This window comes from Anabas testudineus, chromosome 22 (assembly GCF_900324465.2).
Source record: "Anabas testudineus chromosome 22, fAnaTes1.2, whole genome shotgun sequence".
NCBI classification, from domain to species: Eukaryota; Metazoa; Chordata; class Actinopteri; order Anabantiformes; family Anabantidae; genus Anabas; species Anabas testudineus.
In genome coordinates, this window is record NC_046630.1 from 8,699,190 (window position 1) to 8,770,237 (window position 71,048).

Here is a 71,048-nt window from a genome sequence, read left to right on the forward strand (position 1 = left end):
CTGGCTCCGAAGTGAACAAAGAGCTGATTAAGTTGTTAAAATTTGGAACTACGGGGAATTTTGCTTCCTTGTTGACAGATAAAAGATTGAGATCACGGACTGTCATACCTGTGTTCTGTGAAACTGGATCCAGTAGCCAGTTAGCTTAGCTTAACAGTGAAAGAAGGTAAAAAGCTCTGTCCACAGGTCACAGAAGCTGCATACCAGCACCACTAAATCTCATTACTATATATGTTCTATCTTGTTTAAGTAAAAAAATTACTATAGAAACTATTTGAATGGATTAAAGAAAGATCTAATGTGTTAAAGCCTACGTAGGTAAAGCAGTAATCCATGTATGTTCTTGTGAGTTTGTTACACCCAGCCAAATTTCTTCATGATTAAAGAAATCCACAGTTGTGTACATTTAGGTTTCCACATCGCCATAAAATATGCAGTACTTTCTGCTCTGAAACTCTGACAGCGTACCATGGCTTCACACACATTCATAAAATTCTCCAGTTGCTCTCTTGTTGCAATATTCTGGCTGTAATCTCTAAAGTTTCTAAACTGTCTAATTCACAATTCAATACACCATGTTTCACAGACTGTTCATTTTCAGAAATCATTTTTAACATGTTCAGTGTGTTTAGAACCAAGTCAGTGATTTTACTTTACTCTGTCTTTAGTGAGTGAGTTCACTGGTCGGTGCATTTTGCTAGCTTTGGACAGAGCTCACTGTTTGCAGTGAATATATTACACTAAGTTAACCAGCTGTGGCTTCAGCTTCATACTGCACTAACTAAATTCCCAAAATGACAAAACTGCTCCTTTGTGAACCTTTGGCAAACAGCGACTTGGCACAAAGCAAGGTTGAGTTGAGCTACATTTGAAACCAGTTTGTCGCCCACAAATGCTCAAAACAAATTGTTGTTGACTCCAGTTGTTCTAAATGACAATATTTATATTCCAGGAAACTTCCTACAGGAACGACAGATCAGTTTGAATGTCTGGCTGCAATAACTGAAATCCTCTCTACACAAGGCATTGACATGTTTGAAATTAGCCCTAACCTCAATATTTAACGGCAGATATGGACATCCTCGATTCTAACAGACACCACCTCACCGTCAATCACTCCAGATGAAGAAAAAAAAAAAGTAGTGGCGTCTCACTGGCTCACAGGAGACTCATTTATTTTCCTAATTCTACCCTAAACAACTCCCTCTTTACTTTCTATGCAAACTTTCCAACATGGGAAACACATTGACCTCTGCAGACAGAGTCAATGATGGGACAGGACACTTTAACACATTATAGGTAGACAACCAACCCCTTGGTACCAAACTCCAAACACCTGTAAATATTTAACACTATATTTAAATACTGATAATAATCTCAGCTTTTTTGTCTTCGAAGATTTTAAAGATAGAGCTGTATTTATCGTTGCTGTCAGCATATACTGTAGCTTCAATTGACAGCATTATGTACATAGGTCACCTTTTAGTATTATTTCACATTGAAAAGTAGAGGGCGTTTGTGATGAAAATGACTATTGAGCTTCTAATAGAGTTTCTCTCTAGTTTTGTATGGTAGAAAGAAGGATAATGCTAACACGGTACAGTAGTGGTAGTCCACTTGTTTCAAAAGTTTGATATATACAGTCGCAAGAAACGGTAATAGCACTGTTTAAACCTGCACGATGTCCAGTAAGCATTGTTGACCATGCTCAGTGGGTGTGGTCAATAAAGACATGAAAGATCCCGACTGTTTGCATTGTATCAGCTTAGAAATACTGTATGTCTTTGATATTTGTAACATTAGTGGTTAACAGATCACACTTCATAACCAATTTATGCAGAAAACCAGGAAATTGCCAACAGTGCCGTGACTTTTTCTTGCGGCTGTAAATATATATATATATATATATATATATATATATATATATGTGTATATATATATATATATATGTGTATATATGTGTATATATGTATATATATATATATATATATATAAAGCTGCTAGATACAATCACTAATTTAATTGTATTGACAGAGAAAATCAGCTATGAACGACTGTTAAACCCCTAGTTTTCCAACGTTATATAACCATAGTTTTTACGTTTGATTGGTCTGTGTGATGAAGTTGATAACTGTCTGTGGGTGAGTGGGGAGATATATATATATATATATATATATATATATATATATATCGTGTTGTTTTGTTTTGTTTTTTTAATGTGTGTATTCTTGAGTGCCCATGAGTGTGTGTACTGTATGTATGTATGTGTTTACAGTGTGCATGCGGGGTTGGTGTGTAACCAAATGTTTGGTTGGTTGTCATATTCTCCTATTGTAATTGGATTGCCCTGCATTATTGCAAGCTGAACCAAGGTTTGATGAACCTGATTAAAACTTGCTGGCTGAGAAGCAAAAATGTAAGACATGCATTTATACAAGAGTAGAGAATGCTGAAATAAGACTTCTCATTCTGCATTAACCAGCACAGTGCAACTTCCTGTCATGTACTGTATTATATATGCAACATGTGTCTGTCCGCTTTAATATATATATATATTTTTTTGACCTGCGTTATATAAAACTTCAGTTTTAACCACTTTGCTGCTAGTCTATTATCCTCTTTCAATCTTGGAAATTGTGCATATCTTTGGGAATGCATAAAAGTGTACATTCTTGACATTGTGTAGATGAAAAAAAGAAAAAAAGCTATATAAAACCTGTTTCTCTTCAGTGTATTGTTTGGTTCCTTTTCACAGCAGTTGAGTGGTTATGTTTCAATTTTCCAATGCTTTGGTGCACTGATGATACTACACTGCCCGTCCCCCCCCCAAAAAAAAAAAAAAAGTCACACACTCTAATATTTTGTTTGACCACTTTTAGCTTTGATTACAGCACGCATACGCCGTGGCATCGTTTCGATAAGCTTCTACAATGTCACAACATTTATTACCGTCCAGAGTTGCATTAATATTTTGCCAAGATCTTGTATTGATGTTGGGAGAGTCAGACCACTGCGCAAAGTCTTCTCCCAAAGATTCTCAATGGAGTTGAGGTCTGGACTCTGTCTGGACTCTTCTTGGAATATGCCTGTGCCATCAGGGAAGAAAAAAAATCCATTGATGGAATAACCTGGTCATTCAGTATATTCAGGTAGTCAGCTGACCTCATTCTTTGGGCACATAACGTTGCTGAACCTAGATCTGGCCAAGTGCAGCAACCCCAGATCATAGCACTCCCCCGACAGGCTTGTACAGTAGGCACTAGGCATGATGTGTGCATCACTTCACCCGCCTCTCTTCTTACCCTGATGCACCCATCACTCTGGAACAGGGTAAATCTGGACTCATCAGACCACATGACCTTCCTCCATTGGACAGTTCTTAACCCAGTTTTAGTAGTTTCATCAATCTCCTTAGATGTTTTCTTTGATTGATTCATGCCAAAAATTTGACCCTTCTGAAACAGATTAACATCTTTTCCATGACCACAGGATGTGTCTTCAGACATGGTTGTTTTTTTAAATGAGAAGCTACTCTGCAGTAATTATCCAATGGGGGGCTCTTACCTATTTGCTTAGATCAAGATGGTGACTTTTTTTTTTTTTTTTTTGCTTTTTGGACGGGCAGTGTATATGTAGTTTTATTTGTTTTGTTTTTTGTTTTTTTCATCTTACAGCGCTTGATGTAACATTTATGTGATTAGTTCTAAATAGTGGAAGACATTTGTGTTTTGAAACTTGCAGTATAAATGGTACTACTCTTATCTATTCTGTAAACACTGCCTGTTTTCTTTTTCTTTCTTTCACGCTCTCTTTGTGCATTTCTTTATTTGTGCATCTTTTTGTTTTTTTCTTTTCTTAGTGCCATCAGCTTTCACATCCTGACAACCTCAAAAAAGTGCCTCACGTTCATCCTAGTTTCCATCTTACAATTTAACATCTCTTGTTCTGGTACTATTGGTTTCTACATGTCTAGGTATTTCTTATCATGATTCGAGAATACCAAGTATATGATGTAAAATTTATAGTCCCAATAACTCATGTCATAGTTGTATTTTCTTTATACAGATGTAGCTTGTTACTTTTCATAAATATATAATGTAAATATGCATACATATGTTTGTAACTGTTTTTATGTTACATCATACACTTGTAATTTGACATATCAAATAACATTATCATAATAAAATGGTGAGTTTTAATCTTTTGCTGTGTAGGCTTCGTTGTTTTTCTTTGTGTGCATTTAGAACCCAGTGTACAGTGAAGTTAGAAAATTACAATCCTCCTTTTTGTTTAGAATAACAAATAACTTTTTATGAAACTTTGAATTGAGGTAGCTTGTGGTGGAGGAAGTTCACTTGGTAAATACCAATACCAAAAATTCCACAATGTAAAATACACTACTACAATGAGAAATCCTGCATTAAAAGAAAAATTACTTAGACTTATGTAACTTACATTGGCCCCTCTCTGTGTAATATTATTGGTCATATTATATTCTGTAAATGGTTATTTATTGGTCTAGCAAATTAACATGTAGCCTAAGCACTGTTTAATGAATACGTTTACATGTTTAATGTATAAATGAATATATAAAAGTAATACTATATAATGGATAAATTGCAGTAATTAAAGTACTCTGGATTCATTGTGACTCATCTAGTTCCAATATTATTATTTCCTATGATAGCAGTATTTTAGGATTTATACAACAACCCTTCTTTTCAGTGAGGACTTTTACTTCACAGGCACTGCTATCGTGTGTACCGGGGCGGAACGAATGAAACGGAACTATAGTTTTGAACGTAAGACGTTTCACTCCGGCTTACTAACGTAAACGGAACACCAAGAAGGCATGACATTAGCGCTGCAGAGATGAATGGGTGTAAATATTGTTTATGCTGACACTGTTGTGGGCAAATGGTCGTAATGTTTTAAGAAGATAAATAAGTATAAATCACGCACGGACCGAATGATGGAGTGCGACATTTTGGACTCGTTAGAGCAGCTCGGGTAAGCTAACGCTATTAGCCTGTTGCTGTTTAGCTGTGAATTCGACGTTAGTTAGCTTCCACTGCTATGTTTTCAGCTTGTGTGTTTATTAAAAGAGACCGGCTGCAGCAGCTAGTTGTAAGGTATCCGAACTAAAATCAGTACCATCGAATATCTGGACACAATTGATGAGTGTGTGACTAACCGTCCTCAGCTACGACGGCCCTCTGCTGGAGGAAAAGCTGTTGATCAAAGCCGCAGAGGGAGGCCTGTCGTCGCAGGACTATGTGGACCTGTGCAGGTGGCTGGCAGCCAGGTTGAAGCCTCTGTGTGACCTGGAGGGAAGCATTACATCCGACCCAGGTGAGCCACATCCATCCACATCTAATCCTCATGATCTAAATTGGCATCTGTGTCTAATTTCTCTTTCACATTCAAACTGTCTTGTGTCGGTCTTCCTTCCAGAGGACATGGACAGCCTTAGGGTGGAAATGAGTGGCTTGTTGAAGGAGCTGCACTGTCCTTATGAAGAAGTCGTTTCAGGGATTCTAAAGGGCAGTGCACGAAATGCCAAAGATCATCTTAAGTTTGTCTGTATGTAATCAGTGCTTTATTCCAGTTGTGACACAGATTCTCTGTCATCAGCGAGTGACTCTGTTATAATATGGCTTTATCGTATCGTTCAAGTGTTTCTGAGCTCGGAGCTTCAGGCGGCTCAGGTTGGGAAGTCCAGACAAGTCTCTGATAAACAACAACAACAACAGAGTCCTGTGTATCAACAGCTTTGTTCGATTTGTGAAACACTAAACCTGCCTGAACCCAAAGGGCAGACTGCAGCAGGAGTCTTCTCCCAAGTACAAAACAAGGTGGGGTAAAGTCAGATTAGCCTGTGACAATCTTTCACCCTGCCAGAGTAAACATGTGCTTCTTCACTAATTTTGCATGTTTTTAACACCAAAATATATGTTTTGTTGTCGTACATGCTTTGATGACTCTGTCTTAATCATGATTTTGACATGTATGATAACATGCATGTTGTTTTCGTGGCTAAGCGGTGACACTTCGGATTTGTATAAATAGAGGTAGCGTATGTGTATTTTCATTCCCTTTGTCATTATAGGTTGAAGAATTACTTGAAGATCTTCCAAATGGCTCAGTTGGAAACCCAGTGCTGAAGAAATCTCTCAGTAGTGAACAGTGGGTAAGTAAATAAATGTTTGTGTGAAACCATGTTATATTGACTCTTACATTTATAACTGAACTAGCAGCGGCTTGGTTTGTTTTTTTAGTTCTAACGGAATATTCTTTTGTTTTTTTAAAGGAGAAGTTGCACAACATCAACACAGTTCTGTCTTCAGAGTACGAGTGTCGGCGCAGGATGCTGATTAAACGACTGGACGTCACAGTGCAGTCATTTGGGTGGTCGGACCGAGCCAAGGCAAGTTTACCAGACACCAAACTATGTCTTTCTTCTCTGTTACAGAGAATCTAAACTGATTAAAGATTTATTACAAGATGTTAACTGAAAATAATGATTTTACTAAGCGGTTTCTAGCATCAGTGTCACTCCTAACGGCTGTTTTGAGCAGCGCTCTCACAAAGAAATTCACTATTTTAGATCCTCTGTGTTTCTTAAAGTATCGTCAACAGCTTTCTCTGTCCTAAACGGAAGTTAATGTAGAATGTGTGAAAGTTTTTGAAGTTAAAATCGGCTTTATCATGTGTGCTTGTTTGTTAGGTGAAGGTGGACAGCATGGCGAGGGCCTACCAGCCAAAGAGACACTCTCTGAAGCCACAGTCGACAGTGGACATGGGAGATCTGCTCGCTGCCAGAGAAGACATTTGCAATGTGGTGAAGACCAGCAGTGGCTCCAGCAGGGAGAACACTGCTTGTGCTGTCAATAAGGTAGAGATGACCTTTCCCTCCGTCCCCAGTAGAATATCCTAATTTAATTGATTGTTGATTTGCTTTCTCTTCTCTCTCATTCAAAGATCCTGATGGGTAGAGTGCCGGACCGAGGAGGACGTCCTTCAGAGATTGAGGCTCCACCCCCTGAGATGCCACCTTGGCAGAAAAGACAAGATGGAGGCGGAGGCTGGGGAGGACGTAGCGGTGGTGGAGGAGGAGGACGAGGGGGCGGCTGGGGACAAGGAGGTGGTGGAGGTGGTGGTGGTTGGGGAGGCGGACGTGGAGGAAGAGGAGGCGGATGGAACCAAGGAAGACACAGTGGACACGGAGGAAAGAGAGGACGGTACCAGTATTAAGTTCTACGTATTTTCTAGTTTGAACCAGACGTAACATCGGGCATGGACTCAGTTGTTTTTAATATGAAGAAACTGCTTTTTAATCTGGTGTCAGCCTGTGACATTGGGTGGATTATGTGTAATGCTCATGTTTTTACTGCTTCACTACTTTATTTCATAGGAAGCTGACTGAAATGATAAATGAACAATGGGCCACATTGGTTTGTAGTGTATCCTATATCCACACTACAAACTAACTCTAGACATTTTTTAATTGTATTATCAGAAAAATGACAAAGAATTTTAAGCATGTTCATATTGGCCAGTACAAAAACTGCAATCAAGTGTTTTCTGGATGTAAAAATATAAAATAATGTCAACAAAATCTAAAGCCAAATGTAGACGTCGAAATGAAATGGAAACCTACGCACTGCCCAAAGCCCTGAAATCATGCGATTCATAGCGTTTAGTCCCGTTTTAGTTCGGTATGTTATCTCACCAGGGGAACTGCTGAGTGCGCTAGATGATGCAGATGTTTTGATGCGCACTCAAGTGCTGTTGCCGTGTTCACACCAGACAAAGCGAACCGCACCAGGAGGGAAAAAGAACTTAAGATCGATTTAATCGAACTAAAGCCTGTAGGTGTGAAAACACCCTAAGAATAAGAAGCCTGGACTTAACATAAGAGTATTAACTTGTAAAATGTGATCCTTAAATGTGTACTCCCTCGGTTTGTTAAACACTCTGTACCAGCAGGCATCAGCACAATCGTTCACCTGATTTTAATGAATATATTAATGGAAACATGAAATTAACTGTTCTTAAAATAGCGCCACTCGTAAAATTGTAGGCAAACTTGTTAATTTCTACCACAAGGTGCCAAAATGACAGCAGACCAGACCAGTTACTTCCAAATATTTATTCTTGGCTGAAACAATTTTCTACATTTATTTATTTTCCAATGGCATAATGTATTTTGTTTGATAGATACAGTTTATACACAGTTTGTACAATAACCAATACTGATTAAAGCAGAATTTTACATTGTGTACATTATGAACAACATACCTGTACAAGCACAAAGCTGCTACACCTTGGCCACAAAAAAAAGGAAAGAAATCACTCTTTTCAGTCTCATGCTAAAACTCAATCACAAAATCTAAAACCAATTCAAATATCGAGTTAAAAACATCTCAGTATGAGTTGAGATGTTTTTTTCTCCAGTTGATTGAAATTAATGTGCATCTTTGAAACCAAAACCAGAAGAAAAACGACCTCTTCACTTTATCCACAGCAGAAATGAAGATTGTGGTTTGAACAGCGAATTCACAATTTGTATCAAAATGAGATTACTAAGGCGATTTGAATGATGTGAACTGCATTGCTTTATAATTCTCCAGTTCACTTAACAACTGCTCTATAGAAACTATATTTACAGCAGGAATTAAGACGTGTTGAGCCCGACTCCAGTCAAATGCGACTGTAAGTGTTCATTAAAGGTGCATTTTCTATCAGAAGGTTCCTGGTATGTTTCTTTAGCAGGAACTAAACTCCAGGAATCGTTCCTGGTGTAAATGTCCCTCATGAGAATTGTATTTTCATTTATATTGGAGGCTCAGGGGGAAAAGCTTTAGGAAGATTAAGCAAATCAGCCAGCTGACATATGAAAAGGCCAACAATCTTTTGCCTTTTAAATTATTATATGCACTTCGTTGTCAGTCATCAGATTTCTTGGGCCGCTCTGTCACGACTTTAACGACAAACAAAACAGCCCTACGGTACAGGGTGTGTTTAAAAATGCCGGGTGTGTGAATGCAGATGCTGAACTGTAATTGACCAATCAGTGACCTTCAGAAAGTACTACCCACCCACCAGGGCCTTTTTAGAGGGGTACAACTAAATTTAGAGGCTGGTTCCTAGGGTGGAAATGCAGGTAGAGGAAATAAGTTCCTCAAAAGGTTCCTGGTCCTCAAAAAAAACATTCCTGCGGTGGATCAAGTCTGCAGAAGCACACTTCAGTGCAGTAAAACAAACATGGCTGCTTTACACCGATACTGAGCACCGAGGCCAACAGCAGTGATGTAAAACCCATCACACTGTCACAACTATTTGTTCACTAGGTCTTCTAATGCTTTGTGTGCTTCGATAAAACAAATGCTGTCTGAGGGATCCGAAACGAACTGATGAACGTTATGGTTTGTGTTTTTTACAGCGTTACTTATCAACTGTATTGATTGGCATTAGCACATCAACGGAATAAATGACAACAAAAACAATGTCCTTCATGTTATGCAAAAATACAAGCTCTCTCAACTCTAAAATGCATATTTAGGCACTTTTGTCTTGACAAAATAGAAAATAAAATATATAGAACTTTGCCCAAAACAGCACCCTAACTTCAATTTAAAAAAAATATATATATATATAAAATATATTTTCCAGTTTTATTCTCAACCCCAAAAAACCCAATGCTCTTCTGGATTTCTACTTCCCATCAATCCAGTGTCTAAGTCCAATCTGTCATCTATGACCTAAACTCACACCTTCATATCAGAACTATTCTTGAACTTCATTACGGTAGAAAATTATTAGAGCCAATAGCAAAAGCAATCCAAAACATACCTAATATTAAAGCATTCTTAGTCAAACGAAAATAAATCAACTATTTCAGTACATATCTATAATAAAGATTTGTTTTAATGTAGCTTAACATCAGTTCATCGTGGACAGCAATGAACTGTAAAAGTGCTGAGTTTTATTAAGCAATGTAAAAAAATAATATATAATACTGTTTAGAGGCAGATCACTAAGTCACTTAAGTCTTAATGCTCCTTCATGCGGCATTGCGTCTTTCTTGTATACTCACGTCATTCTTCAGACTCGCCTGACTGAATTCAGGGTCCACCTCACACCAACCGCTACGTTTAAAACTGATTTCCTCAGCTGTGTCGTCAGTGCTGCAAACTCCATCCAACAGTGATTACAGTGTATGCTGGAGGATAAAGGCGGGTTGGACAGATGGACTGTGCTCAGATCAGCCTGGAGTTGCGGAGGTACTCCACGAGGACCTTGTAGACGAAGCTGTACTGGGACAAAGTCTGAACCATTATCATCCTCTGACTGCGCAGATTAATCAGGACTTCTGGGACGTCCAGTGGCTAAAACAAACAGATGTCAAGTATGAGAGAGACAGCAGTGTGTCAATAAAAACACAAAGGAACCAAGTAAATATGCACCAGCCAACTCTGTTCATTTTAACTCTGGGTCAGTTAATGTGGTAACTTTTACTGTTTGCTGACATTTTTTCAATTTAACAAATCTTTCATTCAAATATTACTTTAAAATCTACAGCTTACTGAGTGTGAATTAATACTGCATGGAAACATTTACAGTATATTACTAGTACATACTGTATTAATACAAAAAAAAAAAAAAAATCTACATAAAGGCCATGTAGGTTATTGGCCACTAATGGAAACATACCATCATAATTATAATTTACATTCATATATCTGCGTGACTTTCTCACAGTAAATCAAATCAGAGTTTGTTAAACCTCCTTTCTGGAACAGGCCGCCGTAATGAGGTAGTTTAGAAAAAAGCTGTACTGCAGGAAGTTACCTCGTTGTGCTCTAGACAGGCTATCATGATCTCAGACAGGATGACCACACCGGTCCGTCCCACGCCAGCGCTGCAGTGAACGAGCACAGGTAGGTTGCCATTCTTTGGGTCACTGATGCTGTTTGTGTGTCTCCTCACAGACTGGATTTCCTCCAGGTAGGCTGGAAAAAGACAAGAATGCTCGGTTTACTGAGATGTAATTAGGTGCACAGTAGATTTAGGAAAGCTTTGGAAACTTATGGTATGGAATGAGTTTTGCTCTTAATGCTCCTACTCACTGAGGAAGCCTTTGAAGTCCTCTGGACAGCCGTGGTCAGGCCAGTCTGTGTACTGCAGATGCCAGACAGTCCTCTCTTGTCCCGTGAGGAGGTGCTTGATCTTCAGCCCTGTCGTGGCGTAGCAGCCGGACTCAGTCCGAAACCGTGTGGTGATTTTGAAGCGGCCATACGTCACCGTGTTGTGTCGTGATCCAAGTCGGGGCCAGTACCGGTAGCTCTTTTCTCGGTTCCCCTCCTGGAGAAAAAGTGGCATAAAGAGGGTAAGTCCAGGTAGTGATGAGGAAAAAATATAGAGATAGAAATCTGAAATCAACGCACCTCTTCAGCAGTGACCATAGCAATGATGGAGACACTCTGCTCCCATACCATCTGCCAGAAGTCCTGACACGTGTTTGACATTGGACCTTGTGTAGCGATGTAGTTCCACTCCTGTCCACCTACTGTTAGCTAATGAGACAAGACAAGAAATATTCTTTGAGTCATCGGCCACAGGATCTCATCGGTAATTTGTGAAATGAAAGGCAGGGCAGCAGAAAATGGAAATCATTCTGAGCATAACTGAGAATGAAGGAGAGAAAAGTGGCTAATCAGTAGTCAGTGCCTTTCCAGACCTCATGAGCAACTGTGATCCACAGATGGATGTGGGTTTCTGGTTATCTCAGCTGGAGAACAGGCTGTACTGTGCAAACAGTTGTAATACTGTCATTGTCTCAAATTAGGTTTGTAATAGATGTGGAAATATACTATGCAGGGGGAAATGATGTTAACAATAACAATTTAGGAAGTTCAGTAGCATTTTAGGAAGTATTACAGAGTATATCTGATTCACTTACACCATTACTGCTCCAACAGGTCAGGCAACTTAAATCACTGGATCACCCATTAAAAATAATGAGTCTGAAGCAGGACATTGTCATTTTCAATTAATCAGTCATGCATATGATGTTTTATACCAAACTCTATAACAGCACAAAGAGAAGAGAGAAGCTTTGACCAGCTTTCAAACTAAACTCTGACTCACAAGCAGGTGAAACAAATCAGTGCAATAGGACATGCACAATATAATACTGTGTGTATGTGTTTAAATGGAGACTATAGGAAGTCTACAAAGGATGTCCACTTGTGAGTGTCATTTTCAATGTAGTTTTAGGGATTTCACATCCCTGAAAAACTTACTCTAATATGAGATGCATTGATGTATCCTGTGTTGTTCTCTTTAGTGGGAACCAGCTCCACTCGGTTCTTGTCGTAAGGCAGGACGTCTTGGAAGCGGTTTTTGTCACCGCTCTCTGGCAGCTGGGCGATGGTACATTCTCCTCCTGGACGCTTGGGGATTTTCTCATACTCTTTTAACAGCTCTCCCCGTTCCATGTGCTGCTCCAGCACTTTAGACTAATATACACAAAGAAAATGGTAAATACATTACTGCACAGATAACACAGTCCTATTTCAAAAACAACTCTACCTCATTTTGACTTTATCAGGCTGTAATATGAACATGAAGTATCCTTTCCAGAACAATGGATGAGAAGTGGTACTTCTATCACACAGTAAATTACACCATTACTATAAGCCACTTATATCACCGTCTGCCTGCAGTTCATTTGTGCTTTACTTTAATTTACTTTACAGTTTTACCTCCCTTTACTACAGAAAGTCTTGAAACTGAAAACATCTGATGCAACTGAAGAATGTTTACTAAATCTGATCTGCATTAGTTCATTTGATTTTTTACAGATGACTTCAGGAGATTGTCGATACACCAAAGAGTCATGCAAACAGCTGCTGCTTACAAGGCATGAACACACAGTTATCTTTGGCTGGCAGTTCTTCAATTCAGTCCAATTATGTATTTAAGTCATAAACAAAAAAAACTGTTGTCTTTCACCTCACCTACCAGAAGGTTATTTATATCAACACAGTCAGACTTTTGGTAATTAGCTTTTGTTCTGGATACAGAGAGATTTCTAAATGACAATGACGTTAACAATACACACGCAACACACCACACACCCCTTATAGGCTGACAGTGACCACACTAAACCTTACATATGTAAAAATGTACATATGTAGTTTTAAAAAAAGGAACAAATCACTAGTAATAGTTAAAATCTCTGCGTAAGTGCCTTACCCTCTCGTCATTAGAGGCGTGTTCAGGCTCATCCTTCACCTCGTCCTGCACCGGCTGTCTGGACACCGACAGGCCATTGAGCTTGGCCACCTTCAGAGGACCCATCTTCTTCACCTCTGACCTTATTCCTTTCTTCATACCCTGGTAGGATAACAGAGTCAAAGGAAAGAAAAGTTGGGATTTATGAATATGTGAGGACTACAGAGAGAAAGCAGACAGACGAGGGGAGGGACAGCGCAGACTCAGTTGGTGTTTTCTAGCAGAATGTCACCTATCCAGTTTTCCAAGGCAGTCTAACCACATTCTTTCTTTTTTGCGTCAGTTGGTGCTGGACACTAAAACTACCTTTCTTTCTACGTGCATACCTGTGTCATTTTAATTTGACACATCATGTAACTCAGAAAAACATACCATACCATTGTACCATACCATAAAGTGCTCTAATGTGAATGAAACGCCTTAACGCAAAACAGGAACTTAAGGAGGAACAATCCTGACACAATTCAAGTCAAATCTGACTGATCATTCTCAGGCTGGAGCCCAGCAAATAAAATCCATATTCAACTTTTAAATGTCAAGTGCTAAATAGAGCAAAAATGTCTTAAATTTGCTAGTTTCAGCTCCCCCTGCTTGCTTGGATGATTTTGATATAAATATATAATATCTTTAGTTTCAGACTATGAGAACATTACTTTTGATTCTGGGAAATGGTGAGACTGCTTAACTACCTTTTGACATTTCACTGACTATGAAATATTCTGTTAAATATGCTGAAGATCAAGCAAAATGACAACAACAATCATTAGTTGCAACTGTATTGTCAAGACACAGCAGATGTGAGAAATGTCCTGTTGTTTAGTCTGTTTCAATTTCCTTTTTTTTTTTTAAATATGATACCGTCCTTGCACTGTGCTAAAAACATGACTATATTAGCTGATGTAGGTTGAGTTTTAAACACACGGAGAGACTGGGGTGGCTCGAAGCTGAGGAGAAGATCAAGAACAAAACTTACCGGTGGGGGCAACCCTTCAACTGTTTTCTTCCCAGGAGGCACATCAGACACAGGCCTCTTCTTGAAGTCTGTTTTAATCTTCTGCTTAGCCTGGCCACTCAGGTCTCCCTCTGAGACTGAGGGCATAATCCTAGGCTGTCGTAAATCTGACAGCAGGTATAGAGGCTCTCTCTCCTGGATCAGGGTGTGAACCTTGTACGTCAAGGAGCCCATAATAGCAGGATCAAGAGAGGAGCCTATGGGATATGCAGGAGGAGGTTCTATTGGAGTCTGAGGCTGAGGCACCAGGGAAGGGTGAGATGTCAAGCTGTGATGCTGTTGTGGTGTGTGGTGCTCAGGAACCATTGCTGTAACAGCCTCCTGAGAAAGTGGAGTGTGACGTCCGCCATCATCGTCAAACTCTTCATCTTCACCACTACTGTGAACCAACATTGTAGCATCTGAAAGGGACTTTTTGTGTCCATACTGCACATCCTCCTTAATGTCTCCCCTGTCCTCCGTATTTGTATGTTCCAAAAACACATTGAGCTGGGAACCCTGGGAGCGACCACCATGCAGGACTGGAGGGGGTGTAGCAGTTTCAGCTGACACAGTGCGTTCTTTGATCCTCATTGCTTCGAGACTATGAGCCAATCCAGCAATCTCTATAGAGTTACGCTTCTGAGCATGGTATTGGTGTCTGTGTGGGGGTCCACTGAAAAGAGGCTCAGACACTTCTTGTAAAGAGTGAGCAACAGGCAGACTGTCCTCCTGGAAGGTTTGGACTGAGTGATGTACCCGCCGCATGATAACCAAATCTGGGTTGCTACTGCTGACATACAGGTGACGTGATAAGTCCGGTGTGCTGTTCGCTGGCCGAGGATGGGCATAAGGGTATGGTGGAGGGGGTCGATACACTTGTGTTCTCATAATGTTGGGGGCTGGATACTCTTGGGCTTGTTGTAACTGTACATTAGTGAGCTCTGGGACACTAACTGCCCCTACCACAGGTCTCCTCTCTGTGGGGTAGGGGTATGGGGAGGGACTGTGGAAGCTGGAGCCTAGATGGAAGGGATAGTGGTGTTGTTGGGCTGTACCACCATGCTCCCCTCTGATTTCCGGCTGGCTGTATACTAGAGGGTCTGGTCTGCTGTAAGCATACGAATTTCCAATGTTTAGATTCCTCATTGAGTGGCTCTGCCGGTGCTCTTGAGACAAAACCATCCCTCCTCCCACTCCCCTGTTCTTCTGACGCATCACTGTCTCATAATCAGGAGTTGCGCGGTAGGAAGGTGGGATGAGAGCACTGTGTCGATGGGATGGGATGTAGTCGGGCCTTGTGATGTCACTAGTTATAGATGGGTTGGAGGACATGGGTGAGGGCTGAAGGTAGTGCTGGGGATTGGTTAAAGAGCTGGTACTGTGGGCGCTGTAGACGCTGCCGTTACGTAAACGCCCTCCGCTGCTGTATTCCAGAGGAGAGCAATCCAGGCTAGTTTGGGAGTGGTAGTAATAACCGTTTTGACTGTTCATGTACAGGTTGTCTGTGAGAGTAATGGATGCATATTTAAAATTATATAACAATTTGAGATGTGCATTTAGCTGAACACAGAACCAACTTTAACATTCATGTTCCAAGTTGCTAGCTGCAATGTTCTTTTTATACAGCTCTTACCCTGTGATGATGTGTAAGGCTCTGTGAAATGGCCATTAAAGTGCATCTGTGAAGGGTTCATCATGTAGGGCTGAGGCTTTGGCTGTGAATCAACAAGAGAGGGATTCAATTACTGCTCAGTGATCCAAATACTTTCCAAGAGAAAATAATTAAATATAATTGGGTACTGACAGACTAAAATTATTTTAACATACAAAAATGCAGCAGACAATTTTAAAAGCAACCACAAAAGGAAAAATGTGCTGTACATTACCAGAGATATTCTAGTAGAGGATCTTCGTCTGACAGGGTTGACAACTGTGGACTGAGTTTGGCTGGTGTGGGGAAAAAATGTTGGTTAAAAAACAACAACAGCACCAAATAGTATTACAAGTGAAGTATTTCAACTGTCTATCTCTGTGGAATACATATTTCTACAATATAAATTCTTTAGAATGAACACACAATGTGAAAACTATTACACAACTCTCGCTAACATGTTGTACTTGCACTACTTTTCACCTTGTGTATGCATTTTCATTTTGAGTCTCACTTGTACTCATACCCATAGTAGTAACATACTCATACACTGTGGTGACAAGCCAACTCAGGAAGTAGCTATGCAAATATTTACATGACTGTGACAGATAGATACTGCATTACATACTGGGATTGTGACATTTACACGCAAGTACCAGGAGACACAATGACACAGTTTTAGGCTTTAACCTAAATATATAAATTCCTTTTAGATTAGTTTAAAAAAAAAAACACAAACAAAACTAAAAAGAAAAAAACAAACAAACAAACAAAAAAAACACTAAAGGTAGTGCCATCAGAGCCTGTTTGCTGTGGCATTGTTGGCTGGAGCTATTAGAAGGGATATCTGGTTGATTAGTTTACTGTAGGCGGTGGCCAATAGTGTTGCTCACCCCTTGTTAGAAGGCATAGAAGGACGAGAGAGCATTGGAAAGCGAGGAAAGGATAGAGTGAGAAGGGACTTCTGCGAGACCTCAGAAGGCAGGGGGTCACCCTCCTCTCTGAAGAGGGAGGAGGAGAAGGGAACGGAAGTGGTGATACATCAAAGACAGAAACACATACATTAGATAACAAAGAAAGGAGACGACAGGAACTACACTAGACACGTTAAAAACAAGCAAACAAAAAACACTTACAGGTTACTCTTGTTAAGCTTATAAAACTTGAGTCTGCCCAGACACATCCGGCACACATATTTGGAGGTTTCCATGTCTTCCTAAATAAAAAGAAGGAAAAATAAAACATGACATGTCAACAAAACAGCATGTGCAGTACTGTTGTTTGCTTAGGTACCTACAAAATAAAAGCACACCTAAGCGTGTCCTCACATACTTCAGTTTAACATAATGGTATGTGACTTTATGACTCACAATCAAACAACCCAAGTTAAAGTCCTGCCAACCCATACAGTAAGGTCTCACTATACTTGTGAGGATACTCACTGACATGCATTTCCTAGCCCCTTACTCCAACCATCACAGCTAAATCCCTAACCCCTAGCTTTATCCTAACACTAAACAAAACCTAATTGTAACCCTAAAACCTCATCTTGACCCTGAAAAATGCTCTTTAAACTTAATACCCTAAAAAAACCAAAATGTCCTCACAAGAACAGTATTTGAACAAAAGTTGTCCACACATGGAAACCAACACGTGTAGGATGCTTACACACACACGTTCATTGTTAAGGCCCGCTGATCATGAGCTTAACCACAAAGGCTGTTTGCAATTCTGTTAAACTTAATAAAGACACGGTGATGTCTCTGAGGATAGGGAGAGAAGAGAATGTGTAACGGCAGCAGAGACTTACTGTCTGAAACTGAACACTCTCCTCTCTGTTGGCTAGCTCCAGGGCAAAGAAAGACCTGTTGTGACTCATGTTGTTAATTTCGTTCCACCTACACCAGCCAATTCAAGCACAATGGCAAAGAGAAAGAGGTTAAAAAACATATGATGTCATGTGGTCACAAAACCTCTGTTTTTTTTTTTTTTTTAATGAGACAGTGTCAAGGCTTTAACATCTTATTAAATAAAAATGACATTTATGTATTTCATAATGATACATTTACATAAAGTTCACTCTGGGTCAAGAATGTTCACTTCCCCACTAGACAGACTAATACTCCCACAATTCTTATTATCTTATGACAATGTACCTGACTCACGTCCTCTTGAGCCACATTCTGGTCTAGAGAACATTACAGGAGGCGACCTCCGAGAATTGCTGTGAGCTCTGCCACAAACCTCAGTCTATACTGATACAATTATCTGATTCAGTGTAACTACTGCTCAGAGCTACAAGTTAACAAGGTTTTGTTCACTTTCTTAAATGAATCATGTTGAAAACTTGTACATAATCTGCATAGTCTCTCTTTTGAGCAATGCCAAAAACCACTCGATTTTCCTTTTACCTAAATAAAAGGAGTGGCCTCCCATTTTTGTGCTTGACAAAGATGCCATCGAGGCAGGATCCCAGGGTAACATCTGTGCCTGTACTGTCCTGTAAGAGGAGAGCATCACAAGATGTTTAAGCTGTGCAGTAGTAGTGATAACATACAGTTTTATACTTTGGAGGTTGGGGCTGGTGCAGGTTTCAATATAGACCTAATACACTTACCTTGGCTTGGTAGCTTTCGTGACCATAGCCTTCCATTTTTTCCACCTCCTGCATGTACAACATCTCTGCCTCTGGCGGTGACAAACCCCTGAATAGGATCAAAATAGCACAAGTACAGGGACATGTAAAGTAAATCTAGAGAATGACATAATAAAGCAGATTGCCTAAACAGATGTAAAAGGACTGTATGGCTACTGATCCACACAAAAGGCTGATGCTTTATAAACCTGCTCACCTGAACGACTGATAAAGGAGAGCCACTTTCTGAGTGGCTTCTTCCAGCACCCGCTCATCCTGTATCCAGTCCTGCAAAGAGAGTCAGGATTGATCCAGTGTTTCTATGAAACACACAGGACAAATGTATGGAACATGCAAAGTGAAAGGCTTACAATAGGGAATAGCACAAATTTCTGGAGGAACTCCTGGGAATCATATCGATTGAAGTCTCCAAAGTCAGCTGTGAACATAAAGATAGACGCACTAAATGAGTGAATACTGCAAGGCATGCTTCACATGACCTTGCTCTCCAAATAAACCCCATATTTTCATCTCTGCATTTAGTACAAGGTAAACGAGACATTCAGGAATTGCAGAATTGCAGTGTAATGTCTTTTGGAAAGCTGCAGTGTATGATGACTAGAGAGACTAATTTTAGGAGAGGGTGGGGCTATTTGTTATTGTAGGGCATTGCTTCCACGTCTGATAACGTATAAGTCCAAAACTGTTCCAGCTTCAGACTGCCTCCTGGCAATATTCACAGCTATGTTGAGGATCCCAGGCATCAGCAATGCTCAGTGCTACAACAGATCTTCACTCTAGGCTATTCTTGCCATGTAGGGGCTAAGGCTACACGACTTAATTTACAACTTGATGTGCAGGACAGCACTGGCTGCTTTTTAAAGGCAATGGCAAGAAGAGTTAATCTTTTCTTCAAGGAACATAATGCATGCTGGTCAGTCATTTGAAAAACTGCTGCAACAGTAAGTGATCTCAGCAGCTCTGCTATGATAAAACCCAGGCCAGTATGTTGCAGTGCCTGATTTAACTCTGCCAGCAGTGTCTGAGATTCTTCTGGCTGGGCAAAAGCAGCAAGACATGTCAGGGCTGAAGCTCACACATCGGGTGTTCGCCTGCACACACACAAACACGTACGAGCACACATAACTAACTGACCAACTTTACAGGCTGGTTTAGGTGTGATGTTACTCGTTTCAAGTGCAAGTACAAGTGCTGTACATTAGAAGAAGAATAAAAATATTCTTATATAACCTTGGCTAGGTGACTGAACACATGACATGAGGGGTAATACAATAACGTGGGTCACAACAATAGTTTTCCTGTTTACCTAGCTGTACTTTGAGAACACACTATATTTGGATGCAAAAGACTTTTTCTCCCACTTTAGAAATCAGTTGTCTGGGAATCAAGGTTTATAGCAGTTCACCAACACCCTAATGGTACAAATAAATTTGGATATTCTGACAGAAACCTCCAGCCCAAAAACCATTAAAAATAATTCTGCTACTCTGATACAATTTTTGTAGAAGTGAGGAGGAGTTTGGGATACCAGAAGGTGGTGTCTGATATCTAGAATTTATAGATACTTCTGTGGTTGCACCAGAGATTTAAAGTTGTTGTTACTTGAGAAATATATGTGCTAGTCAAACTGAAGATTTATTTTACCTTGCACTGCCAGGCTAGCTAAACGTATAGCTTGTTCTAGAGAGCATGAGATCTTCCCTTCCAAAACGTCCTTCTTCAGCTGAAGATAATACTGATACCTATGAAGAAAAGGAAGGCTACGTAAGATGGGCAACAACCAAATAAAAATATGTTAAGATACACAAAAACAACTGTAAGCATTACTAACATATTTAAATGCTTCTGGGTGATGTCTGTGTGCATAACATTGGAAATGGACAGAGAAGTATGTAACATGCTATTGGGTAATGCAAATAAGTTCACAGTGTTGTTACACCAAATTTGCTTAGTACCCATTTCACACCACACAGTCTTTTTGACAATTTGAAGACTTTTTTTTTTCAACTTTAGGGTTAGTTACTCATGCTACAGAGGAAACATCACCTTGTGATCTCCTGTTGCAGTTGGGCAACATTGGGTATGTAATACACGACTCCAAAGTAAACGGTGGGCTCCAGCCCATACTTGTCCAGCTGCTTTTTCAGCGGCTTCTCCAAGTCAATCCATCTCTGCTGGTTCTGCTTGTTGAAGTACCACAAGCTGAAGTATGTTATCTAGCAAGAAAGAAAGCAAGCAGACACATTACAACACAGCCAGGAACCAGGGAATTCTACGTCAGCTGTAAATATGGAAGACCAATGTAGTTACACATGCTTGTACCCCAAGGAAGATTCTGTAACTTTTAAATTTTATCATAGCCCTCCCATAACTTGTGCTATGTAATAACGTTAGCTATGTTGCTTGGAGTGTGTTCTATCTTCATGGTGTAGCTTTTGGTCAGGATACTGGCCACCACACTACCAGTAATTGGCCCTTCTAGACACAAGCATATTATATTACAATGCTTGAAACACATTCACTGCACTTAAGTGATTTAACTAACAGTGTGACTTTTTTTGACCAACTAGTGGCACGATTAATGTGAGTTACTTTTAGATTTAGATTTAGTTATTTGCTATAGGTTAGGGCAACATTGTCCAATCTGTAAACAAAGCTGTTATTAGCAACAAGTTCAAGCTGAATTCCCACACATCTCAAAATATCCATCCAACACAACCATACAACTAGCAATGGCTAAAGCTTGACTTCACTTGGCACTGACACAGCCAGCAGTAATGAAAATGAAGCCATGCTACATTATGCAGCAAAATAACAGACAATGTCATGTATTGTTATTTGCTATGCCACAAATTTCTATGTATATTCGGGAGTCAAACTTAATGTGCAATTGGGCGTGACACGATTAAAGCCACCAAGCTTTAGAGGTGGTGTCACTGTGACCAAACTGATCCAGTGTAGATTAAATTTTAGTGCATTATTCAATCCTGACTGAGAATTTCTTTTACCATAAGGTCCATGCCCTGCGAGAGCTGACACCTTGGTTGGAATGTTATGTGTGAAAACATACATATGTTTGCTCATCTTTGTGATAGGTTTGTTCACAAAAATGCAGAGTGCGTAATTGACAAATTCCCAAGTCGTGTCATAAGCAGGACAAAGGCACTAAGTGATTTCATTAAATGAGTAAACAATGACAAACTGGTTATCTTAGTTTCTGTTCTGCTAACTATAGCCTAGTATAATGACCAGAGGTTAACCTTTAACAAAACACACTTGGTGAGATGGTGAGTCACAATAATGTCTATTAGACAAAACAATCAACACTTCTATTTGGACAAAACACATACATACCTCTCTTAACTCGAGTCTCTGGGCAACTGCCTCCAAACATTCCTGCCCAGTGCTCTCCACCGAAAGTGTAAACTCGACAAACTCTCCATTGAGCAGCTGAATCCGGGTGACAAGACAGCTCTTGCTTGAAACTGTATACCTTCGAGTCCTTTTGAGTTTCAAGCCAAATGGCAAGGGCATGTTTCACACTTCTCCTTTGAGAGGTATTCCCTATTCAGTCCTGAGAAATGATTCTCCTCGATGCCCCCTCAAAAGATGCTCCAATGTTACAAGTCATGAGGTTCATCATCAACACATCTGAAAAGCAAGACAGGAAACATGTATGAAATACAAGTTATAACAAGAAAGGCTGCTAAATATAGGGAAAGCAAATGCAAAACTGAATAAATCACAACTTTTACTAGTGATTATACTTATCACTGATATCACAACTGTGTAGATCAGGCAATTAGACACACCTAGTCACCCTGTGACGGATGCCAGAGTAGATAGACTTATCTTTACGAGCAGCATTTTGTATTAAATTATTCATAACTTGGCTACCCTGTACTAATAGTGATGGAAAGTTGTTTACCATTAAAAACATATCCATCGCTTTACAGCTTTACAGCCAGTTATCGTGGGCTGTCTGGCCTGAGTAATTAACGCTGACTATAATAAAGCTGGATAGCCACTTATCCAAGTTGTAGTTAGGCCAGTACCCTTCCAGTAAATAGCCTTATCCAAACACTGACAACAGTAACTGCAGGCTACATGCAAAATCCCTGCTCTTTTCCAGCTCAACCGAACATCCACCATAATACAAGTGACATATGTACACAACTTATCTAACTTCACTTTGGTACGTTAACAGACGTGTGTTGTGTCTGCCTTTATTCGAAATAACTCAGTTATTCTCACACAGTGGATTTAAATATCCATACTATACTGTTCATCAACAACTTAAGTCGAATTAGCTTCATGGCTAGCGTGCTAACTTATGTCCCCAGCAAATAGACGGCACCCATGGGAAACTGACGTCGCCGGTAAATACGTTGGGCAGAAACTTTAACGTTACCGTTAGCCACCAGATGCAATTTAGTAGTCCAGCTAGGATTCGGTCCTGAGGGATTCCGCCATGAAAGTCAATCAATCACAAAGTTTTCTACAGTAATATGAATGAGACTCTGCTAACTTGTCTGCAGTTTGTTTCTGTTCCAAACTAACGCACTCGTCGTCCATGCCTCTTGTTCTGATCCATGCGTCTGACGCTTCCTGGGATTGGAAGAGCAACAAGTGTATTCCGTCCACATCCGCGGCTCAATAGCGTAAATATTTGCGCTTGAGTAGTTAATTAAGTGCGGCACCTCATTGGAAAATACTTCACCTCTACTATATATTCATACTAGCTGGAAGGTTAGCCGTGAGTTCCCGATCAGACGCTTAAAAAGACATTATAGTACCTCCGTGGCGGAGGTATACACGAAGGTTTTCTGAGCCATGACATCAGAGAGCAGGAATGCCGAGCGGTGAAAATGCCAGATGGGCCAGCTGCCATCTGAACTGTCTGTTTACTTTTTACGTCGACAGACAGCTGTAGCAGCAAACACTGATTATTGTGCAATGACGAAAGGGATTTTTCTCTATAACTGTTTACAAAACCAAGCTATCATTCTCAAATGGGGTGTTAATGGCTGTGTATAGACTGCTGGTGGGTGGCTGCTAGTTTGTAATATGTCCTTTACAAGAATCAGCAGAATAGAAAATTTATTGCAATTTTAAAGACACTTTCTGGTGACAATCAGCTCCCAGTAGCTACATGTCAGAGGCATATGTTAAGTCAAACACACTTAACAATTAAATCTTTCCTATTATGTGACCTTTTTTTCCTAGAAATCTCCAGATGTAAATTGCAGCTACCTCATAATTAAGACTGGCTGGAGACACACTGCTTCCACTCAAACTAAAGGACAGCATCAATTCCACCTCCTTTGCTTTAAAGTCTCTGATATACATCAAACACTTTGTTTGCTTGAGTAACATTTTCATTGTGCTTTTGTAAAGAGATATTAAAAAACCACAAGAGAAAAACAGCTCATTAGTGGAAAAACATAGAAACACAACCAGTGTTCACCAGTTACAAAATTACAAAACTTTCATATATTTCAAATATTACACTTCCTTCTGTAGTAACACTCACTTGGTAACAAAAAAGGGCATTAAAACCCTGATTACAGCTAAACTCAGAATTCATCATCACTGACATAAGCAGCTATATTAGTATGTTGCTCATTAGCAGGTTCCACGTTGTTACAGTCTGCATCATTGGACACATGGAGTGACTCGGACAAACTTCTTCCCAGATCCTCAAGCTCTTTTGACTGTCCATCATAACTGACCTCAACTTGGTCATGATGAGATCCTTCATTATTCGTCACAATGGTGTATTCGTAGTTTTCATTGGAGATTTCTTTGTCTGTTGCAGTTGTGCCAATTTGATTTTGGTGGATGTCCTCTTCACTGGTTACTGTATTATTATTAAAATGCTCACTGAGCCAAGAAGAGCCAATCTGCTTTTCTTGATTGTCAACTTCCTCATCCTTCTCATTTGTTTTTGTTGGTGAAGCAGTCCTTTCAGGTGAACATAAGGTTGTAAACACTGATGAGATATCAGTGTAGTCGGCTGTATCACAGTATTCAATCAGTGATGCATAAGGAAGCAGGTCATTTTCATCTTTGGTCTTCACTTGTTTACCCCTTGATTCCAGATGTGGTAGAAGTGTATCCAGTACATCATTTTCCTTTTTTTCAAGCTCTGTACTGGAGGTGGACATGGTGATTGGTTCCTCAAACTCTTTACGCAGCACCTCCAGAAGGTGGCGCATTTTACCCTAAAAACAAGCAATCCAATTAGACGCATTACAAGTTAATGAGTCCTTGACTCCTTTCAAATAATTATTTTCTCACTCAACATATATGATATTCTTCTTTAGGTTATATATTCACCTCATCAAGCTGATGCCGATTCATGTCAATATGGCGATTCATCACTCTGTCTAGGACCCTTGCAGAGGACATAGACTGTTAGACTATAGGGTAATAATGACTCAGTAGTAGCTTCAGGCATTAGCCCGTATTTATGTTCATTCATGCTAGAAGAAAGTGTAATTCATAAATGGCATAGAGATGTCAACAGACCTGTCAGAAATGTGTCCCCTGGACAAGATATCCTCTGTTACAGCAGAAATAAATTCAAGGTACATTAATTCTTCTTCCCTGTTGAGAAACACAGCAGAATAACTAATTTCACTGAGTACACATCATTTTAGATTACAAAGATTCACCACACATTCAGATTCTTACATACAAATGCAATCATTTTTTTAATATCTGATTTAAATCTGTGCAGGCACAAGACATCATCAAACAGAACTTACTCTGCAGATACACTTAACATAACTGGAGATTTCCCGCCCTTTGGTGAGACCCTAGAGAAGGAGACTTAAATTGTTTTATTTTTTTTTCTGAAAAAAGAAAAGGGTCTATTCTACACAAAAATACACGAAAGACAATAAATTTTAAACAATACTAATAGTTTGTTTGAGACTTTTAGATCTTTGCACAGCAAACATACAAAAAGCAACATTACAACTTAAATACAACAGCAATAGTATTTGACAATTTTACCTGGAGGAGGAATCAAAGAAATAATGTTCTGTGCCCTTGTTTGCTCGACTCTGTTGTCTAGAACCTGAAATATATGCACCATTCAACTCATTTTCAGACCACGCAAGCTCTGTATTAAATCCCTGTAAAACAAAAAAGGTTTGTAACATGAAAAAGGATATTTAATATCTTCAAGGCAGCTTCACGATCAAATACATGTTAGTATATGCAGAATGTAGCTGTAAACTGAGTAAACTGTTGTTATTTATTGCAAATACGCAGTACATGAATAATCAAATGTAATCCTCACAATTACCTGAGTTGACTCATCAAATTCCTGTGAATATTCCTTGTTTTTTGTGCTGTATTCAAGAGATGGAATTCAGTTTATTATAATACAAATATGCTACACATGCTTAATGAATTGCGGCTATCCTTTGACAGTCAATGAGAATTCACTACATTCACTTCACAGCTTTAGTTGATAAGTAATAGTTGTATGTTTACATATGATGAGTACCTTCCGTGATACGTCTTTTGTCGCATCAATCTTGAGTTGGTTGGGTCCTGAGTAGGTTTTCTCGGTGGTGCTCTGTAGTAACGATACTTTGACAGATATGAAGTCTTGTCTGATTTCAGGGTCTTAGGGGTAAAAGGTTTGTCTTGGGTAAAGTGCTTTGAGTGTTTCTGTAGCAAGTCTCCACTGTATGTCTTCTGTACAGGGTCCTGGAAAGTCTTGAAGGAGTTTTGGTCTCCTGATGCTGCCAGTGAGTATGTTGACTGCTTTCTATACAAAGCTGCCTCTGGGCTCCTGTACCTTATTTCTGATGCTGGGTAAGTGTGATGGGAATGGCTCTGAGACCTGACTTTACATGATGGATAGACTATCTCCTTAGCATGGAAGGAGGTGCTGAGCCTTGGGCTGGAGACCAAAGAATTCCTTGAGCAGAGGTAGGGGTTGTCATCGTACTGCACAGATAATGGACTCTAAAGAGCAAACAGGTACCTAATTAGACACTGTATATACTGAAAAAGGTTAACAACAAATTAAATTACCATTGCATTTAAGCTTCAATAAATGCCATATTTGCCATATCTGCCTGTATCTATCTGATACAGTAGAAAAAGTAAGTGAACTGTTAAGATAACTCTAGATAGGAGATAAAAGATAAAAATACGGTTTCACTTACTTTTTCCACCATTGCTTTGTATGTTTGATGGGTGTGTTCAGTAAACACAAGTAACATCATGACTGTGTTTTATCAGCTTAGAAATAGTGTGTTTGTTGATAATTGTGTGTTTAGTGAATATCAGATTACATTTCATGACCAATTTATGCAGAAGAAAATAAATTGGAAAATAGTTAACTTTCCTGTCACTGTATATCACAAAGACAGTTGGCTACATTAATATAAAATAAAGCAATAAAGAAAACACTTCAGTGACTCAATTTCTAACCTGTGCTGAGGAGCAGGAGTTCCTGGTATCGGTCTGTGAGAGAGAGTATGCTGATCGGGGACGACCCCCTTTCTTCAAGCGATCCTGTCTGATCTGGTCGTTGTCTGGAAACACAAATGAAAACTGCTAAATAGGCACAGAAGACTGTCTACTCTGTATTATAACTAAAATAAATAGTTCTTTCTTACAATGCCGTGTGTTAAAGATAAAGGCACTCATTAGACTTTCATAATCTAACACTGATATACATTCGCTTTAGAGCACTTTTGCACACTTTATTCTTCTAAATTTTAATTAAAATGGAAAAAAGCAGTTTCAGCCAATCGATAAGCATGCAGTTATCAAATGTGATGAGTGGCTGCATTGTGTTACCTAAATCTAAATGTTAACATGGAGGGTTGACAGCTGATTTGTGCTGTCAATTGTAGTAGTGCTAAAGATGAGAAATATATACATTATTTATTAGCAAATTAAGTACAACCCAAGTACAACCTCTGTTTATTTTTAAACACTGTTTACATGTGGGAAGTATGATATCTCATCTAATTTTGACTTTGCTACTTACACTTCACGCTATGGATCAAGCTTTTGGGTACTGAGGTATCAATGGCAGCTGTAAAACACAAAAAACGTAAGCTTGCAATACATGTAAATATTAATCTTATTGTTATACAACAAAGACAACATGTTTTAAGCTCTTCAACATTAAAACCGTTGTGTGTCCCTGGTTCGTGACTTACCTTTAGCTGAGTAAACCTTTTTGTAATGAGACACCATGTGGTCTTTGATGATGGATTGCGTCAACTTGCTGGTGGAGGGAGGGCAGAAAGCTGTATACAAAAGACAATAAGCAATATATGGTATAAAAATGTATTATTTTTTTAATCTTACAAATAACCAATACCCACTTAGCTTATTTCCCATGGCAATATTAGCACATATTGATACTTACGGCTACTTTTTAAAGTTTGTCCTTTCATTCCTGGGCTGTACCCCAGTCCAGATGATACACTCCCTAAAAGGACCATAGAGTAGATAAATGTGAACACGCTGACTTATGAGCATGCTGACCATTAAGAATGTGCAAATTAACAGCTTAGCAATGGCAGATTTAACAAGCACAATAATATACCAAGCACTGACTGCATACAGATTCTCAAATGTGAAGATTTAGTTATATTAATCTAAACCTCTTTGAAGACATCACTGTAATAGATGATAATACATTCTGATTTCACTGATTAATACTAGCTAACCATACAGTCTTTGGTCTGAATATTTACTGTTGGTTTTTATACAGCTCTGTACTAGCTGTAGATTGCTATTTGCTATGTGCGTGTAAGTAAAAACAACAAACATGATCTTCGACTAAGTAAACAGCTTAAATGTTGGGTGAGGCGGCTAAGGCATCTTATTACAATTATTGTTGTTGAATTAACATCATTAGCATTATTGAATATGTAGACTGCCAACATGAGTTTACAATTCCTTTCCTCCTGGCGATTAACTACAGTGGCCAAACGGCTAGCTAATGCTAACAGTATTTGCATACCTATTCTCGATTCCATGATAATGTTAGACTCAGCGTATCCCATTTTCATCAGATATATTCCAAAGTAGGGGCTGCAGACATCCAGAAACTACGCTGTACTTCACCGAAACCATTTTTATGCTGTAATATAACCAAAGGTAAAGGTAACAACATAATACTAGCTAGCTAATAAGCAGATGAGCGGCAGAGCAACGCTCCCCCGTCGCCATGCTGGTTGCTATGACTGCTTTCGTCATTACGCTCATGCGTACGTAACATCACGCCACAAACCACCCACGTCCACCAACACCTCACCTCACCTGTCATCTGACTGGGAAAGGTTTGCTGAGATAGAAACATGGCAAGAAATCATTGATCTCACATTACAATAAAATCCAAATAGTATCCAAATTATTTGTAATTTATGAAATGGTTTTATACACCTGTATTTACAAATTCCACTTGCAAAGTAGAGAGTAAGCAGACTAGATGTCTTGTGTCCCCTTGTGTTATTATGTGGATTTCTAGGTGTGGACATGGTATTTCAGAGCCACCATTTATTTGTTTATTTTTTGAATGTTGTCTCATTGGTGCACAGGAAGAGATTTAAGTGGAACTTGGAATTAAGACCATCACCCTCTGCGCTAAGACAACTTAGTAGAGTAAATTGAGCATGTTTCATTTCTCCTCCAGTGGACATCAGACCAATATGTATGCATCATTGTGTCAATATAAGTACAACATTATTGCAGCAGGCATTTTGAGGTGTCATGGGAAAACCACAGATTAAAGTTAATTGGAATTCATCCATCAATAATTTACTTTTAACACCTTATTTATACATTTTTCTGTTGCAACAATAGCCACATGGCAAAATCTAATCTGCTTTATATATCTGTGTTGCACTATGCACTGCAAAATCACATCCAAATTTTGACTGAAAATGGCATTCTGTGGTTGTCTCTCTGGCTGTGGAGGCTCAAACATAAAAAATGTGAGTATTGATTCAAGTTCTGTGCCATTTTTGCTCCCCATGGCCCTAAATCACTACCAGATGCACCAAGTTAATGAATAACCATAATGGCTGATCATCTATCATATTTATTACTCCAACATGATTTGACCGTGATGTTCCATTAAAATGAAAACCCCAGTCATCAGAGGTCTCATTCACTTTAATGCAACGGAGTGAAACATTGACCGATGTGGAAAAACAGAGTGCAGGAATTAGAAAATCTGATTTAAGTGTGTATGTGTTGCTTACAAGGACATTCTGTTAACAGCATATTGTTAATTCTGTCATGTTCCTTGAATTGTTTTGTAGACCTTTTAACCCCTAACGTCATTTACCAACAAAGGATTGTGAATGACTTAATAGCAGCTTGACAGGCAATACTTTGTGAAGCACACTATTTCGAACAGTGTAATTTTCTGTAACCTCAAACCAACATGTGGCTCATTTAGTTTTTTTCATTTCCTGCCTGGTTTTAACACAGAGTTTAGTGTAAATTGATGTAGGAGTATACTGTGCTCTGAAACACAACCTGATCTTGGTCTTATTTCTTTTTTTTTTTTTCAAATGAATCAGTTTCATAGATATTTCTCATTACATGTACTATGACTTCCCATAACAGACGAATCTAACATTGATGTCCATTGCTGTTAGTGCAATGCAGTAATTCGTGTTTTTTGTAAACCACTTAATAATAGCACTTTTGTTGTGAATGCTTAGGCATAAATATGGGTTATTATTATACGTTGTAGTTCAGTTTGTTTTGTTACTCTGATACTATTTTGTCTGACTGACAAAAAAAATAAATTTAAAATAAAAGCACATTATATTCAACTAAAAAACACAAACCTTGTTTTCAGGTTGCAAATATCAAATCATTTGCACAGCTATGACGAACTGGAGGAGGTGACTTATCTTAGGTATCGGCCCTGATAAATAATATACTGTTCCTCATACATGTGAATGATGTAATGGTTTAAGTCTGCCACTGATTTGAGGTACATCTCTGACTTGCCGCCCTGCGCCATGTGCTCAGTCGCCGGTTGCCAAACGATGAGAGGTTAATCCCGTTTTGGAGGAAAATACCTAAGAGTGAGTACACCTATTAATCAATGGATTAGATAAGACATGTTTGAATATAGCTGAAACATAGATCGAGACACGTCTTCAGGCTAATCACAACAAGGCTAGGTGGGGTACTACGCTTTGGGAAAGAAAGGGAGGAGAGCATCCTCCACTGCAGCGTGCGTAAAGTTGCTTGTTTGGACACACTCTGGCTGTGTTTCTGGATCGGACCGCTGGTGTGTGAGTGTGTTTTAGAGTGAGATGGGATTTGGTTTGGTCCTCTGAGCGGTGCGACAGCTCAGTGAAAGGTCTCCCAGTATCTCACCCTGTCAGGCGGACACCACGCGTTCGAGAGAGGTGGAGAAAAAAGGGGAGGAGGGGGGGGCAGCGGGAGCAGACAATGCGGTTTTGTATAATGCGTTTATTCCTCTGTACAATTTACACCCACGTCCACGAAAAGATGATGTGCAGAAGATGCAGGAGATGAATTCCTCGTGATTTGACTTGGTTTTCTGCTTTCTTACAACCGCATTGGTCACATTTCCTCGCGTTTTGCTTGAGAACAAAATAGAGATGAAATTTCCAATAGAGAACCCAAGGAAACAAGTTAACTGGGATCCTGAACAAGGTTGGTGAATATTGCTTTTATGCTATTCTATAACTTTACATAAATGCCATTTAATAGTACTAATCTCAGCAACACCTTGCGGAGATACCTGAGACACAGTACATCGCGTCAACAGCTGTACACGATGTCTTATTCTCCATTGTATTTATCTTATTTGGTTATTTCCCCCTTTAATGTGTATATTTCTGTGATGAAAAAGGAGCACTAAGACGAGACAAAGCATTTATGGACATATCTTTTATTCTCCATCCTCTCTGTGCTCAGCTGTGCTCAGCAGAGCTGCTGGGAGCGGAGCTTCTGCTGCGTCAAGATCGCAGAAATAAACGGGGTGAAACCGGAAAAGCTGTCACAATAAAAGCCTAAAATGCAAAGCTGGCTAAAAAAAATAACACCTGAAGGTTTTGTAGCGTGAAATTTGATGCATGAGATTATATCTTGCAATTATTAACCGGACTTGCGTTATTTCCAGACACACGGGTTATTGACAAATTAACTTATGTTACCGGAAATGGCTTCCTACTCCCCCTTAATGTGAACATACTTTATTTTCGATGAGGGTGCCAAAATAGTATGGCGATTTTAATATGTGGTAAAACAAAATGTTCGTTCGTCCTTGCAACTGAAGCGAAGGTTTTATTTTGAATTTTATTTTTTCTGTACGTTCACGTGTTAATCCAGCTGCCTTGACGTCTCATTCTGAGGCTCAGCTGGTGAGTTGAATGCCTGCAACCTGTCTAGGTCCACGGGGAATAACCGGGCTAAGAGCCGACCTGAGCCAACTCAATAATTGCTTTTATGTCTGTTATTCATAGATATAGTTTTTAATTTTTGATCATCAGTAGTTAAATACTTGTTTTTGTTTGTTTCCCCAAAAATGCAACCAAGAGGCTGAAATGTTAAAAACTTCTTGACATGTTTCATTGGCATCTATACAAATGTCATAATCAACAACATATTTTTCCTAATGATGCTAACATTTGGGAAGTGTTTACCAGACTCTCAGGTCAGACCTGACCTAAGTGAACCTCTCTTCTGCTCCCACCAGACATGTTGGAAGTAGACATGGGCTGAGGCAGAGTATCAGATGCTATCAGTCGAAGAAAAAAGAGTTGCTTTCCACTCAGGCCTTATTTAATTAGCAGAAATCCATATGAAGCTATTTCAGTGGTTTGAAAAAGATTTTAGATGAATGCCTCAGCTTCAGAAATGTGAAGCACAAAGCACATTACGTTCATCACGCTTTCAGTTTTGCCTCTCTGGTTTACAGTACATGAATTCTTCCTTTAAATGAATGTACAAGATATAGTCACTGATGTGCCCTGTAGCCATCTCTGTCCATTTGCATACATTCAATCACAAGACAATGCAAAAAATACATTAACTAGTAAGACTTAGTATAGCCTAAAGTGCATTAAATGTAGCAATAGATGTCAAAATTAATTAAAATAACATTATAGAGTGACAATGTGTTTGAAGCTTTACTTCTCTGTTTTAATTTCTAAATTTATCTTATATTCTAAAAAATAGCTACCCACAGTCCTTGAAGGCACAAACTGTAAATTGAGGCAGTTTGCACCTAAGCTGACATCACTTTACTGTTATTGATTCACTCATGATGCAGAGATTAACTAACAAGATTCATAGCATCTGGACCAGAGAATGCACTTCCTGGACGTCCTTGACTCATAAGGGCAGGGTGTGTTTCTGTGCATGTGTGTGTGTGTGTGTGTGTACATTTCTCCTTAGGATATCCCATAAGTGATACCATCCCATTAAACACAAGAGTGCCTCCCACTGCTGATCAATTCCTTAATTCTACCTTGGACAGTTCCATCACTGCAGGCAGCAGGCTCCGCCCATGGCTCTTAGGCTCTTCATGCTCTCCAATCTGAGAGAGGTGGGGGCATCAGAGGTGAAGACTGCAGCTCTGAGTAGCTTATAGAATGCCTTATACCGTGTAACTCAATTTCACCTTCATTTGGCAATAGTGTAAAGGTTTGCCTCCACATAGTGTGATGTGTGGAACCAAAATATATATTATCAGGTTGGAAAGATGCTGAGCAAATGTCTTTTTGCAGGTTGGCGTTGGCAAAACTTTAGGCCAGTTAACATTCACTTGACAGCTTTAGGTGTCAGCACAAGTGAATTGTTATTGAATTATTGAAGACCCTTCAATAATCCAACATAAGGAAATAGCTTTTTAAAGTATTGTACAGGTTATAGTATTTAAGTCTAGGTCTAAGGTGCTGCATGAAGTTGTGCTCCTTGATGTTATTTTTTTTAAAAGGAAGCCAAATAAAACCTTAAAAGTGTGAAATAACACTTTAATTTATTTTCTTCTTATTGTAACATAACCGTTATCACAACCAGGACAAAGGACAAACTGCCCTGTGTAATAACTTCAAGCCCACTTATATAGCCTTAAAGGCAAATGTACAAAGCATACAAAACAACATCTGAGAAGAATTTTTCTCATTACACAGTGTGTCACCACAGTTTTCACATCCAGTCTGTACAGGATCCAGGGCCTTGAGCCAATTATTAGAACAGTCTGCCAGAATTTCTTTGCCTACTGTCGCCGAATCATTTTCAAAAAACAAACTATTACTGTGTCTGTCATATCCTTCAGTATAAAGTTGAGCACAGCACACGGTGTATTCATTCTGTCTTGTCTTTTCTCTCACTCTTTCATAGTGGCTGTCCAGACCAACTTGGTCCCTCCCAAAAAGGCCCAGCCTGGCATGGTGAAGTCAAGTCTAGTCCAGGCCAGTGTGGCCACCATGCAGAACCCGATGGGCTATGACCCCAAAGCCAATGGGCACTGTCCACTGCCGCGCCTGTCCATCTCCTCCCGCTCTGCCAGTGTGGTGGCCAGCATGGATGCCAGCTGTGATGGCTCGGCCGCGGCGCTCCACTCTGTAATGAAGTGGAAGACGGTGCTTGCTGTGTTCATCGTGGTTGTCCTCTACCTGGTTTGTGGAGGTCTAGCATTCAGAGCACTTGAACAGCCATTTGAGAGCATCCAGAAGACCAGCATCACCATGGAGAAGGCTTCTTTCCTGGAGAGACACCCCTGTGTTACACCTGATGAGCTGGAGGCACTCATCAAGGTGAGTGCTTGGAAATGGAGACGGGATTTGGGCGTTTTAGACAGGGGGAGCTGAGCTAAACTATTTCAAGAGGCTTGAAATAGTATATTTCATTTGTTGCATCTATTGATCATCATAAGATTAGTGTGTAAGAAGATATGATGATAAGTGTAAATAAATGAAAATGATCTGATCAATAACACAGAGTGCTATTCAATTTGATTGGCAGATAAGAGGAAGAAAGTCAGAGGGCCGACCTTTACAGCAGCAGATTTATAGATGGTAGCTGCTATCAGGGTTAATTAGTGGTTCTACAGCTAATTAATTCTAGTTTCATTAGATAGTCACATGAGCCTGAAAAGCTTGGATGCTACTTCCTTTCATGTGCACACTGTCCTTCATCAAATTAAGCCTTTAATGACAATGATAATGCCCATTGGCAGGAAAAAACTACTGCTGCTGACTTTTACAGAATAATTTCTCATGTGCACGAACACTAATGGTTATGGTTTATTGCTTAATTTATTTTAATATTGACAAGAATTGCCACAGTTTAGATGTCAAAGATTATTTGCGGTTAGGACACAAAAGGCCTCAACTCACAATCTTGTTCAGTAAACAGCTCTGTGGTTCAACACATCAAGTGTGGAACATCAGTAACAAGTGGTCATCACATAAGCATACTTGTTGTATATGTGGTGAAAAGTCAGGGTAGGCTATCAAGAGAGTTCAGTTCGCTAGTTCTAGTTGTTGCTGATGCAGACTCAGTATCTTGAACAGTTAATCTTTGTGTTTTTTCTGAATCCTCACAACTCTACTATGTGTTGCAAATTTTAGAAACAATATAAACGTCCAGTACTAAATTGTTATCAGCATGCTACTGTATTTAGGTGCACATAGAACCTAAAAATGAATTCAAGTGCGTGGGTTGGATTTGTCACTGAAGCACACTTTGTCCTCTCACTAAATCAAAGACGCCAGGCTGAGATTGTCCAAGTATTAAGTCTTACATTAAACTCAGTTACATCATCCCAAAAGAGGGATTTAGCACTTACAGTGCTAATTTCATTTTATGGAGAATTTTTCTTTTTCTTTCTGCGTGTTGATACGTTGATTAATGAATTATGCAGGGTCTAAAACACCATCAGAAGATAAAACCTCCTACTCTGGCAGGTCCACTGTTTGGCAGGAAGAACAGTGATACCGTCAGTGTCACTACAGATATACTCACACTGTAAGTGACACTTTGCAGCTGTTAGAAAACACTCTATACAGTACATGCAGTTTTATGTTACATTACAGTATATAAAGGTGGTTTGGGAAACAAATGCTGATGCCTGTCTACATCCTTAGACGTTTTTCCTCGTAGAAAGTATTAGTAGTCGCTGTGACCTTTTTGCCGTATTTCACAGCTGCGTAGATTGAAGAATTGTGAATTACAGTTCAATATCTGCATGAATTTTCACGTGTCTTCTTGTTTTTTTCTTGTTTCATATGCAAACAAATTGTTACTAAAATAAACTAGGCTTTCATTTTTTTCTGTTACAACAGATGGCTTGTTTTGAGGAATAGATTTAGTTAAAGTTAATGAGAATCTGAAGGCCCCTTAAACCCTCAATAATAGATGTATTGGTACAGTATGGAATTCCAGAGTGAGCCTTTAACAACACCCACACATTTTAAATAAGGAAACTTGCTCATGGCCACAACAGCACAGATGTCTGTACTCTGAGAAACATTTGAAGTGAAGTTATTTTTATCAACACTGTGTATCATTTATCACCTATTTTACCAATACGTTTAGTAAAACTTTCCAAAAAGAGAATACGATTCTAAGACTGTATAATTCTTAATAACTGACATTAAAGCCCATGAACCCAAAAATGAAATATACCACCTATAAGAAAGAGTAATTTAATGGGCTATTGACCACATATGAACCTGCATTTTATTGCATGTTGTTAAAAAACATGACTGACAGCCTATCAAACTACAAGAGTTTAATTTAAGCTGGCCTGAAGGATGCTGTGTCTGCACTATACCACATTTCACCAAGATGTTTTGTGAAGATTTATTCTCAACCAATGCCTGTGACAAAAAAAAAAAATCATTCCCATTACATTATGACTTAACAATGCATTTTACAATGTCTCTTTACTTTTTCAGTGTGGCTGTGCTTCGTGCTGCTTTCTAATATTACACGCAGAACTATGGGTCAAGATATAAGGCCACTACATCAAGCTGACATGTATAACTGGTGGCAAGATTGGAAAGTGATTTGAGATGTGTTGGTGTGCAGTTGGCTGAGTGGAAAGTTTGATTTGTGAGGGAGTGCGGTGATAGAAAAAAGTGGGACTAAGATCAGTCAACCATCCCCTCAGATAGACTTTACAGAACATAATCAGGAAGACAAAAACGGGACCGGTGCAAATGTGAGCTAGAGTTGCAGAGTAAGTGAGTTTCTGATATTATGGCTCTATATTTCAACACACATTTCAGTTCATTTATTCTTCCCTAGAGAAGCATCCTTTCATTGTCTTTTTCCATAGCAGGCCTAGTGATGGAGGGTGCGATATACTTGACAGCCTGTAGATCTACATCGCATGTATTGTGAAGTCTAAATACAGCACTTCACTCTTCCTTTCACTCAGCAATTCATTCACAAATGAATTTGAAATATTGTTGGTCTATAAAGTTTACCAAGGCACTGTAGGAGCAAAACAATCCAGTTAAATACAGCCCACTGTGTAACACTTCATCTTACCTTACAGTGCAGTTGTGGCCGTTTTAAATCAGTAAAGAACAATACAAGTAAAATCCCTAAACAAACGACAATGTGTGTATGAGTCAGAGCTTATGGCTGGAATTATGGGGTCCCTTGGTGATTGTGAATCTTGGATCCATAAAACCCTCTATTGCTTGTGGTGCTCAACTTTTGAGCCACAAAAGCACTGTCATGACTTTGTAAAAATCAATGACAGCATCTCCTAAGGAGAAGTGTGGAAATGAAAACCTTTAGCATGGTGTGCCTGGAGTCTGGATGGAAATCAATTATTCATTGCAGTCACAAACCTCCAGCTGCTTGATGCAGCAGCACTAATGGCAGCAGCTGAAGACACGACTGTCTGCTGGATATATGATCAGATTTCCGTTCATCAGATTACATATGAGCGTCTCGCAAGGAACCGAAAGGCAGGGAGGTGTTGTTGCCTGTTTGAAATCATTAACAATATTACGCATTTACATTTAGTGTATTACACGAGTATAGTTTCACATGTTGAGAATTATATCAAACTATAGTTTACTACATCTTGTGCTGAAGCAGTGATTTTATCCTCACTATAAAAACACAACCTGTTCCTTTGGTTTCTAGCATTGGCTGCTAGACGTAGCTTTATGTTTACCGTACAGGCATGGAAGCGATTGATTTTTCACTCTGTTAAGTTATGATGGAACTTCAACCCCGAATGTCACTAAAATAATGAATATGAAGGCATGTGTGAAGCTCGCACTGACAAATAACACCATTTTTTGCTATCTCAAGAAGAGGCCTTCAGGACATGCTGCTTCACAAGTACTCCATCAAAGAGTCTGTTTGGTTCTCTAACAGGTTTTGTTATCGGTCTGTTCATGCTGTGTCAAGCCTGTCACTCAGTCGAAGATCCACAGTGGGGACACAGCAGTGGTGACTCACTGTTGTCAAACTGTTTGGCAGAGGAGTCGGCAGAAAAAAATGGCAACCACGGGAAGCATGTGTGTGTATGCATGAGATGGAAGGAGATGATCTATTAGCGAGCAAGCCCGTGTTCAGGTTTGGTCCACAGCTTGTGTCGGCTTTATATGTGCAAGTGTTTGTCCACGATGTCCTTTGACATCCCAATGTCTGCTTTAGTATCTGTGCTGTCCACCTACCTACTGTGCACCCACAAAGATGGCAGACCTAATTGGCTTTCTCAACGCTGCTGGGATGACTCACACTGTGGCACGATGTGAAGCCGCACTGTTATTGACACCAGTCAAGCCTCGTTTATTGATGAGTCATTTACGGTGTCCACAAATAAACCTCCCTAAACTGAACTACCTGCTGTAAAACTACGTCAGGACACGCAACCAATACTCTTTCTTTTTTATAGCTTTTTTAAACAAAAAGGTCAAAGCTATTTTATTAAAATGCTCCAAAGACCAGTCAGACATACAATATACCAACTTATTAAAATACAAAATAAAGAAAAAAAAAAACTTAAAAATGTTTACTTATTATGTTCGATAGTATCTTAACTGTATAAATTGTCACTAAAACTGTCTTTAGTTTGATATTGTAAATGCATTTAGCTGAAAATAATAACATTTCTGATTTGAAATATGTTGTTAATTTCAAGACAAGTCCTAAAACAAGTGAATATTTAGAAAATATATATAAAAGTCGAGTTTTGTTCTTCTTAAAAAGCCACATCTTCAGCTTCTACAGCTACAGCGTCACACTAGAGCTTTAGGTATTATTACAGTGTGGTTTAAATCCTGCAGAGGGGGGGAGCTTGGCAAAATATCACAGTGAGGGTCGGTGAAGGAGATAGTGAAGCTCCATGCTGGCTGGATCGCTGCCATCACCTGCTGTGGGGCAGAAAGACACACTGAGAGGATATAAGATCTGCAGTGAGTCCTAATGGTGCTGCAGTGGAGAGCATGAAAACGCATTAAGAGCCCATCATGAGGACTTGGTGGTGATTGTGTGTCTGCAGGAATGTATGTGTGCTGCATCCTAAACAGAAGGGAGCATGATGTGTGAGACAAAAAAGAAACCAAAAAATCTAAAATAAAAACACCATCACTATACAAATTAAATTCACAATGTCTCAATGAGAAAAAAATTGCACGTGCAAAAGAGGATTTACCATATGTCTGATGCAGCATGAACTTGGCAAAAAAAGGCAAGAGACAAAAATAGACCTCCTCATAAAGTATTCAGATACATTGTGAGGCTATTTATAACTCTCCCTTGATGCTTGAATTAGGTTATTTGGGGTTTATTATACAGTATAATTACTGCTCTGATATTAGCCCTATAAAGTAGCTGCGTCTCTCAAAACCTATGAAATAGCATTACTGTAATTGGTTAATTTTAGATACAAAAAAAATCAGTCTCATTGGAGGGTTGAGCTCAGCTGAGGTAATCACATGCAAGATTATGAGCAGGCATGTGCAGCGATGTGTATAAAAATGGTCCTTCACACTGCCTGCTTTGAAATGTATGTCACAAGAGTTGATACATATTTTATTACATGGACGTGCTTCTCGCTAACAGCTTGCATGGATGGATCGGGGGAAGCTCTGAATGGAGGAGGAACCACATGGGGTGTTACTAAATGCACTGAGGGTATTTCTTACCAAAGGCATCCCTCACACTGACTTTAATTTCAGTAGAAGCAATGTTTAACCGAGCCCAGAGGCAAAATTCAAGCAAAACAAAAAATCAACTGAGTGCCTTTCTCATAAAATGCCTATAGACATTGAATTATAAAAACTATAGTAAATTATGTTTTCATGGCTACATAATGGAGCACAGGAGGAGATCAATGAGAACAGCGATTCAGTAAATGCAGAACATTGTAGCTTCTTAATGTTTTTTTGACACTAAAAAACAACAAACTAAGCAAAAAAAGCTGACGCTGAGGAAAAAAGGAGAGAAAGGTCCTTTTTGCTGCACAGTCAGTGGAGATTTAGTCAGTGTGAACTGTAAAAACATGCAAATTGGGTAGAATGGAGAAGGAGCTCCACGTGAATGGCCAGACACTGAATAATATGAACAGATCTCATAGGTGGGAATGCACACACGAGTCATCATTGAGTGTTTCCATATATTGTCATAGAAATACTAGATATTTTTAAATAGAAAATTACACACGAGTCGGTATGCATGTTTTCTATGTTACGAAGCTTGTAATTTGTTAGTTCCTTTTGCTTGGAATCATTATTTCATGCAACATTTCGCCAGTGACCTAATGATACAATACCACTGTTAGTTACAATATTACATAATGACTCCTTTGACTTTCTGTGTTATTACAGTGTTATAATACGAGTGTAGGATTGATGATTTTATCCGTCTGACTTTCATCCCCCCGACTTCCTGTACCTCTGCTCTCGCTTCTCTTTCATCCCTTTGTGACCTTGCAGGTTTGCAGGTTGATATGGACACTGTCACAGAGCCTCAGTTGCCTCTAGAGTGATACACAAATACTGGCAAAGGCCACAAAAGCACACACACAAGACACATGTAACACTGTCGCTGAATTAATGTGTTCAATGTCTCATGACTTTATAAAGGGAAATAAAGCAGTCACACGTGTTTGCTGAGCTGATGAGAATATTTCATATTAATACATATTGTCATACCTTTTTCACACAAGGGTTATAGCTTCTTGAGTCGCTTAGGTGCAAATAGTTATAATGTATTTATTATTTTTCTAGCATGCAATAGATGCTGTGAGTGCAGGAGTGAGTCCTATCGGAGACACATCCTACAACTCCAGTTACTGGGACCTGGGCAGCGCCTTCTTCTTCGCTGGAACTGTCATCACAACCATAGGTAAAGTTTTAAATACACAAGAATTAGTGAAACACAAGTCATTGTTTAGAAACGTGTGATTTAAATACATCCTTCCATTTTTTTTTCTTAATCTAACTTTATGTCATATTTATTTTATTTGTAAGCACTGTTTTCATTTTACCCTTAGTGACGTTTTTATTTCGTTTTACTTTTATTACATAAAACAAGCTCCTATCAATGCTGAATAGTAAAGATCTTTTAAAGCCATATTATGCTTTTATTGGTCTTTATATTTTATTGTGGTGCTCTACTGATTATATGATTTTCAAGTTTAAAAAGTACAGACACGTCTTATAACACCTTTTTATGCAATAGCTCCTCAGGCTTGACACCCGTTTCACGTTCACCTTAAGCTTTGTGTAACATAAACACCCAACTTCACAGAAGTATACTGTATATGCAACATGACAACACAAAAAGCATTTAGAAAAGCAATCTTAGTCCCGTGTACCGAACCATATTAACCGATAAATGTAAAAACCATTGGCAACAGTGATCTTTTCAGAGGTGTTGAAGCATTTTAGTTTATTAGAGGTGTTTTCTCATTACAAATCTCTGTAAAGCTTTTTAAATCCTTCCCTCTTATTGCTACCCACAGGTGAGTTTCACAAATCCCTTTAGCCGTCATAAGGTGGTGCTAAATGATGCAAAGCCTAAACACTGTGGGATACGACAACCTGTGAACATTATCAGGACACGTTACAACTGATATTGTTACTTTTAAAAGCCATAATCCCAAGATTAAAGCTTCTGTTCTCTCTATTAGCTGTGTGTACTGTGCCTTCATTAAACTCAATGCCTCCGACCTGCCTGATCCTGTTATTGAATTAAATATGGCATTTGCTTCGATGCTGCAGAGCTTGCTTTTAGTAGCTTCATTCACTTTGCTGGCCAGGCAAAGACAAGAACTGAGACATATGCTGTTTCCTATACATCACCAAATGAATTGGAGTAAAAAAAATAAGGACAGGATGAGTAAGTGTGAAAGAAAAGTGAAATATGCTACAGAAAAGATGCGTTTTGCCAATTGTCTGGTCACGAAGGGTGAAAATAGGTGGAACTTGTCTCCCTGGCTCCTTTGTTGTATCACTGTAGGGCCATAATTAATGCAATTTTCTCTAAGAGGAACCTAATTATTGTCTTTTGTAGAGCTTAGTTACGTCAGACTGCTCCAGGAACTAAAAGGTATTACATAAAGGCATCGATTGATCATATTACATAAGAAAATCTTTAGTGTCATTCATGTCTGCGTCTACTTTTAAGGCTGAGCATCCTCATGTTTCTTCACTAATTGACCCTCCTTTTTTTAAAATCTTTTCTCCTCCTATGTGTATTTCCATTGTTTCAACAGGTTATGGAAACATAGCTCCAAGCACGGAGGGTGGGAAAATCTTTTGCATTCTTTATGCCATATTTGGCATCCCTCTCTTTGGCTTCTTGTTGGCGGGGATTGGAGACCAGCTGGGGACCATTTTTGTGAAAAGCATCTTGAGGGTTGAAAAGATTTTCAGGGTGAGTTGCAAAGTAACAAAGTGTATTGTTATTTCTTAGTACATTGTGGTGCTTTGTAGCTTTTATTTAATTGCAAGTAGATGAAATACACAAAGGGTTATTTAACCAAATCAGTATTCTTTCACTGAGAGCGATTTTTTTAATCACACCACTGCCATTAGTCGATCATTTTAGCTCCTTGTAGTGTTTATAATAGCTTGTCCAATTTATTTTTTCAGCAAAAACACAAACAGATCAGCCAGACTAAAATAAGAGTGACGTCCACCATCCTCTTCATCCTGGCCGGCTGCATTGTCTTCGTCACCATCCCTGCTGTCATCTTCAAACACATCGAGGGCTGGACCACGCTGGAGGCCATCTACTTTGTTGTGATAACTCTCACCACAGTGGGAATAGGAGACTATGTGGCAGGTAGAGCGATGCAACACATGGTTGCTCTGTCAAAATGTAATGTTACTGTAACTTATTTATGGACAATACGGGATTTGTTTTCTTGCTCTCTAGGTGGAAATCGTAGGATCGACTACATGAAGTGGTATAAGCCACTGGTGTGGTTCTGGATCTTAGTGGGTTTGGCGTACTTTGCGGCAGTCCTCAGCATGATTGGAGACTGGCTTCGAGTGCTGTCTAAAAAGACCAAAGAGGAGGTGGGGTTCATTCAATTACGCTTCTCAGTATTGCATTAGAGAGGCAGAAAATAAAAGATCACTCAGACACTACCTCCCCTGCCCCTTTTGTGCGCTCTCTTATTCTACTTAGGCCTTATGAAAAGGCTCTGTAACAGGTGACTATTGCTGGAGGTATAAAGGACAGTGACTTAATGATCCTCTAGAGTAGAAAGGATCTTAGTAGTGTAGAGTTTTTCATTTTAGATTTAACTTTATATTGTTTATTATTATTCTTGTTAATAAGCAAAACCAACAATGTTTTTATTTTACTATTAAGAATCGAGTGCATTGTAAGATCCTGATGGACAGCGTTGAAGACATCTATCAGTGAAACAAACTCAGACATGACATGTTCCTTCATTACAAGGAACATGGAGAGCGAGATTTAGTTTAAACTGCCGTCAGCAGGGCAGCAAAGTCAAGTCAGTTTTTGGTTTGAATCTTTTTATGGGCTGTATTAACAACACCCAATGTATATTATATTATTCACATGCTTCATTACAATGATAATGTTGTTTCTCTCCTAATCCTGCCTTTATTTTTGCACTGTTGGCTCAGGTTGGGGAGTTCAAAGCACATGCAGCTGAATGGAAAGCAAATGTAAGAGCTGAGTTCCGTGAAACGAGACGTCGTCTGAGCGTTGAGATCCATGACAAGCTCCAGCGGGCAGCCACCATCCGCAGCATGGAGCGCCGTCAGCTCGGCCTGGAGCAGCGAGCTCACTCCCTGGATATGCTGTCTCCAGAGAAGCGAGCCATGTTCGCCAGTCTGGACGCTGGCCGTTTCAAGACTTCCTCACAGGAGAGTATTGACACCAAGCTGAACAACCTGAGGCTGAAGGGCGCCTGTGAGCCATACGACCATCAGGGGAGCGAGCAAACGCAACAGACAGCGTCCTCTTCAGAGGAGAATCTCTTTAACATGCGTTTTGGATCGCTCACCAAGCTGGCCAGACGCAACAAGAACCGTGAACTGCGGAGGAACATTCCTGAAGATGCGCGACGGGCGAGCGTAGGCATAAGTAACGGCAGTGCCATGTTGGGGGAGGAGAGGACGGAAGAAGAAGAGGATGGGGAGCCAGATGAGGAAAATAGAGAAAGGAAAGAAGGAAACACCAGTCTGACAAACCTGTCACAGTACACAATGGAGCGCACCAAGTTGAATGGATTCATACCAACACAGGCTGAGGATGGAGAGAATGATTAAGTATTGAATGGAAGCACTTCAGCCTCAGACAAGCAGCGTAGAGACAGAGAGAGAGAGAGAGAGAGAGAGAGAGAGTGACAGATACTGAGACGGAGTCAGAATGACAGTGCATGGTACTTTTAGATGTCAAGAAATGTGCCTTTCTGTTTCCTATGCTTAGATTGGAACTGCTCCCAGGAAATTCAGTCATCGTGCCATAGCCATGGAAAGAAAATGTGCTGCCAAAAATGAAAAAAACTGAAGAGACAGAGGAGACTCTAGTTGAAATACCTCATTACGGATGTTACTGTATAATGGGCTATTTAAGAACGGGCGTTCAGTGGCTTCTATGAGACACTGGTGCAACAACCACTTGCTCATGTTGAACTTATTTTTATCAATGTAGACAGGGCATGCAGCGAGCTTGATTCATGTCATCCATTTTCAGAAGCAGTATCGATCTCCGCTATGTGAACTCATACTTTGGGAGCTATTTTTAGCTCAGCAGCCTGTTACAAAAAGGACTTCAAGGTTTAATGAATGGTAATTTGGACGTTTCTTCTGGATCAATAGATAATACAAGCATTTACCCAGGTGACATGTACATGTACATTATTCCTACATGGTGTGGGACTTTGAAAATGTAGCCTTAGGGTATAAACTACTACATACTATGAGCGCAGAAAAAATAAACTATACATTTTGATTGTGCATGGTTCTTAAAACACAACCACAGGAGTTCCACAATTACAACAAATTCACTGTTTTAAAAAAAAAAAAAAGTGAATCAACACCAAGCAGGAATCTGCCTGACACAATTTATCACCTTTGGCCATGAGATTGTCAGCAACGTTAAGCTTTGAACTTTTTTTTATTTTGTATATGACGTTCACTTTATCACAAGCAGTCTTGACACTTAAATAACTGAATGTGATGCTATTGTTTTTTGTATTCACCAAGCATGTTTGCATCTGTTTACCCTTTTTTATATCAGACACTGTACAATAAGACTTAAAAATATCACGTTTCTTTTTTTGTATTTTTTTCTTAAGCACATCCCCAGACGTTTACTTTATTTGTATTTTAGGTACTAACACTACCACCTACTTCAAATCTTACAGAGCTAGTATCACTATCACTGGTGTGCATTGCATGCATTTCTAAAAGTGACTTGCACACACACTGGTTGTACTTGTAACCTGTTTCAGCAGAAATCTTTCCACGACCATGATCTGTGACAAGTTGATCAACTATTTGTTGTGTACAGTTTATTTTATGAACAGATCACATTCAATGTAGTGAGTGCCTTTTCCCAGATAATAAACACGATCAAATAAATATAAATGAGTGGCAATTGATATGTTAATAACAGCATTAGTATGTTACCTAAGTATGGTAGCAAATTATGCAAGTTATATTGGAAGGGAATTGCTTTTCCATTGGGCAGTGCTATAAAATGACATCAGTATTAATGCAATTAAAGGCCTTAGTTTTTCTAATTTACAACTCTGATTTTCCCTCTGTTACATGGCAAATGTCTCCTGTGAATACTAACTGTTTTGTATTTTTGTATACATAATCAGTGCAGCGGTCACTGATGACATTTTTTGTTTCTTTTGGCCATTATTGTCTCAAAACATCTGGTCACACAAAGGAGGGGAAATTACAATGAATGTTTTTTAATATTACTTCTTTGTGGCCTTTTTAAAATGAAAGAACGGGAAATAATTAAATTTATCTTCTGCTTTAATTTGCTGAATTTACAACACTTTCCAGTAGACTTGTGTTGTGTGTTTATAACCTCCTAACATATTATTTGGCAGGTTATGCAATTTGCCTTACTGTGTGGAGTTTGCATATTATTCCCTTCTCTCGGGGTATTCCATCTTGCCCTCACCTTCCAAAGACATGCAAGTCAGGGTAACTAGTGTCTTTATATTGCTCACAGGTGTGTATGTGTATGGTTGGTTGCCTCTGTATGTCAGCCCTGTGATAGACTAGTTACCTGTCCGTGGTGTACTGTCTCCCGTGACCCTATAGAGGACAAGCAGGCGGGATAATGGATGGATGATCTAATAATAACCTCAAGTAGAACTATTTAGTGTATTTTACACATTTCCTTTGCTTTAAATCCAGGGAATGAAGACAAAACAAACCAAAATCACAGCAACACAGTGCAAATCTTTTTAATTTACTGAATCTGTTCAAACAATATGTCACCCAAGCATTGTTTTTCTGTCATTTTTATTTTTATGTCTCCTTTTTTAGCTAAACCAATTTTTAACCATACATTATCACTGTGAATTTGCCTTGATGCACCTTTTGGGTAATTAAATGACAGAATTCATTATTACGTAACCGACTCCCAGAGTGTTGCAGGAGGCTGGAGACCAAGGTCTCCATCCATGCATGTTTTGCTCGGAGCCACAGTCACGAAGCCATAGTCATGTGTGTCAAAGTGTATACGGCACCCATAAAAAAAACCCAGCTGACAGCACCGCAAAAGACATTAATCAGGGAGGCGGGTCAGTAAAGTGAGAGCTATAAATTACATGTAATGGAAAGAGCATCTGTAGGATTGTGTGGGCTTGTGGAGATTTCCTTCAAGGTAGAACTGACCTTCACCTTCCTTCTCATTTCTCTTTTGTCTGTCTCTTACTATCTTTGTGTCTCTTCATCTTTGTCTCTGTGCCTCATTCACACATGATGAATCACCAGTTTTTGTTGTGCATTAATCTATTTACTCATTTTCAATCAATCAGAGCCATGTGCTACATATAAAAGAGTCCTTTTTTGAACAGGTTTCCTGAACAGCTCATGAAAATCCATTAGTAAACATGTTAAGCATTGAGCAGTATTTCTAAATCCTATGAAATCCAGTGAAGAGATTTAATAAAAACTAATTTAACAAATTGTAATTCTAATAATTTGCTAATTGAAATGATGTTCCCCCATTACGTGCTGTGTGTAATTGGGGAATTAACATTTTTTAGTTGCGATACAATGTCATAGAATATCACCACCAAGTGCAGGCACAGAAATAATCAACACCTCACTAAAGCAGTGCTGACAGAAAGCTGAAAAAGACTGAAGACTGCATTAGATTACACCTATGAACCTAACTGACTCGTCAATCAGTGCACGATCCAGCTGTGTTTAGCCTCAGGTTGAAGCTTCTTTGCATGTCATTGCTCTGAAGTAACAAAAAATAAACCACATTCATCCAAATGTCAGAAATATTACTAAATGTGCACAAATCTCTAAAGATGTACACGTGTTTATCTTTCTATCCACTCTGAAATAAGTTGCTGTCAGCAGCCTCACATGTACAGGTGTGTTGCCTCATTATCACAATTGTTGCACTTTGTTTTAACTCTTCACTAAATGAACACCAATTTATCCCGACTCTGTGCACGTGTTCACTTTGCAGACTGCACCTGCTGATCTCTTGTTCCATTATCTCTTGTTTCCTGGATAGGCACATCGAAACAAACTAAAGCTCTTTTTGCACAAAAATGCACAAAATGTTTAACCTCCCATAACAACTCTTCCTCCATTTGCATTTTTTTCTGCTTTGGTGTTGAACCTTAAGTTTAACATTTTTGTTATTTTATTACCAGCAGGTGGAGAAAAGCATCTGTAATGTGTGGCGACTGACTCCACCCAGTGGCCTCCTTTTATATCTGGTCAACATAACAAGATGAAAACAAGGTTGTGGAAGACATTGACCTTGATGGCTATTGAACACATACGTGATTTGTTATACTAACGATCTCTTAACCCACCTCATGATGCTATATATCATCACAAAGTGACATTATCATGTTTTGCTGACAACTCATGCACAACTCAAAAGCTTGAAAATAACCTTAAAGTGCATTGGTCTTATTGGAAAATGTAATGTAAGGTGCAGTTTAAATTGGATCTGTACATGCTAACTTGTGTGATGTTTGAAAAAGCATTTTGTTCATTTAAATTATTAATTTGGTACTTTGGCACAGGATTGTCATCCTCCTCGCCTTCCTCTGTTTTTTTCTTTTTTTGACACAGACAAAAATAATCAGTGTGAGTAACTGTACATTTCTGGCCTTGACAGTTCTCTCTTGCCAAAAAAGCATTTCTTATTTTCTAGCATGCTGACAGATAACCGATATCAAACTGAAGCCTGTAGCTTTACAGCTCTAGTCCCTGTTAGAGAGCTGTGCAAATTACACCACTGCTGGAGAGTCATGAGATCAACAACCTGTTGTATAAGTGAGCACACAAGCTTCGGTATCTTATCTGGGAAGATGCACCCACACATGCATGTGTGCACATACTAATCTTGCCAAGTCTACAAGTGCTCTTGAATAAAAGACGGTGCCAGTTAAGGCTATGGAAAGTGGCTAGTAGCCATGGTGATAGAAGACATGAAGCAATCACTTCTTGATGTATTAGTGACTCCTGTTCCCTTTTAGGTTCTTTTGCACATGCTCAAATGTTTATGCATCGTATAGTTGATCAAAAAACATATATATGTAAGGGTTATACTAACAACTAGCCCTTTTCTCACACAGAAACTGAACTTGTTTCCTCTTGGTAATACAACTAGAAACTGAAATGGTCCACTTTGCAGAAGTGTGTGACTGGCTGAGACTGTCGATATAGCAGCTGACCTTTCATCAAAATTCAAGATTAAACATTGGTTGTTGCTTCATGGCATCCGGGAAAAATGACAAATGCCTTAAAGTCTAGTGTGTACAAGAGTAAAATAAGAACATAACAAAAAGCAACACATCTCTGATACCAAATTGTGTCGTGAGATTTGTTTTCAAAAGCAAGTCGCAGTCATTTATCAGTTATTTTAACCTCCACTTACATTGAAGCATTAGATTAATTTCATTATTATTCATTAACCTGGATTCCAAAACTTTACAAACTTTTCAACAATTCAATCTCATGCTTGTCTTTTAACCATATTGAAATCTGACTGATAAATGCAGCACTGTCTCACAAAACTCTAAAACCACTAAATATGTAGTATATATAGTACATCCATGATTAGTCAAATAGATCAAATCTGAGCTGTGCTGCTGGGAGGTTTAAATATTATTGCTATATATTATTATAGGGACAGTTTATACCTATCTAATGTATCAAAATGATACATAAATATTTTGAAGTACCAAGAGCTGCTACTTAACTTTAAGTCCTATTATAAACATTCACAAGATTGCAAGAGGTTGTCGCCAGAACAGAGAGCTGTTGTGAGGAAGGAAGAAAGTGTGAAAGTGCTGAGAGCGACAGGAAGAAACACGAAGAGGAAAGGTTGGGGGGAGTGTCAGACAGTTGCCTGGGGAAGCTCAGCATATTTGACATCAAATGCAACAGGAGAGAGAAATCTGCTTGACAGTTTCTGGTAGCTGAGATCCCGAAGTGAAGAGAGGTGTAATATGATGTCATCTAAACAACTGGAGACAGACAAACCAAGAACATTGTGTAACTCTGAAGTGGGATTCTTAATTGAATGATGACATTTTGTTTAAAATAATAATTTTGAACAAACATCTACCTCATTCCTCTCAACACTGATTTAGTACAGTGCAGTTTACCTGTAGTGCATAATATAGCCAAGAGTCATAACGAGACTACCGGTACAGGTTTGTTGCTTATACGTAAAGCTCATGCTTATTTAGACAAAACAATTTTTTATTAATCAAAGCGAAAATGATGCCAAATTAAAATAGTTATTTTACAGGGACATGACTTCATTAGTATTTATCTTAATTAAGGTTAGGGTGTTAGGAGTAAGGGGGTTAGGGTTTCTTTCTTAATACTACAATATCCAACTTAAATAGCATTGAAGTTGGAATAGATACAGTACTAGCTGCACTTTAGCTGAAATATTTAATATTGAAGTGTGAGCAAATCTTTTCATTGCATGATAACCAAATATTGAAGATTGTATAAGCCAAAACTAAAATTTATGTCTGTTTATATGACCTTTGCATTTTAGCAGAAAAAAAACATACAGTGTATTCATATAATCCAGTTTGCAGTTGAGGATGGTAGAGTTCGAATTGATGCAATACATTTGTCATTTCCAAGTAGGGTCTTATGGATTTCAATCTAAATAATGTGACTGCTGTTCTTGCAGTTGCAGCCTCAGAAAAAAACAAATGCTCACAATGCTGGATGTCTTTTTTTTGCAACATTTTGTTGCATAAGCAAAAGCTCATTACAAACTTCAATGCTTGGAAAGGTCATTCTGAAACAAAGAGCTCTCCAATGCTATCTGCTTCTCTGCAGGATAACTATTATTATGGCTGAGTCACACTCCACACATCTGGCAAGTGGAGAGGGGAAGCAATGAGAGACAGTGGGACGGTTTGCATAATAAATTGGGAGGAAGCTGAAGAGAAAAGTGTGTGAAAATAGATTTATTAGAGGTTTAAATTAGAATAAATAATAGAATTGAAGGTAGAAAACCAATTCAGTAATGAGTCAACGTAGAAAGAAATGTTACTGATAAATTTTTACTGCTGTGGCGAATACAGTAAAACTAGACTAAGTTCTATTCTTAGTTTACACTACAAATATCTTATGTAATGATGCTACCACTCAGCTGTAGACTAGTATATCTGTTCATTTGTTGCCTTCTTTAGCACGTGCGTATTGGATTTCCTGTGTCGCACGTGCATGTGTACATGAGCCTCAGTATTCCCACGGCCAGCACCAGTCACAGCTGCCAGGCCGGGGATTGGCCAAAATGTAGCCGTGCCACATGATTTTAGACCATTTGTTTCTCATCACTAACTTTTAAAAAGGCCTCCTCCATGAGGTGAATCCTTGTAATGACACGATGACAGGAATCTTCGTCGTGAATCATCACCGTGGTTGTAGCCTGGTTTGTTTTCTTTGTTGTGATCTTTTTATTCCAAAGAGGATCGTGTTCCTTTCAACATGAATGTGCCTACGTTTAGACCTCCAGTGGTGGTAGATTACAGTCCCAGTCATTCATCATGCCAACGAGGGAGATGTCACATGTCTGACTGATGAGATTTACAGACGAAAACAACAAATCCAGAGTTATCTTCATTTCCACATGCACTTTACATATAAATGAGGCCGTCTGTTAAACAGTCAAGGACAGAACCGCAGAAGGTGAGAAGATGGGTATTTAAATGAGCGTTGAAGGCCTCAGGTTCTCCTGATGCAGGTCATTCAGTGTTAGGTGAAGCATATTATCTCACACGGTTGGATGAACTAGAGGCAGGATAAATTCTCACATGGAAGAGCACATGCCACTTTTAGCTTTTGGTGTTATGAAGGCGTGATGACAATATGAATAGTGTCATACATTTTAAATATGTCAGGGACACGCCTCCGTTCTCGGGACATAAAGCTGGTCACTACAAGGTTAAAATTGTTTGCATCTTGGGAGCTCCCTGGTAGCTGAGCGATTACATCATTGGACATAACCACAAAATGCCCAGTTTGACTCCTGCTGGGGACTAAAAAATAATATTAAAAAAACATAGTGTGCTTTTTTGTGCCTTTCTATGTGCATGTGTGAGCTGCAGGAATACGTCTGCATTGTTTTCTTTTTGTCTCTAGAGTCAGTAACCAACTCTGAGGTCAATGTACCATGCTGTTAAAATAAAGATAACAGATGACAATGTTAATGGCACGTCATACATTGGATGTAATTGCTGCCATAAAAATGCAAGCTATCTAACAAAACAGTTTGTGCAACAGCAACACAGCAAAGACGGAAATGTTCACGTATTGCAAGTGCTGGCAGCTTGCTGCACGTCCACAGTTGTCCACTAGAGAGCTTCAGACATCCACAGATACAGAACAACAGAGCAACATGTTTGGGAACACACATACAGTTAATGACAAGACACACCCTACATGTAGTCATTTAAGATGTGTAAGCATTTTAGGTTTTTTCAAAACATTAATTAGGTACATACATAACTATGTCATAAAGTAATTGCACTTAATAGAAAATGTCGAATCAGAAAATGTTATGATTTTTATTTTAAGATTCCCAAGATGGACAGCGACAAATGTAAAGGTAAAAATGAAAGTTACATGTATTCACACATATACTGTACAGTGTTTTGTTATAGAATGATAGTACTTGTAGTAAGGTAATACATCATTTTGGTCTGTTAAATGCAAAAGTACCCTCACTTATCTGAATCAAAATGTGTTAAAGTGCAAAAGTGAAACCACAGTAAAATGTGTCATGAAATGGTCCCATGAAAAAACTCCAGATATTCTTTTCCTCATCACACTTTATTTAAATGAATTGTGTCTACTTTGCATCAAAATCCTGTAATTTTCTTTGAACCTGTTTACAGAAGGCTTCACACAGCGGGACCTTTGTCATACTCCACCCTGAAACACCTGTTCCATATGACTAGCTGATAAAGGGAACACAGTGTGCCGATGTTAATAAAGCACCATGACAGCAGAGATGCACTTGCAAAGTAAACCCACAGTTTAAACATGCAGGGGATGGACGAAGCAGTGGCAGTGAACTTGCACTTGGAGTTAATAAACTATATTAGCAAACACTCCTGAGCCTTCAAACATGGTCTGCCACATTTCACTGATTTATGTTTTGTTTGTATTTAGCTTTATTTAGTAATACCTGTAAGTATATCTGTATTATACAAATCTAATTTGAGCAATGTTATTTAATTTTATTAAAGGTTGAGATCAGCTCCAAATAAAGTAAGTCATATTTTGCATTATTTATTAATATCTCATACTGTAACTCCAAAACAAGGAATTGATTCAGCTAACAAGTCCATTTATTTTATTTCTCAATGCCAAACACTTGTTCAAAAGTACTACAAAACAAACAAATAACACCCCCAAATCTTAAAGACTGGTGCTGTAGTTTTATTTAGTTCTAAATGAAAAGAAAATGGACTTTAATCTACTTTAAAAGTAGGAAAATGTAATAACAAAATCCATTCATAAACGCAATTTGCATTTTTATAGATACACATCGAGGGAGAAGGTGTACATTTTACATATTGAAGGTGATAAACCTTGTTGTTTAAAAATCTGTGTCTTTATGCCTCATTAATACATGAATACAGACTATTGTCAGCTGAAGCGTCCTACTTTAGTAAAGCCTAGACCATACTTCCGTCTTTGCTTCTCTTCTTTCTCCGGAAGAACAGAACAACCTGATCAACATTTTCCTGTCCTGTTCTAGTAATGAAACAGTAAAGGAATGGATCTGCAAGGCAGTTGAGGCTTGATATAGCTATGCTGATCTTGTAGGGATAGAGGAGCCTTGCAACATTCCTACAGTCACGCACCAGTGTGCGGAGAAGCATCATAAGATGGATAGGTCCAAAGCAGAACAAAAGGCAGAGCAGAACTACTGTCAGCAACTTTGAGATGCATTTACGTTCTTGTTCCTCTGTTGCCTTGTTCGATTTAACTGCAACACAGATCCCCCAGGTGGAAAAGACCACCAGGAGAACAGGAACAATAAATCCCAGGAAGAAGCGTGCTACATTGGCACGAGCAGCATTCACTGACAGTGGGAGGAAGGTGTCAAAGCACACTGGAAACTTCCTTTTTTCGTGGTACGAATCGTTCCACGTGACAGTGGAGGCATTGAAACAAACCACCAACACCCAAATGCCGATACTGACAGCCGTTGCTGTGCCAACCTTTCTTAGGGATGTGTATTTCATTGGGTGAACCACAGCCAGGTAGCGGTCCACAGCTATGCAGCAGAGGAGAGCGTCGCTGGTGTAAAAGTTAGTAAAGAGAAAGTAGATAGAAAGCACACACACGTAACCTCCGTGGACCCAAACCCCTCGCCACAGGAAGTCCAGCCACAGAGACAGGCAAACAGTGAAGGTCAGGTCACTCAGGGCCAGGTTGAACACATACACACCAAGCTCGTTCTTTCGTCTAATGTGTTGCCACGACACATAGAGGGAGAAGACATTAGACGGGATGGCAATGATGATGACAGCCAGGTAGAAAAATAGAAAGTGCCTCCTCCTGGATGCGCTGTCACCCACGTGACATTCAGAGTGATTGGCGATCAAGGTTAGGTTATCCATTGCAGATGTGGTGTTCATATCCTTACATCTTTTAGAGAAACAGAGAAAGAAAAGATATAGGAAAGTAACAATGCATATGAATATTTACCCTTCAAATTAAGGGCTCACTCCCCCAGATTTATACAGAGAGACAGGATCAAAGAGCCTGATCAACAAACTATATCACACTGATATTAATAAATAATAGATAATAATAAATATTTGAGAGTTCATACAAGGGACAAGATAGTGTGCACACCAAAAAGTACAATTTTGGTGAACAAAATATATAATAATGATGTTTTCTTCTATACCCTACAGCTAGTTTTTCTTGTTATTAGCTTGCTATTAACCTCAGTGCTACAGATGTAATATTGACCAGATGATCTAAATGCTGAAATGGAAGGAAAATTAGTTTAAAAACTTTGTAAAGGCTTTGGGCCTACACTGTAAAGAGCTAAAACACCTAAAACCTTTGTTATGTAACTAAGTCTTTAAGCAGCAGCCGTGAGCTGATGTTAACAAATCATTAACTTGCGTCAAGTTTAAAACTCATAAAATTGTACTTACTCTTCTGTTCAGTCATACCTGTGCTCCAAGCCCTGTCCATAAAAATTTAAAGTAAAATGGACACATTAAAACAGACGTGGAAAGGATTAATTCACAACTTGTCCTGTCTTCCTCCGCCTAATCAGCCAGTTTAAAGAAACAGGAAGAGACAGCAGCAGCCTCCTTGTTGTCCCTGACTACCATGTGTCATTTACTGGGTGACAGGAAAGGACAAAACAAACTACCGCTGTTAGACGACAATTTAATTTTACTTCTGAGTCTATATGAGTCTTTATGTTTGGTGTGTCAATACAAACATGAAATAAAGTAAAAGTAGGGCTGATTATTGTCTGATAAAGGAATACACATTTGTTTGATTAAAAATGTTCCATAACGTAGTTATGTTGTTATTGCTCATTGTTATATTTGTTATTGCAGTGCCTACGTGCTCTCAAACGATGGATATCGATATCCTGATATACACTGACAGCATCAGTGTTTGCTGTGTTCCTTCATCAAGCAAGTTCAATGTAAGTGAAGGGGCAAAATCCAAGTACAAAAAAAAAAAAAAAACCCTCTGTGATTCAGCTTAAAAAATCAATTAAAAATCAATTCACAAATAAATGTGTGTGTTTACGACTTAGTCAAAAATTGTACAATAACTTAACATCATTGAAAAAAACAGATAATTCGTATGTTTCCATCTTGAGTCCCAAAAGACAAATTATCTTCCATTTGATTTGAAACGATAGGTTAAAAGGAAACTAATAAATAATGTATTTATTTGAGTGAACTCCATTTCAGTTTTTTACCACTTCCTACCACACATTAAGAGCCCCTACCTTTCTCTAGACCTTCTTTGTGAGCACTTTGACTAATAAACAGTACAATAATACAGAAAGACAAATGATCTGCTGAAAAGAAAAAGGACATTTTAAAGACAGGGTCCAGAAACTCAATCTGACACGACAGGTTCTCGTTCTCTGCTGTCTTGCTGGGAATACTTGCTCCGCCTACGTGGACGGTTAGAAGAAAGCTTGCAGTGCCCCTGTGTGGTCAAGTAAGATATTGATTATGCAGATCAGAGATGTAAGACGTTAAAGTCTCTGTGCTTGTTTGGCAGGCTGCCTCGTTGTTCCCATTCCTCATCAGCATCTGCACACAGGGACAGGCAGGTATGTGGAAACCCCACAGTGGAACAAAAAAAGAGATAATTCACTTAGATACATGTGTTTATTGACTCAGGAGCCTAAATTTACTCAGGTTTATTATTTTGGGAAGGGCTAAATCCATCCTAATGAGATTTTGACCAAATTTGGACATGAATAGAAATGAAAAGCTGTGTTGTGTTGAACTAAGATAAGCAATGCAATGCAAATAGTTTCTGGTGATACATGATTCAGAAATCAAATGAAAATAGCATCTAGTCCTTTACTGTGGCTGTCATGTTCCTTATTTTTTAAGTTGACGCATAATCAACACAGAGATGAAACTGTGGCAATACACTGAGCATAGATCATGGACTCACTACTAATTTTAATATTGGTCCTTACTTACTGTAGGTAAAGTGAATTCACCACGGCAATTTACTACCAGTGATTCTGCATAAACTACAACATAAAGTGGTCTTTTCAAGAAAAGCCCTTAGTTGCATTTTATACCCTTCATCTGTATTGATGTAGGGCAGTGAAGGTTAGTTAGGTTGGCTGTGTTTCATCAAGCTGACGTAGCAAACAATGTGGGTGTGAGACAAACCAGGCACAGACAGCCTACAAAGTAGATCCTGAATTGCAATAGTGATCAAGCTGTTGTAGTTATAAGACTCTGTTTACATTGAGTAGGTTATTCATCGTGTGGCAGGGAGGCTTGGGATTCCTTTTAAATCCTCTCTGAGCTTAATACTGCTCACCAAATAAAGACTTGTGAGAGGAGCTCAAGCTGAGATTCAACATGAAAAACACAACAGAAACACACCCACTGATCTGTGCCATGACAGCTCTGACTCACAGACTGAATGACGTGGATGCTTTTGCTTATTTTCGGTCCTTTTTTAGAATTTGAATGCAGGTCACACTGAAAAAAGGTGTGTCAAGGGGTCTGTGTTAATTTCTATTTTGATTGGAAAATGCATTTCAATGCATTATTTCAACTGTTGCATTAGAATTGTTACAGTGATTTATGACAATGACATAAAACTTTCCAGATTGTAGTCTTCAGTCGTGAAGAACTTTCCCTTGAGTTATGTCAGAGGAACACATGCATGAATCTTTGTTTATCTTCTTTTCAATACCAACATGTAACTTTTTCTACAAATTCAGTAATACCCACTAAATCCTACAAATGCAATGAAAACATTGTTCTTATGAGGCCATCTTCAAAATGTAGTCTTGTGACTGGGCTAGAGAACATGAGCTAATTGTGAGAATGTGTTTTTGTTGGCTGGTCTTTTAGTAATGTCACAGTCAGTCATGTACTTGGTTCAAACTATTCCCTTGTCTGTGATGGAAATCTTCAATGTCCTATAGTTTAACTTTGACCTTTTTGAACTACTTTCATAGTTTAGCTAAACTTTGTTTCTGAATTTATCCCAAACATGTTTGTTTGAACCTGTTTTCCATTATGGAATGAAAAGAAAATACAACTGTCACTTGTAAGTTTGTCCTCATAAAGTCATACATTTATTTCTAGATTAGCAAAAAGACATTTTTGAAAATACATACCACTCTAGACATTACAATAATTTTACTATTAAAAATAGTTTCACAAATACCAACAGTGAAGTATATGTGCACTGTGAAGAGATACTGGCACAACCACTGTTCAGGTTACAGTTTTGGCAAGTGAGTGCTGTTGAATTATGTAGCAGCGTTATTATTTTGCAATCAGTGAAAGTGTCAGAGTAGCAGATCCGGTAATTTGAGTCTTCTATCCTGTAAAGTTGAAACAGAAGTGGTACAAAATGTCAACAGGACCTAACAAGAAAGCGCTGCATTAAAAATAACCACACCTTTAATATATTCTAGTCTATTGACACAACAGAGCAATGATACGTATTTTTAAAGTTGGTGACGTGTCTTGACAAAATGATAGACCGGTAGGCAGAAAGATGGCTGCATGTTTGTTCTCATTTTACATCAGTGTGTCAAAGAAGGCTCAACAGAGGCAGATCTCAATACAGAAGCATCGTGAGAGAGCAAACACCTGTGTGTAATTGATCACCTGTACCATCCCATCTCTTAGATAGGGCTCTGGGCTTTATTGCACCTGCAGCAAGCAAGAGGCAGCTTATCCCTCACAAAAACAACATGGTCTGATAGGCAACTCTCCAAATAATATATCATGCTACTAATCAAATAAACATGCCATTGTCTTGTTTTAGTGCACTGATGTTGGGAAGCTGAATAAATATTCTGATCACACACACACAAATGTATGTGTTATATATTTTCTTATCTTGCTTCTGGGTTGAAAGGAGAGGATTTCATTATTTGAAATCATTATTGTAATGACCATATCCTGCAGCTCAGCTTGAGGCGTCCTCAGTTTTAACCCTTCTCCAAAAGTAAACGAGTACAGAGCTGTTACTAGCAGGTGCTGCTCTATTAGTCATCAATGACTGAAAGAGTTCCTGAACTTTTTTCCTGAACTTTTGCCATGCAATGACGTAGAGGATGGGGTTCAGGACGCTGTTGAAGAAGGCGAAGTACATGAAGATCGTCTTGCAGATGAAAGTTATAGCTGACAGTTGGCAGTCTACCAACACTTTAGCTCTGGAGAGCAGCTCTATTATCCTCACCAGGTGAAACGGCACCCAGCAGATGAGGAATGCCACGAGCACTGTCAGGATCAGAGTGGTGGCCTTCTGCTCCATTTTCTGAGACTTTAACCCTCCCATTAACCGATTGTTCAGAGTTTGAATAATCTTCCAAGTGCAGTAAGAAATAAAGAGGATGGGGATGATGAAGCTGAATGTGGTCAGCATTACCTCCAACAGCAGAATTGCATTGGTATTTGGATACTTAAGATAACAAGTGGTAATATTTAAATCAGGGTTATATTCTACTTCCCTGTACATGAGTGTGGGGACACTCAGGAGTAAGCCCAAACCCCACACAAGCAGACAACCCACTTTGGCATACTTTGGTGTGCGAATTTTCTTAAAGGAAAATGGGTGCACCAGTGCCAAATAACGATCTGTGCTGACCAGAACAAGGAAGTAGATGCTGCAGTACATGTTCATGATGAGGGCAAGGTTGACCAGTCGGCACAGGACACTACCAAAAGGCCAGTTGAAATGTTGAGATGCACTGATAGCCCAGAAGGGCAAAAAGGACACCAGGACAAGGTCGGCAGCAGCCAGGTTGCTCAAGTAGACTTCAGTCACAATACAAGGCTTCTTGTGGAAACAGAAAACCATCAGGACGAACACATTAAACAAGATCCCTGTCACAGAGATGAGCAGGATATACACCTGCAGCACACTGAAAGCCCAATCCTCTGTTTTTTTATAAGTACAAGCAGTTGTATTTGTCCCGATTGGGTCTCCATGTGTAGCCACAGAGCTGAGGTTAGTGGGGATGCTGTGAAGAGGGGAGGACATGAACAAAAGAAATCATTACACTTAGTTAATGCTGCCCACAGTGAAATATTTAGTACTACGTAACACTGAGGTACACACACAAACGTTTCTCTAGTTTAGCACAGTTCTCAGAGCAAGCAACACGTTTTAAATAGAATCATTTTTTAATGTCACTTTCTTATATATTGCAATTTAGTACTTAAACCTTCACTTTACAGAATCATTATCATTCGCTGTATCACATCTTTTTTATATAACGCATATTTTAAATCATATTAGCATATGCTATACACACAGAACACTGGTCACACCAGCACTTGTTTATCTAAACACTGGGGTGAAAGCTCATTGACATCTAATGCTTAACCTGCTGAGTCAAATACAGTGACAGACCTACAGTCTAGATACATCTTTGGCAAAGAAAAAAAAAAAAAAGCTTATCCATACCTTGTAGTCACAAGAGCCATTTTTACCAAGTCCACATAAAACGTACTCTCTGCCAACACCTTCTGTGACTGTCTGAACTGATTTGATATTGAAGTGATGTTAGATACATTTTGGTTATAATTTGATAAGGTCCCTCCCTCCTCCCTCTTCATCATGTCCCTCTTCCCTTTTCTACTAGAAGCTTTATTACAGTACGTCTGTTGATAATTTACAGTGTCTTTCACACGTTTCTACACACTCATATATTTTGATAGATTCATAGATCTCAGGTCTTCAGCCTCAACATAATTATTATGGTTAATGGTCAATGTCATTCTATAATAACCAATTCTTTCCTGGGTGTTTTCTGAATGCTTTTAAAGAAAGTTCAGTGGTGTTTTGTTTTGTCTTATCACCATACCATGCAAATGACAGTTCCATAAAAATATTTACATGCAAGCTGGGAACAGGGATGATTATGTGTTTGACTGACCTGATCCTTTCAGATAGAATGCTGACATTAAACCATCGAACTGTGAATATATTATTAGAATATGAAAACTTTATCTTGCCTGAAGGTGCATTTTAAATAAACACATATTAAAATCAAGGTGTGTTATAACGGTGACTTATTAAACTTTATACAGTTTAAAACTACATTTTGTGCACTTTTTGCTTTTATTAGACGGTGACAGTAAAGAAGTGACAGAACCAAGTTTGAGCAGGGTTAAATTACCATCAGCTTGCAAATGGGTTTGTTGGTATCCAGTGAGAAAAAGGGACGTAACGGATCTGTAGTTTATGCTTATTTGTTCATTTTGATACAGAAAGGTGTGAAATCATAAATAGCAATGGTGGAAAACATAGTTATGAGCGTGTATAATCTGGTGTAGTGACTTATGGGTAACAATAATTAGTCTGTATGCAGATTCATCTCCAGGATGAGTCCAATAATGGCTGATCTTAAAATCATTAAAGTAATCTGTACATAAAACAAACTTCCTCTCAACCAGCCCTCATAGTACAACAATACAATTCTACGCATGCACTGACTCATCAGTAATAGCAATCTAGTAACATAATTGAATATACAACATAATAACAGTTTATTACATGTAGCTACTGTATATTTTAGTTTTATCAATGAATGCAGGACTACATAGCAAATGACAACCAGTTTGTCTGTAGAAATTAATACACTGTAAATAGTGAGCTTCCTGGAAGAGTGCTTATTTGCATATCATGTCCTTCTATTAGTACCAACATGGTGCAATAAAGGACTCTGTTAGTTTGGCTGTGTTGCATTAAGCAAACTGTGTGCTCATAAGACAAATTAGGCAGAGACAGCCAGCAATATGCAAACTGGAACAGGAACAAAGCCCTAGTTGTTGACGTGAACTATTAAATGACACTCTTTTGGCATCATGTGGACAGGAAGGCTTGGTATTCCCTTTAAATCCTCTCTTAGTCTAATATTTGGGGATCACAGCTCTCTAATAAAGAAAGGTACATACCAAAGGTTTAACATTGTACTTGAACTGGATACATGCATGCACTCGTTTTGGCTTTCAAAACCTGGTGCTTGACCCATTGGACAGAACCATATGAGCCACTTGTGGGACTGTTTGTGTGTTCTGACTTGCTTTACACATTTTAATGTTTTTACAACAAGCTATGTACAAAACACAGGCCCTGCCTTTGCTGGACAGACGGATCATAGCTCACACATCAACACCCTGAAGTTCAACTTTGGCCGACACTATTACAATTGTAGATACATTTTTTTGTTTCCTACATCTTGATGACGTCCCCAGCCTGTCACTCCCTTCTTCTCTAAGTAACTGTTTTCTAGTGTCTCTGTTCTCATGCAAATCTGTGCTGCCTAAAGATCACCTCGGATAGATTTCAGCAGATGCCTGCCCACCTTCCTACTGATTGGTCCACTGTCTTTTCCAATCACTCAACTACGAACCTGCCTCTGTGATTGGTCCGGCTTTTAAGTTTACTGCCCAAGTCAGCTACATCTCCTTTATAAGTGAAGGTCAAGTGGGCAGTCTGTTGTGATGCCGTTTGGTTTGAGTTTATGTTTTTGTCACCTTACACTCGATTGTTTCTTTATATCATTGATGAGTGTTTGTTGTGCTCTTGGGGTCATTTTGACTGGCCGCCCACTTCATGGTAGAGTAGCCACAGACCCAAAGTTTCTCCATGTGTAGATTGTTTACCGAACTTTAGGTTGGTGAATTTCTAAACTCTTTGACGTCTCTTTGTAACCCTTTCGAGCTTTTTGTAAAACGATCCATTCTTGATCATAGATACTCTGAAAGCTCCTTTTAGTGAGGGATGGCTCACATAATTCTATTCTCATAGCTCTAGTCCACACCTACACACTCATTTTCTTCCAGGTATGCTAATACCGGACTCCAACTAGCTATTTGTAGGGTTCACATACTTTTTCCACTCGCACTGTGAGGTTTTTATGGTTGTTCTCAATAAAGACATGAAAGATCCAAATTATTTTTTGTGTTATTACTTTAGGCACATTATATTTGTTAATACTTAGATGAAGATCAGATCACATTTTAGAAGAAATGAGTACAGAAAAGGTTCACATACTTTTTCTTGCCACTGTAAATGGACTAAGATCTGATGAGCAATTCTCATAAATACCACTTACTACTGGATAAACTCATTATGTCATCTCATTATGTAAAATCATGAAAAAATACCTGTACCCTCACTCAACAGGCACCAAATGTGTGTGAACATGAGTTGTTTGAGTGTTTCTCTTGCTCAAATAGATCTCTGTCAGAGTACAGGGCTTCTTGTGGAGAAACAAGCGAAGGTCGTAGTTTAGCCAGAGACTTCCTTCTTTTATTTACAGTTTAATCAGATCATTATTTTACTGTAGGTCATTTGTAAGATGCTAACAAACCTGAACAAGATAATAAAGAGTAAGCAAATAAATTATTATAAGGCAGGATGTTTGCAGACAAGAATCACAATGTGTTGTGTGAGTATGCAAGTGTACAAAGACTGTACACAGACTGTGTTTGTGTGTAGACATGAGGCAAGAATAGAATAAAGAATAAAGAATAAAACCGACAAAACTGTGAACCAGCAGGACATTGTTGTGGGAATCCTGAGACACAAAAACTGCAATTATACCATAAATATTCAATAGTAAATTTGACTCATTACAACTCACCCTATTTTGAGGTGGTAAAAAAAATGGACTCAGATATTTCCACATACAATTTAATGAAATAACTTAATGGCAGCTGACAGTGCCTATGCACTGTGCCTGAGTAATAAAATATAACTTTCCTAGGTTTCAGGGGTTAAATTTGTTACCGCGAGCGACAGTGTGAACTGCAAACATTTGCCAAAAGCCAACAAGAGACTTTCAGTGGTCTAAAACTGGCCGCACCAGTACTTGTTTGCGTAATTACCTACATATGGCAAAAAACGTGTTGAGACAAATACAATGCCAGGCAGTCTAGACTTTTGGCATCATAAAAAAATTATTGAGTTTCAAATCTGCTCAATGTAATAAAGTACAAACAAACAAACAGTGAATTCTAAACCGTATCTGTCATTGTTAAACTGTTAATGTGATAAGATTCAGTTCAACGTGAAGTGATATTAAAGTAATGTCAGACAAAAGTATGTTGGCATGCTTTATTGCCTCTCTCTACCTATTTACTTTATAATTAAAAAAAAATTTAAATGTTGTGTTTGAAACGTGACAGTTCATCTCTCCATTATCCTAAGCGCTCTTCCTCTCGTGGGAGTGTTGGAGCCTATCCCAGCTGTCATTAGGCCTGGGTACACCCTGAACTGGTTGCAAGTCTGTCACACTCACGTCCACACCTTTGGGCAACTTAGATTCACCCATCAACCCAACGGATTGTCTTTGGGTGTTGGGAGGAGGACAAAGTACCCAGAGAAAACACACACACACATACACACAGGGAGAACATGCAATGTCAGTTTTATAATTGTTTCATCTTTCTACTGGTGTTATTTTATTTTTCTTATTTTATTTACACTCTACAAACTTTTCTGTTTTTGTCATTTCCCATTCATGAAGTAAGTTACTGTATTTAGTTCAGTTTCCTTTGTAAAATGTGCATTTGTACGAGAAATGAGGAAGTACATTTAGCTGCTCTGGTGTGGGGTGTTCGTGTTCTTTTGCACACTGACTATGGTTTACTCTGGGAGATTTGAGCACAATAGAGCCACTGTTTTAATAACTTGTGGCAGGACTGGTCCTAGCCTGTTTGGATTGGGATGTAGGAAATGAATTATAATAACACACTTTCATTTTTGTCCTTATCATTTTTTAAACATTGTTGAGACGTTTGTCATAGTTTAAGAGATGGGTCTATATGTTTTAGAGGAGACATGTAGCCTGGAAGCAGCTGGAGAGACAGCTGTAGGAAAAAGCATTAGTTGGGGAATCTTTCCAGTCAGTTGTCATATTAATTAAAAATTTTGCATATTCTAGTGTAAGAGGAAGTGAGTGACTTTTTGCCTGGACATTACAAATAAAACAGAACACTTCATCAGTAATTTTTCCAAGAATTTTCATGGGAACACAAACACATAGACAACAAACTATGGAAGTTGGCTGATCAAACAGTGAATGGACAGAAATTAGATTAAGCAGGCCAACAAAAACAAGCTGTAATTGCCATTATTCATGTTATCAGATTTGGACAAAAGGGCCCTGGAAATGGAAATGTCAAATTGAAACATACATTAGACCAAATGCCTAACAGCTAATGAGAACATGAATACCGCAGAGATCGCTTTACTGCAACTTCTAAATGTCAAACTGATGTATTAGTCTAATATCTGACTGATACCGTGGGGAAATTGCCAAAGCACTTTAGCATTTTAACATTTTAGCATTAATTTGTGTGCACAAATGGCATGATAATATGTACACGCTTGTGGCATGCCATCATTAACATGATATATCAATAAATGTCAAAGTGGCTGAACCTAACAGAAATGAAGTGGTTAGTTTTAAACATTCTAAGCTACAATAAGCACAAGACTTAAAACTGATCCTTCCAGGGCATCAAATATGGTCAAAACCTGTGCATCTCCTAGATATGTGCAAGGTACCCTTTGGGTTAGTGTGTGACCCAGAGCCTTTGACCTGCAATGCTTAGAAAAGGGGAGCTTGCACAAAAACCTTTAGAAGGGAAAATATCTGTGTCACAGGAGGCTTTGACAGCCACTTATCATATTAAAACAAGTTATGGAGCATATCTATACCAGAAATATGATAAAGGTGTATTTATGACATGCAATAGTAGCATATCAACAACCTACAGTTGTGGTTGATTGTATAGGTTATCAACTTACATGATAACTTTTTAACATAGTGAAAATATGATGCTTTAATATACGCAAAAACTTCTTACAGGCCCTAAAATCTTAATAAAAGTTTTTCTAATGTCATGATTAACAGGTAAGAGAATTCATGTACGAACGAAAGCTCTTTGCTAAGAGAAGTTCAAGTTTCTTTCTTCTGTAAAATCAAAACAGAACAGCAAATCACAGTTACTATGACCTTTATTAGTAAATACACTGTATATCTGATTGTCCTAGCATGCAAATGGTTCAAACTCAAAAGACAATGAGATGCAGTATCAGAGACCAAGGGTCTATTACAAGTATAACATGTAACAACACAGATAAAGAGCTTCAGATACACACACAGGTATATAACAAAACACCATAAAAATGTCTTAATATTATTCAGCCTGCTAACACTTGCTAACACTTGAACATTACATGCATTATTATATTTTTTGCCCGTTAAATCTGCAATATAAAACACAAATTGGTATTGCTGTTTAATTATTGAGCAGGGTCATTACTGTAAGTCTGAAAGCTCTTCGAATGAAATCACAATGAGTTCAGTGAGACAGGAAACCACGAGTGCTCATAACCTTTGAGTGACTGAACGCTGAAACTCTCCTTCCTCTTAGCTGAAGCGCTGGGGGACTGATCTGTCTATGAAGGAGCTCAGATGCTACCACACTGAATAGGATCTGGTTTTAGCTCTTCTTATATAATAAATGCACTTAAACTAACATGTCAGTGTCAGTATCATACCAGTGGCTTTATTATTGTGGCTGATCAGTGTAAACTATTGTTACATTTATTAAACGCAGACAATAATAATAATAACAAAACAGAAATTATACTGTGCAGACATAAGGTATTTATTTACTGAAGTCAAGACGTAAAATATTCAGATAGATCCCAGCTAGACTGCATTAATTTCTGCAGTGTCTACTGTTTGTCTCAGACTGTAATGTCCAGGTTTTCTTGTTAACGTTTCTCACTGTTGTTTTTGAGAGTATACTGCAGCTTCTTCCTTGTTATAGGAGACTGTATAAAAATGTTGAAAGGTGTTTCTAAGTCACCATACAACAAGGTCTCCGCTCAAGTTCCAACAGCAAATGACAGTATGAAATACAGTATTTGGCTCTTTTTAACTTTATGAGCTGTAAGAGAACTCAAAGATTGCAAAACATTTACAAGAACTCATGAAAATCGCTATGTTGTCATTTTAATGTGTAATGTGAGTTGAAAGGGAGATGTTCATGGAAAGAAGAAAACAAAATGACTTATTTGGGAGAGAAACAAAAGCATAATGAAACGAATTGGGTGAAACAAAGTGTGCGTATGGCGATCTAAGACATCTTTCAACATTTTCATTCAGTCTCCTACAACAAGAAACTACAGAAAATCTGAAATTACACTAACAACAAAACGTGAACATTACATTTTTATTCAGTGTTTTTTTGTTTTTTGTTATTTTTTTACATATTAAACTGTATTCTTTGATTTTCACTTTCCACTGGCCGTAAATAAGGTTTAATTAGAATTCATCCAGAACACAACAGCAGGAAGTGGCAGATTTTCTTTCTTCATTTGCTGCTTTGAGTAAAATACTTTTTTTTCAGAGATTGCTGTGGAAATGGGATGATCACAACAATGTGTAGGCACAAATAAGATGACATCAGGCCATAACAAATAAGCAGTTTCCTGTGATCATTCACCTACTTAGATTTAGACAGCAACACCATGGATGTTGTTGAAACTTACTGTACAGACAAACGTTCTACAATTACAAATGCTAAATGTGAAGTTGATATATTAGCCCATTAACTTTAGGATTATGTTATACATGTCAATCTCTGTTAGAAACTGTCTTTCATGCAATGTCAACATTAACATGTTCAATAGCATACAAATGTGTAACATGCACACTAGTCTACATTAAATAAGTTGCACAAAACAGTCATTTATTTTACTGTGCTCATCTGTAAAACTGTGCTTTTAAAAAGTAAATATACTTCACAAACCAACAGTTCATACACATACAAATATGAACAGAGTGTATGTGTGTGTGTGTGTGTGTGTGTGTGTGTGTGTGTGTGTGTGTGTGTGGTCATTCCACCATGTTAACATGCTAACATGTTAAGACATGTAGCTTCACGTAGCTTCTTTTAATGATATAATGTTATACAAATTAGGTATTTTTTAGATTTTCCAAAAGTCTTTGTGGTAATTTGAGAAGTCTGCCGTTTTGTCTTTTTGAAGTGTTCAGTCCTTGGTCTGTGCACAAGAAATGCTGAACAAAACCCAAATAGACATAAAGTGGGTATGATATCAGAACAGAATTAAAATCTCAGCTTAAGACGTTCGCAGATCTAACACTTGTTCTAACACTCTTCAGATAGGTGCGTGTAGAGTTGAGGCTGAAGGTTGTTGATTGCTTACCAATGGATGAATCAAAGAGCTCCCTAACTTTTTTCCGGAAGTTTTTCCCTACAATCACGTAGAGGATGGGGTTGAGAACGCTGTTGAAGAAGGCGAAGTACATGAAGATCTGTTTGCAGATGAAAGTTATAGCTGAAACTTTGCAGTCTACCAACACTTTAGCTCTGAAGAGCAGCTCCATTGTCCTCACCAGGTGGAACGGCACCCAGCAGATGAGGAATGCCAGGAGCACTGCCAGGATCAGAGTGGTGGCCTTCTGCTCCATTTTCTGAGTGGTTAACCCAACTATTACCCTGTTACTCAGTGCTTGAATAATCTTCCAAGTGCAGAAAGAAATAAAGAAAATGGGGATGATGAAGCTGAATGTAGTCAGCATTACCTCCAACAGCAGAATTGCATTGGTATTTGGATAATTAAGATAACAAGTGGTAATATTTAAATCAGGTTTATATTCTACTTCCCTGTAGATGAGTGTGGGGACACTCAGGAGCAAGCCCAAACCCCACACAAGCAGACAACCCACTTTGGCATACTTTGGCCTACGGATTACTTCATGGGACAGTGGGTGCACCAGTGCCAAATAACGATCTGCGCTGATCAGAACAAGGAAGTAGATGCTGCAGTACATGTTCATGATGATGGCAAGGTTGACCAGTCGGCACAGGACACTACCAAAAGGCCAGTTGAAATGTTGAGATGCACTGATAGCCCAGAAGGGCAAAAAGGACACCAGGACAAGGTCGGCAGCAGCCAGGTTGCTCAAGTAGACTTCAGCCACAGTGCATGGCTTCTTGTGGAAACAGAAAACCATCAGGACGAACACATTAAACAAGATCCCCGTCACAGAGATGAGCAGGATATACACCTGCAGCACACTGAAAGCCCAATCCTCTATTTTTCCTTGAGCACATTCAGTCTTATTGCCCCCGCTTTGTATAGCGGTGAGGCTGAAGTTAGCAGGAACGCTGTGGAGAAAAGAAAAAACAAGCATGCAACATTGAGTAACATTTTGTCACATACTGAGTAATATTGAATACTGCCTTTATTTTAGTGACTTAATTATTATTATTAACATTGTGGGCTTTTAACCTTTATTTTGTAGTAGAACCTGTTTTCAATCTTTCGCTGATGGGTCTTTATACCTAGTAAACACAGAGATATTGGAAACTTTCCAAAATCTAGTGCTTTTGTTGTTCTTTCTCTGTTTCTTCCCCTTGCCTTCAGGCATCATGGGACTGCCTTCTCTGTTAGCGCTCCTGCTTCATGTTTGTCATAGTGGTTCTCTGTACCGATGTCTAAAATATGACTACAGTATATGTCACAGAGCATAAAGGCAGAGGAGGAGCTGTAGCCTGAATAGCAAGTAAGATGACAATGTAGACAGAAGACTGGGCATGAGCTGCAGCCGTGCTGGCTGGAAAGTATGAGAGCAGGAGAGAAGTGCGAAGGCTGAACTCTGAAAATGGGTTTGAAGAAAAGGCTGCTTACATATTGTACATGAAGCAATAACTAGTTAGTTGCAGATGTTTAGAATTTAGGAATTTAAAAAAAAGTCCTTAGAAAAGTGCAGGTAATAGAAAATAACAAAGGTATCTAAAAAATGCTTAGAAGTTACTATGTAAATTTTATGACACGATCATCACCATCGCTGGAAGCTTCTGTGAGCACAAGTGATATAAAAGAAAACAATTACTAGCCTCTGGGGCTCGGGTGTTGACCATGAATCACAATAGTTCTGTTTCCCATCCAGTTGCAAGTCTGTAGTGAATGTCAACAATAGACTTCTTGTTTTGTATAAATTACCGTTACATTTTGTGTGCGTTGTTCTCTGTATGTACACCACCTGCATCTTAACTTATGAATTTTTCATGATAACTGTAGCCAGTCTCATCCAGCTACACCATGCCTGTGTATAAACTGTGTATTAATGTATTAGCAAAGCACAAACAAATATATCAGTTTCTATTTGTGTTCAACACTGAAAGCTTCTGTTTTCCGCTGGACCCAAATACCGGTTAAAAATGTTTGAACATATATTCTATCTACAGAGAATAACTGTAAAACACAGAAAAAATAAGAAGAACAAACCATACCTTGTAGATGGAAAAGCCATTTCTTCAAAACAAGTCCAGATGTTAAATGTCCAGATACCAAGTTGTCGTCTTGCAGTTCCTTCTGCTACTGACCGCTGTCTGTCTCACACTGAGTGTCTTAAAGGAAAAAAGTGAACTAATCTAATGTCAGACAAATTCCTTGGAAACAGAAGCTGATGCCTCTTTTGTCTCCTCCCTCCCCCTTCATTCTGTCCCTCGTCAGTTTTTTCACCTTTTCTGAAAGAGCAGTGTTCCCAGCACGTCTAACTAGTTGCCTTTAGAGTGTTTAGTCACATAATTCATGTCTTTTCATGTTCTGCTCTCAGACTTGTCAGATCAAGATTGTATCGTGATGTCTTACAAAATGGTTGCATATACAGCGAGGAACAGAATAGTTGAACAACCTGCGATTCTCCCACTTAGAAATCATGGAGGGGTCTGAAATTCACATTGTAGGTGCATTCCCGCTCAATATTCCAGGAAATCACATTATAAGATTTTTTAAAGAATTTATTTGTCTTGCACTGCTGAACGTAAGTATTTCAACACCTGAGAAAATCAGTGGTAATATTAGGTACAGAAACCTTTGTTTGCAATTACAGAGGTCAAACGTTTCCTGTAGTTCTTGACCAGGTTTGCACACTGCAACAGGGATTTTGGCCCACTCCTCCACACAGATCTCCTCTAGATGAGTCAGGTTTCGGGGGTGTCTCTGAGCAATGCGGAGTTTAAGCTCCCTCCAAATATGTTCTATTGGATTGAGGTCTGGAGACTGGCTAGGCCACTCCAGAACCTTGATATGCCTCTTACGGAGCCACTACTTGGTTATCCTGGCTGTGTGCTTTGGGTCATTGTCATGTTGGAAGACCCAGCCACGACCCATCTTTAACGCTCTGACTGAGGGCAGGAGGTTGTTGCCCAAAAAGTTCTACTTTGGCCTCATCTAACCACATGACTTTCTCTCATGCCTCATCTGGATCATTCTGATGGTCTCTGGCAAACTTCAGACGGGCCAGGACATGTGCTGACTTGAGCAAGGGAACCCTCTGTGCAATGCATGATTTGAAATCATGACGGCGTAGTGTTCTACTGACAGTGACTATTGAAACTGTCGTCCCAGCTCTCTTTGTGTCATCGACCAGCTCCTCCCTTGTAGTTCTGGGCT

General features: G+C 38.9%; 6 protein-coding genes across 7 annotated transcripts; 2 read left to right on the forward strand and 4 right to left on the reverse strand.

Annotated features, from left to right (window-relative positions):
• The first annotated feature begins 4,835 nt into the window (after positions 1-4,835).
• Positions 4,836-7,985, forward strand: fam98b (family with sequence similarity 98 member B). Its single transcript, XM_026339612.1, has 8 exons — positions 4,836-5,010; positions 5,204-5,352; positions 5,455-5,583; positions 5,677-5,855; positions 6,110-6,190; positions 6,311-6,427; positions 6,728-6,895; positions 6,982-7,985. Exons 1-8 carry the CDS (start codon positions 4,970-4,972, stop codon positions 7,252-7,254), a joined length of 1,137 nt encoding a protein of 378 aa, XP_026195397.1. The 5' UTR covers positions 4,836-4,969; the 3' UTR covers positions 7,255-7,985.
• Positions 7,986-8,137: 152 nt separating this feature from the next.
• On the reverse strand, positions 8,138-23,310 carry ptpn21 (protein tyrosine phosphatase non-receptor type 21). Of its 2 annotated transcripts, none has more exons than XM_026339611.1 (19): positions 23,132-23,310; positions 21,958-22,254; positions 20,650-20,819; positions 20,248-20,345; positions 18,954-19,021; positions 18,800-18,870; positions 18,565-18,652; positions 18,359-18,447; positions 17,758-17,845; positions 17,084-17,163; positions 16,183-16,243; positions 15,930-16,011; positions 14,276-15,798; positions 13,264-13,404; positions 12,309-12,524; positions 11,451-11,579; positions 11,133-11,367; positions 10,855-11,015; positions 8,138-10,391 (listed from the first exon to the last, which is right to left on the reverse strand). In XM_026339611.1, exons 2-19 carry the CDS (start codon positions 22,135-22,137, stop codon positions 10,263-10,265), a joined length of 3,609 nt encoding a protein of 1,202 aa, XP_026195396.1. In that variant the 5' UTR covers positions 22,138-22,254; positions 23,132-23,310; the 3' UTR covers positions 8,138-10,262. The 2 variants fall into 2 exon arrangements, with proteins under 2 accessions (XP_026195396.1, XP_026195395.1); XM_026339610.1 differs by having other exon boundaries at positions 23,015-23,310.
• Positions 23,311-23,686: 376 nt separating this feature from the next.
• spata7 (spermatogenesis associated 7) lies at positions 23,687-28,811 on the reverse strand. Its single transcript, XM_026339099.1, has 12 exons — positions 28,613-28,811; positions 28,013-28,075; positions 27,801-27,890; positions 27,626-27,673; positions 27,061-27,164; positions 26,123-26,589; positions 25,919-25,964; positions 25,624-25,745; positions 25,374-25,424; positions 25,135-25,212; positions 24,943-25,000; positions 23,687-24,827 (listed from the first exon to the last, which is right to left on the reverse strand). The coding sequence occupies exons 1-12, from the start codon at positions 28,659-28,661 to the stop codon at positions 24,180-24,182; spliced, it is 1,824 nt and encodes a 607-aa protein (XP_026194884.1). The 5' UTR covers positions 28,662-28,811; the 3' UTR covers positions 23,687-24,179.
• Positions 28,812-31,241: 2,430 nt separating this feature from the next.
• kcnk10b (potassium channel, subfamily K, member 10b) lies at positions 31,242-44,774 on the forward strand. The gene is made up of 7 exons (XM_026340119.1): positions 31,242-31,296; positions 33,991-34,406; positions 40,854-40,971; positions 42,344-42,504; positions 42,723-42,915; positions 43,009-43,151; positions 43,731-44,774. The coding sequence occupies exons 1-7, from the start codon at positions 31,242-31,244 to the stop codon at positions 44,376-44,378; spliced, it is 1,734 nt and encodes a 577-aa protein (XP_026195904.1). The 3' UTR covers positions 44,379-44,774.
• Positions 44,775-57,642: 12,868 nt separating this feature from the next.
• LOC113147841 (B2 bradykinin receptor-like) lies at positions 57,643-60,076 on the reverse strand. The gene is made up of 2 exons (XM_026339103.1): positions 60,000-60,076; positions 57,643-59,553 (listed from the first exon to the last, which is right to left on the reverse strand). Exons 1-2 carry the CDS (start codon positions 60,017-60,019, stop codon positions 58,497-58,499), a joined length of 1,077 nt encoding a protein of 358 aa, XP_026194888.1. The 5' UTR covers positions 60,020-60,076; the 3' UTR covers positions 57,643-58,496.
• A 5,473-nt stretch (positions 60,077-65,549) lies between these two features.
• Positions 65,550-70,043, reverse strand: LOC113148760 (B2 bradykinin receptor-like). The gene is made up of 2 exons (XM_026340553.1): positions 69,884-70,043; positions 65,550-68,755 (listed from the first exon to the last, which is right to left on the reverse strand). The coding sequence occupies exons 1-2, from the start codon at positions 69,901-69,903 to the stop codon at positions 67,699-67,701; spliced, it is 1,077 nt and encodes a 358-aa protein (XP_026196338.1). The 5' UTR covers positions 69,904-70,043; the 3' UTR covers positions 65,550-67,698.
• Between the last annotated feature and the right edge of the window lie 1,005 nt (positions 70,044-71,048).

What these genes read in the sequence shown, in the direction of transcription:
- fam98b (XM_026339612.1), top strand. Translation starts at nt 4,970, where the DNA reads ATGATGGAGTGCGACATTTTGGACTCGTTAGAGCAGCTCGG. An exon ending in GACTCGTTAGAGCAGCTCGG is followed by an intron (nt 5,011 to 5,203) that starts GTAAGCTAACGC and finishes AACCGTCCTCAG; the next exon opens with CTACGACGGCCCTCTGCTGG. An exon ending in TCTCCCAAGTACAAAACAAG is followed by an intron (nt 5,856 to 6,109) that starts GTGGGGTAAAGT and finishes TTGTCATTATAG; the next exon opens with GTTGAAGAATTACTTGAAGA.
- ptpn21 (XM_026339611.1), bottom strand. Translation starts at nt 22,137, where the DNA reads ATGCCCTTGCCATTTGGCTTGAAACTCAAAAGGACTCGAAGGTATACA. An exon ending in AGGCCACTCCTTTTATTTAG is followed by an intron (nt 17,846 to 18,358) that starts GTAAAAGGAAAA and finishes TGGCTGGTGTAG; the next exon opens with GTGGAACGAAATTAACAACA. An exon ending in GGACTTCAAAGGCTTCCTCA is followed by an intron (nt 11,016 to 11,132) that starts GTGAGTAGGAGC and finishes GTCTTTTTCCAG; the next exon opens with CCTACCTGGAGGAAATCCAG.
- spata7 (XM_026339099.1), bottom strand. Translation starts at nt 28,661, where the DNA reads ATGAAAATGGGATACGCTGAGTCTAACATTATCATGGAATCGAGAATA. An exon ending in CTTGATCCATAGCGTGAAGT is followed by an intron (nt 27,165 to 27,625) that starts GTAAGTAGCAAA and finishes TTGTGTTTCCAG; the next exon opens with ACAACGACCAGATCAGACAG. An exon ending in CAAAAGACGTATCACGGAAG is followed by an intron (nt 25,965 to 26,122) that starts GTACTCATCATA and finishes TCTTGAATACAG; the next exon opens with CACAAAAAACAAGGAATATT.
- kcnk10b (XM_026340119.1), top strand. Translation starts at nt 31,242, where the DNA reads ATGAAATTTCCAATAGAGAACCCAAGGAAACAAGTTAACTGGGATCCT. An exon ending in TAACTGGGATCCTGAACAAG is followed by an intron (nt 31,297 to 33,990) that starts GTTGGTGAATAT and finishes ACTCTTTCATAG; the next exon opens with TGGCTGTCCAGACCAACTTG. An exon ending in CTAAAAAGACCAAAGAGGAG is followed by an intron (nt 43,152 to 43,730) that starts GTGGGGTTCATT and finishes CTGTTGGCTCAG; the next exon opens with GTTGGGGAGTTCAAAGCACA.
- LOC113147841 (XM_026339103.1), bottom strand. Translation starts at nt 60,019, where the DNA reads ATGGCTCTTGTGACTACAAG. An exon ending in ATGGCTCTTGTGACTACAAG is followed by an intron (nt 59,554 to 59,999) that starts GTATGGATAAGC and finishes CCCTCTTCACAG; the next exon opens with CATCCCCACTAACCTCAGCT.
- LOC113148760 (XM_026340553.1), bottom strand. Translation starts at nt 69,903, where the DNA reads ATGGCTTTTCCATCTACAAG. An exon ending in ATGGCTTTTCCATCTACAAG is followed by an intron (nt 68,756 to 69,883) that starts GTATGGTTTGTT and finishes TTTTCTCCACAG; the next exon opens with CGTTCCTGCTAACTTCAGCC.